Source organism: Ranitomeya variabilis, chromosome 4 (assembly GCF_051348905.1).
Source record: "Ranitomeya variabilis isolate aRanVar5 chromosome 4, aRanVar5.hap1, whole genome shotgun sequence".
Lineage (NCBI taxonomy): Eukaryota > Metazoa > Chordata > Amphibia > Anura > Dendrobatidae > Ranitomeya > Ranitomeya variabilis.
The window spans coordinates 529,128,146-529,189,093 of NC_135235.1; the positions used below are offsets into that span (position 1 = coordinate 529,128,146).

General features: G+C 40.9%; 1 protein-coding gene across 4 annotated transcripts; it reads right to left on the minus strand.

Annotated features, from left to right (window-relative positions):
• Nucleotides 1-52,937: 52,937 nt before the first annotated feature.
• NEUROD2 (neuronal differentiation 2) lies at nt 52,938-57,464 on the minus strand. Of its 4 annotated transcripts, none has more exons than XM_077252340.1 (2): nt 57,067-57,464; nt 52,938-54,771 (listed from the first exon to the last, which is right to left on the minus strand). In XM_077252340.1, the coding sequence occupies exon 2, from the start codon at nt 54,764-54,766 to the stop codon at nt 53,699-53,701; it is 1,068 nt and encodes a 355-aa protein (XP_077108455.1). In that variant the 5' UTR covers nt 54,767-54,771; nt 57,067-57,464; the 3' UTR covers nt 52,938-53,698. The 4 variants fall into 4 exon arrangements, with proteins under 4 accessions (XP_077108455.1, XP_077108452.1, XP_077108456.1 ...); XM_077252337.1 differs by lacking the exon at nt 57,067-57,464 and adding an exon at nt 56,704-56,981; XM_077252341.1 differs by lacking the exon at nt 57,067-57,464 and adding an exon at nt 56,692-56,849.
• Nucleotides 57,465-60,948: the final 3,484 nt, after the last annotated feature.

Consider the following 60,948-nt stretch of genomic DNA (forward strand, 5'->3'; position numbering starts at 1 on the left):
AGTCTCGTGTCAACTGTCCCCCTCCTACATAAATAAAATATATGGCATCTCTGGTCCACATAGGAAGCTGAACTCCCCCTTTCATTGCCCACACTGGCATCATCATTCTTGTCTAAACCTTCCTGAGAGATCCTGCCAAGCGCTGAATGCTTATTCAAGATTTTAGTGGCTTTAACGAGAGCGCTATTTCCTATACACTGAACAGATGTCGTGGAATTTTACATGCACAAAGTGGACTCCTCCTTGCTTTCAGATCCCCCAGTACACCTCCTTTTCAGTCTGGCGCAGGATTCCATGTGGCAATGCAGTCCCTCTGGATGGGAGCCTCAGTAACTTGGCTGCAGGAGGTGGCAGTTTGGCTGAGAAAATTCACAGGCAGCCAGTGCAAAATTACAGCCGGAATATGTCTCTATATGCTTTGTGATAGGAAAGTGGGAAGGGAGGGGTGCAGGGACAGTCTGGTTACCACCATGCTCCGCGTGCTCAAAGTACGGGGTATATTAGGCCCAAACCAGTCTGGTGCAAATGCTATTGTGTTTTATTACCGTGCCGCATTTCTCCCTTTCATTGTGTTTATCGCAATTCTAGCTCTGCTGTGTAACTGAACGGGGCCTGATCTCCCATACCAAGTCTTGCCTGCATACCATCTATACAAAGTGCTGCACTCCTGTCTAATAATAATAATAAAATAATTATGATGTGACAACCATTTTTGGCTCCCTAACAAGCACCATTGTGTAATATTTTGGAAGAACATGTTCTTGAATATTAATGGCTGTCTATGCTAGTCACACAACTGTCAATGTCTGGAGCCATGTCTCGAAATATTCTGTTTAAAAGTCATTATTTTTAGTTACGGATTACAGCATGTGCACTGAAACTTAACTCCTTGGAATAATCGAGACCTGAAAATGTTGGTGTCACAAGAGTAAACCCCAGTGTTTAACTACCTCATGTGCAGGTGGGGAGTTGTTTGACCAGGGGCATAGCTATAACAAGCAGGTAGCAAGGGCAGACATACCATTGGTGCCACCTGTGCAGCCGCATGTTGGCTCAAGAGGTAAGGGGGCCCAAAGCAGATGGAATTGTGCAGAATGATGAGCTATTGAACTGCAAGGGGCCCATATATTGTCCTTGCACGGGGGCTTTCTTCTGTCTGTGTTTGCCCCTGGCACGTAGCGTATGAGTACCATCTGCAATCCTGTCTTGGCCGATTAATTTAAGATAATGGTTAGGGCAGTGAATGTATTCACTTCCCAAAGTGAAGGAATGTCAAGCCATAACTTTGGTTAATGTAAGGGTCCTCACACAAGGTGGTTCATAGATTACTTTGTTTCAATAACTCATGAAATAAAAATATTATTGTCCACTAGCTCTCATATGGAATATTGGACATATTTTCACACAACCCCCAAAATGGGCCAGGCAAAATTGTTGGCACCCTCAGCTTAATATTTGGCTGCATACCTTTTGGAATAAATAACTGCAATCAATCTCTTTCTATAACTATTAACAAGCTTCTTCCACCTTTGAACTGGAGTTTTGGGCCACTCTTGTTTTGCAAACTGCTCCAGGTCTTTCATATTTGAAGGGTGCCTTCTCTCAACAGCAATTTTAAGATCTCTCCACGGGTGTCCAATGAGATTTAGATCCAGACTCATTGCTTGGGGTCATTGTCCTGCTGGAAGACCCATGACCTTGGACGCAACCTACCTTTCTGACACTGGGCACTACATTGTGACCCGAAATCTTTTGGTAGTCTTCAGATCTCATGATGCCTTGCACACAATCAAGGCACTCAGTACCAGAGACCACAAAAAAAACTCAAAACATATTTGAACCCGCAACATATTTGACTGTAGGTACTGTGTTCTTTTCATGCCTCATTCTGTTTTCAGTAAACTGTAAAATGATATGCTTATACTATACAAAAATAGCTTTTTCTTGGTCTTTTCTCTCCACAAGACACTTTCCCAGAAGGATTTTGGCTTACTCATGTACATTTTGACAAACTGTAGTCTAGAATTTTTATATCTCTGTGTCAGCAGTGGGGTCCTCCTGGCTCTCCTGCCATAGTGTTTCATGTCATTCAAATGTCGATGGATAGTTTGCGCTAATACTGATGCACCCTGAGCCTGCAGGACAGCTTAAATTTTTTGGAACTTGATTGGGTCTGCTTATCCACCATCTGGACTATCCTGTGTTGCAACTTTTCATCAATTTTTCTGCGCCGTCCATGTCCAATGAAATTAGCTTCAGGGACATGGGTTGTAAACTTCTTATGTTGCGAACCATAGACAAAAGAACATCAAGATCTCTGGAGATGGACTTATAACCTTGAGATTGTTGATATTGTTCAACAATTTTGGTTCTCAAGTCCTAACATAATTCTGTTCCCCTCTTTCTGTTCTCAATGCTTACTGTGGGACACACAGACACCTTATGTAAAGATTGAATCAATTTCTCCACTTTTTATCTGGTTTCAGGTGTAATTTTTATATTGCCCACACCTGTTACTTGCCACAGGTGAGTTTCAACGAGCCTCACATGCTTGAAATAAAGTTGTTTACCCACAATTTTGAAAAGGTGCCAACAATTTTATCTGGCCTATTTTGGTGGCTTTGTGTGAAATTATGTCCAATTTGCCTTTCTTTCTGTTTTTTGGTGGTGTTCCAGTACACTCAAATGAAATAAACATGTGTAATGGCAATGGCAATAATTTTCTGGGATAAATGTGCTTTATATGTTTTATATACTTACCTTCCTACCTTTTATGTTGGTTCTAATAAATTGACATATGTCAATGCATAGAGCCATGTCTATAACACTAGGTGTATATATATATATATATATTTCTTTTTACTAGTTAGCCTCATTTTTTTTGTAAACTTTGCCTTATTGCCTTACCTTGCCTTAGGACAAAACCCTGTGTTTGGACAGTTATGCTGCTGGATGTCCCTGAATATTTCCAGACACCAACATGCATGATAGGGCTTAATTTAGTGAGTGCATGATTTGTACACATGTATATGATGGTCTCGCATGCAATATTTATTGCTATATGCCCACAAGGGGATTATTGATCATTTGGTATGAACTGCTATACTCATATTATTATTAATATAGGATTTTCTTTGTGAGCATTATATGAGCAGATAAGTCTTCAGAGTGACTAACAGTATCTAATGTTTGTATATACAGGTCCTTCTCAAAAAATTAGCATATAGTGTTAAATTTCATTATTTACCATAATGTAATGATTACAATTAAACTTTCATATATTATAGATTCATTATCCACCAACTGAAATTTGTCAGGTCTTTTATTGTTTTAATACTGATGATTTTGGCCTACAACTCCTGATAACCCCAAAAACCTGTCTCAATAAATTAGCATATCAAGAAAAGGTTCTCTAAACGACCTATTACCCTAATCTTCTGAATCAACTAATTAACTCTAAACACATGCAAAAGATACCTGAGGCTTTTAAAAACTCCCTGCCTGGTTCATTACTCAAAACCCCCATCATGGGTAAGACTAGCAACCAGACAGATGTCAAGAAGGCCATCATTGACACCCTCAAGCAAGAGGGTAAGACCCAGAAAGAAATTTCTCAACAAATAGGCTGTTCCCAGAGTGCTGTATCAAGGCACCTCAATGGTAAGTCTGTTGGAAGGAAACAATGTGGCAGAAAACGCTGTACAATGAGAAGAGGTGACCGGACCCTGAGGAAGATTGTGGAGAAGGACCGATTCCAGACCTTGGGGAACCTGAGGAAGCAGTGGACTGAGTCTGGTGTGGAAACATCCAGAGCCACCGTGCACAGGCGTGTGCAGGAAATGGGCTACAGGTGCCGCATTCCCCAGGTAAAGCCACTTTTGAACCATAAACAGCGGCAGAAGCGCCTGACCTGGGCTACAGAGAAGCAGCACTGGACTGTTGCTAAGTGGTCCCAAGTACTTTTTTCTGATGAAAGCAAATTTTGCATGTCATTCGGAAATCAAGGTGCCAGAGTCTGGAGGAAGACTGGGGAGAAGGAAATGCCAAAATGCCTGAAGTCCAGTGTCAAGTACCCAGTCAGTGATGGTGTGGGGTGCCATGTCAGCTGCTGGTGTTGGTCCACTGTGTTTCATCAAGGGCAGGGTCAATGCAGCTAGCTATCAGGAGATTTTGGAGCACTTCATGCTTTCTGGCACCTGCTCACAGTGCCAAAACCACTGGTAAATGGTATTTTTCTCAAAGTGGTTGAGGAGGAATTATTAAGGATCAAACCCCATACCATGGGATATGATTCACCAGCCAATCTCGCAGAGTCTGAACTTGCAGCTTTGGCGGGATTAGAGAATAATAGAGAGATCATTATCAAGCCCTCCGATAAGGGGGGCAACCTGGTAATAATGAATCATGAACAGTACATCGGTATGTGTCAACTGATACTAAATGACAAAGAGACATATGAAGTTCTCAAAAAAGACCCAACCTCACAGTATATGGATACCCTAAGGGATATCTTAGTCAGAGGCCTCGATTGTAGATTGATAACGAAGGATGAGTTTGATTTCCTCTCCCCCCCCCTTCCCCTGATGCCTGCCTTTTACTGTCTCCCAAAAATACACAAAGGACTTGTCCCCTTGAAGGGACGTCCTATAGTGTCAGGTATTGACTCTGTTGGTCAAAACGTGGGGATATACATTGATAGAGTTCTTCGTCCATTTGTGGTCTCATTACCTTCCTACCTAAGGGACACTATGGATTTACTTACTAAACTTGAAGACATGGAGATTGGGACTGATACGTATCTAGCGTCTATTGATGTAGAGGCATTATACAGCAATATTCCGCATGGGGCAGGCATCAGGGGGATGGAATTCTTTCTTAAGACCCGGGCTACTCAGTGCATTCCACACAATGAATTTGTGGCCGAACTCATGACGTTCATCCTCAACCATAACTGTTTTCTCTTTTACGGGAAGACCTACCACCAGCTCAGGGGGACAGCGATGGGGAGTCCCTGTGCCCCATCGTATGCCAACCTCTTCCTGGGCTGGTGGGAGGAGACCATGATATTTGTGGAAGAGGCCTGGTGGTTCCCAAAAATTTTATTTTGGTCGAGATTTATCGACGATGTGTTCATGTTATGGACTGGGACTGTTGATGAATTTAATCGTTTCATGCTGTGTATCAATGAGAACGAAATCAACATGAGATTTACATCTGAGATACATGAGAAGTCGATAAATTTTCTTGACCTTAATATTAGTAAAAACTCTAGGGGGAGTATTACCACTAGGACCTTTAGGAAACCTACATCCACTAATGGTCTCCTCAGATGGGATAGTTTCCATCCAGGTGCATTACGTAAGGGTATCCCCAAGGGCCAATTTCTGCGTATCAGAAGAAATTGCTCTGATGATCGTGAATTTATTACACAGGCTCATGACCTTAAGTGGAGGTTTGGCCAGAGGGGGTACCCTGGGGTGGTACTCGATGGAGCTTGGAAACATGCAGCAGAGTGTACCCGGCATGATCTGCTTCACCCAAAGCCTAAGGCTAGTGCACCCGAGATCCCGAGAATTATCGGCATTTTCGATAATAAATCAAGTGTGGTACAAAACATTTTGAGAAGGCATTGGGGGATATTGAGAGCTGACCCCGACCTCAAAGATTTTATTCCACCAACCCCAAGAGTAACATATAAAAAGGGGAGATCCATTAGGGACCGATTAGTTCATAGTTTTTATGATCGTCCAAAAACAACAGGCACGTGGTTGGATCGTAAACCCTGTGGTACCTTTAGATGTGGAGACTGTAAGTTCTGCTCATGGGTGAGGAAGGAGAAAACATTTAAGAGTACCACACTAGCTAGGATCTATTATATGAGGGATTTTGCAAATTGTAAAACAGAGGGAGTGGTGTATATGGCCTCCTGTTCATGTCCCCTTAACTATATCGGGAAAACCAAGAGGGAGCTACGGAGGCGCATTGGCGAACATTTGGGTGATATAAAGCATGGGCGGGATACACCACTGGCTAAACATGTTAGACTGTGCCATCTGAATGACAATCGATCCATCTCCTTTTGTGTTCTTGAAGTTGTGCGGCGTAACCCACGGGGTGGCAATCTAAACAAGTTACTTCTTCAAAAAGAGTGTCAATGGATTTTCAAACTGCGAACTCTTGTACCGGATGGTCTGAATGAACAGCAAAATTTTTGCTGTTTCATATGATTCAGTAATCCATTATTATAAGCCAGACCGAATAACCGGGATTTGTTATCTCGGCTCTTTGTTTATCATTTATCCTTTGGTTCTATCATATTAGAAGGTATCTATTTATTTAACCCTGACTGGGTCCCAAGTTTATGAATGCTGCTAATGTAATGGATCGGTGTGGGCATCTGAAATGAACATGATGGGGAATATGATATATTTGAAATTTATTTCCACCATGTGTGTCCACATATGCATGCTCGCGCCATGTTTATCAATGCGCCATGGGAGATTTGTGCTGTAACTGGGCGAATGCATCTACTATGTATGGGATAGTTCATTATTCTCAAATGTGCACAAGCAGCACTTTACATTGTAGCGCCTCCTGGAAGGGGGTTGCTGCGCGCTGGTGTCCTGGTCATGGTTTATGCGCGTGCGCGGCTGTGCGCACGTTGCGCGCTGTAATTCTTTACCTCCTGATGCCCATGAGAAGACTACGCGTGCGCAGTGGCGGCCGGCTGTTTTACCAGCCCGTCACTGCTTTGCGCAGGCGCCCCACCAATTGACGATGCGCCGCACTTCCGCCTCTATAGGGCGGTCGTGCGTGCGTGCGCGTCATAAACTCCTCACCTCCTGACATCTAAGAGATGACTGCGCGTGTGCAGTAGCGGCCGGCTGTTCTATCAGCCCGTCAAAGCCATGCGCAGGCGCTCGACCTATTGCTGGTGTGCCGCACTTCCGCTCCCTATGGCGGCTAGTGCATGGGAGGAGATTTGGTGTGTGTGGGCTCACATTTGGTCTCCACTATCATGGCGGTGCCACGTTGGGAGATTGCGCTTCCCTGATCCCTCTGTAGGAACAAGGTGGAGGTATATTATTGACCATGAAACAGGAAGCTATGACATTGACGCGCGGATATTTAAATGGGATCCGTAGATAATGAAGTGCAGCCTTATTTTTTGTGGACAACTCCATACTGCCGTATCTCTCTCCTGATGAACCCAGACATGTGGGGGAAACGCGTCGAGAGTGTTTTTTGCATGTTTTCTCATCGATTAGCCGGTGTCTGAACCACAGCAATCTGGACTGGTCATCTATTTCAGGATTATGAACATAGCAGATGAGTACATTATCAATTTAGTATGAAACCCTAATGATGACTGGAGGTTTTCCTGCTGTGTTTAATGACTATATTTCCTGTTGTCAGTCAGGTGTGGTGGCACTGAAATTTATGTATGGCAAATTTATCCTTTTTATATTAGATGGTTATCAGTCAGCCTTATAGTGGAACTAGGTGCATAATCAGTATTGTATTTGTTTATCTTTAATGATTTAGGTGGATATGCCTCATATATATATATAGATTCCCTATCCTCTACCTTACAGCACACCTGCTATTTAGGGGGGAGGGCCTGAGATGTGATGTAGTTTGCTTACATATCACTACAAGTTAATACCAGCCATCTGGCCTTCTTTTTCTGCCCTGTTATCTTATAAGGAAAGAGTAAGAGAGTAGGGGCAGCCGTCGCACGAGCGGGGGCGCCATTCTCGTTACTTCTTAGGGTGTCAACCCCCGCATCTAGGCAGAGTCATTGAGGGTATTTTGTAGTCTTAAGGGACAGTTCACATATATCTATACACCCTGTTAGTCAATAATAGGTGTCACATTTTCTGATCAACGGTAATGTGTGATATGCTTTTTGATATGCACTATCCTAGTAGTATATATTATCTGTGGGGGTTAATTATTCCCCTGTTTTGAGCTGACTCTCTTTTATAGGGTTTGTTCTTTTGTGTGGGTTTTTACTTAATAAATTGGATTAATAAAGCATCAAAATTTTATATATGGGGGGTTCTTTTTGGTAAACGAGTCATGTACCCTTAAATATATTTTTTCTGTTAGCCGTCAATTTTCTTGTTCTTTATGGCTGGCTTTTTGTCTGGACCTATAAATACTGACCAATGGATAGAAGATGCCAATCTAGCCTTCTCCACAGACAATGGTCCGTCAAGAACCAACAGTTCGATGTCGATTAAGAATTTGTTTAATGAATTATTTGTGGGATATAAAAATAATATCAAGTCATTTTGGGAAATTAAGGCCCTTGAAAACTATCTTAAAAATAATATTGTTCCTAGCGGTTTAAGAATCAACCTTTCTCCATCACCTAGATTGATTAGTCCACAATTTTTACAAGTCTGGCAGAGAGAGTCTATAGCGTCCTCGTGTAGATTCATGAAGGTTTTGATTGAAGAGGAAAAAATAAACTTTGAACGTACCAGAAAAACACTAGGGGAACTGATAGAAAAAGCCTTGGTATTTAAATCAGATCCCGAATTTACAAGGAGGGAGTCTTTGTTACAGACCTCTGTGGAAAAATTCCAAACTAATATTAAAGAGAGGAAGCATTTCCAATTCACAAGGGATTATCTTGAATTTAAAGAGAATAGGGCGTATAATTTTCTGAATTCTCAACGAGATAACCGCAGCGAGATTTCATCGTCTGAAACAGATAACTCTGATCGGGACAGATCCAACTCAAGAGGTAGATGGAGACAAAGGGGGAGAACACGGGGCAGAGGACACAGACGCAGATGGCAAAACTACAACACATCAACAAATGCCCCTATGGGACCTGTAACGGGTATACAAACACAGGGAGGTTCCAATATAAGCAATTCTGCTACCATCACAGGAGAACCATCCCTATCAATGCCAATGCTGGCGTCTATACATTCATCTCCCTTACCCTCCTCGGCATCTTTTTTGGAACAAAGGGCCCCACTTGGATATCCACTGAGAAACAGAATGGCCTGAATCCGGTGGGGTCTAACCAGATTATCAATCTCAGTAGTTATAAGTTATCACATGATGAATATAACGTGTTATCAAAGGGCCTTAATTTTGTTCCCACAACCAGATTTGATGCATTCGGTTGGGTTAAAGATGTTAATTTGTTTGCACGTAAACTCAAATGGCACAAGTTTCATGTACAGAAGGATAAGGAGAGGTGTGAGAATTTGGGGATTCCGATGGAGGATCTCGAGGCTGTTGATATACTGACAGAATTGTTGGGGGAGGATGAACGTGATGACGGGGTGGGTCCCTTCACGTCTCTGAAATGTAAGAGCACCAGAATGCCCCCAGGGGGGGGTTTAGACTCTGTAGATATTTTTCTCAAAGTGGTTGAGGAGGAATTATTAAGGATCAAACCCCATACCATGGGATATGATTCACCAGCCAATCTCGCAGAGTCTGAACTTGCAGCTTTGGCGGGATTAGAGAATAATAGAGAGATCATTATCAAGCCCTCCGATAAGGGGGGCAACCTGGTAATAATGAATCATGAACAGTACATCGGTATGTGTCAACTGATACTAAATGACAAAGAGACATATGAAGTTCTCAAAAAAGACCCAACCTCACAGTATATGGATACCCTAAGGGATATCTTAGTCAGAGGCCTCGATTGTAGATTGATAACGAAGGATGAGTTTGATTTCCTCTCCCCCCCCCTTCCCCTGATGCCTGCCTTTTACTGTCTCCCAAAAATACACAAAGGACTTGTCCCCTTGAAGGGACGTCCTATAGTGTCAGGTATTGACTCTGTTGGTCAAAACGTGGGGATATACATTGATAGAGTTCTTCGTCCATTTGTGGTCTCATTACCTTCCTACCTAAGGGACACTATGGATTTACTTACTAAACTTGAAGACATGGAGATTGGGACTGATACGTATCTAGCGTCTATTGATGTAGAGGCATTATACAGCAATATTCCGCATGGGGCAGGCATCAGGGGGATGGAATTCTTTCTTAAGACCCGGGCTACTCAGTGCATTCCACACAATGAATTTGTGGCCGAACTCATGACGTTCATCCTCAACCATAACTGTTTTCTCTTTTACGGGAAGACCTACCACCAGCTCAGGGGGACAGCGATGGGGAGTCCCTGTGCCCCATCGTATGCCAACCTCTTCCTGGGCTGGTGGGAGGAGACCATGATATTTGTGGAAGAGGCCTGGTGGTTCCCAAAAATTTTATTTTGGTCGAGATTTATCGACGATGTGTTCATGTTATGGACTGGGACTGTTGATGAATTTAATCGTTTCATGCTGTGTATCAATGAGAACGAAATCAACATGAGATTTACATCTGAGATACATGAGAAGTCGATAAATTTTCTTGACCTTAATATTAGTAAAAACTCTAGGGGGAGTATTACCACTAGGACCTTTAGGAAACCTACATCCACTAATGGTCTCCTCAGATGGGATAGTTTCCATCCAGGTGCATTACGTAAGGGTATCCCCAAGGGCCAATTTCTGCGTATCAGAAGAAATTGCTCTGATGATCGTGAATTTATTACACAGGCTCATGACCTTAAGTGGAGGTTTGGCCAGAGGGGGTACCCTGGGGTGGTACTCGATGGAGCTTGGAAACATGCAGCAGAGTGTACCCGGCATGATCTGCTTCACCCAAAGCCTAAGGCTAGTGCACCCGAGATCCCGAGAATTATCGGCATTTTCGATAATAAATCAAGTGTGGTACAAAACATTTTGAGAAGGCATTGGGGGATATTGAGAGCTGACCCCGACCTCAAAGATTTTATTCCACCAACCCCAAGAGTAACATATAAAAAGGGGAGATCCATTAGGGACCGATTAGTTCATAGTTTTTATGATCGTCCAAAAACAACAGGCACGTGGTTGGATCGTAAACCCTGTGGTACCTTTAGATGTGGAGACTGTAAGTTCTGCTCATGGGTGAGGAAGGAGAAAACATTTAAGAGTACCACACTAGCTAGGATCTATTATATGAGGGATTTTGCAAATTGTAAAACAGAGGGAGTGGTGTATATGGCCTCCTGTTCATGTCCCCTTAACTATATCGGGAAAACCAAGAGGGAGCTACGGAGGCGCATTGGCGAACATTTGGGTGATATAAAGCATGGGCGGGATACACCACTGGCTAAACATGTTAGACTGTGCCATCTGAATGACAATCGATCCATCTCCTTTTGTGTTCTTGAAGTTGTGCGGCGTAACCCACGGGGTGGCAATCTAAACAAGTTACTTCTTCAAAAAGAGTGTCAATGGATTTTCAAACTGCGAACTCTTGTACCGGATGGTCTGAATGAACAGCAAAATTTTTGCTGTTTCATATGATTCAGTAATCCATTATTATAAGCCAGACCGAATAACCGGGATTTGTTATCTCGGCTCTTTGTTTATCATTTATCCTTTGGTTCTATCATATTAGAAGGTATCTATTTATTTAACCCTGACTGGGTCCCAAGTTTATGAATGCTGCTAATGTAATGGATCGGTGTGGGCATCTGAAATGAACATGATGGGGAATATGATATATTTGAAATTTATTTCCACCATGTGTGTCCACATATGCATGCTCGCGCCATGTTTATCAATGCGCCATGGGAGATTTGTGCTGTAACTGGGCGAATGCATCTACTATGTATGGGATAGTTCATTATTCTCAAATGTGCACAAGCAGCACTTTACATTGTAGCGCCTCCTGGAAGGGGGTTGCTGCGCGCTGGTGTCCTGGTCATGGTTTATGCGCGTGCGCGGCTGTGCGCACGTTGCGCGCTGTAATTCTTTACCTCCTGATGCCCATGAGAAGACTACGCGTGCGCAGTGGCGGCCGGCTGTTTTACCAGCCCGTCACTGCTTTGCGCAGGCGCCCCACCAATTGACGATGCGCCGCACTTCCGCCTCTATAGGGCGGTCGTGCGTGCGTGCGCGTCATAAACTCCTCACCTCCTGACATCTAAGAGATGACTGCGCGTGTGCAGTAGCGGCCGGCTGTTCTATCAGCCCGTCAAAGCCATGCGCAGGCGCTCGACCTATTGCTGGTGTGCCGCACTTCCGCTCCCTATGGCGGCTAGTGCATGGGAGGAGATTTGGTGTGTGTGGGCTCACATTTGGTCTCCACTATCATGGCGGTGCCACGTTGGGAGATTGCGCTTCCCTGATCCCTCTGTAGGAACAAGGTGGAGGTATATTATTGACCATGAAACAGGAAGCTATGACATTGACGCGCGGATATTTAAATGGGATCCGTAGATAATGAAGTGCAGCCTTATTTTTTGTGGACAACTCCATACTGCCGTATCTCTCTCCTGATGAACCCAGACATGTGGGGGAAACGCGTCGAGAGTGTTTTTTGCATGTTTTCTCATCGATTAGCCGGTGTCTGAACCACAGCAATCTGGACTGGTCATCTATTTCAGGATTATGAACATAGCAGATGAGTACATTATCAATTTAGTATGAAACCCTAATGATGACTGGAGGTTTTCCTGCTGTGTTTAATGACTATATTTCCTGTTGTCAGTCAGGTGTGGTGGCACTGAAATTTATGTATGGCAAATTTATCCTTTTTATATTAGATGGTTATCAGTCAGCCTTATAGTGGAACTAGGTGCATAATCAGTATTGTATTTGTTTATCTTTAATGATTTAGGTGGATATGCCTCATATATATATATAGATTCCCTATCCTCTACCTTACAGCACACCTGCTATTTAGGGGGGAGGGCCTGAGATGTGATGTAGTTTGCTTACATATCACTACAAGTTAATACCAGCCATCTGGCCTTCTTTTTCTGCCCTGTTATCTTATAAGGAAAGAGTAAGAGAGTAGGGGCAGCCGTCGCACGAGCGGGGGCGCCATTCTCGTTACTTCTTAGGGTGTCAACCCCCGCATCTAGGCAGAGTCATTGAGGGTATTTTGTAGTCTTAAGGGACAGTTCACATATATCTATACACCCTGTTAGTCAATAATAGGTGTCACATTTTCTGATCAACGGTAATGTGTGATATGCTTTTTGATATGCACTATCCTAGTAGTATATATTATCTGTGGGGGTTAATTATTCCCCTGTTTTGAGCTGACTCTCTTTTATAGGGTTTGTTCTTTTGTGTGGGTTTTTACTTAATAAATTGGATTAATAAAGCATCAAAATTTTATATATGGGGGGTTCTTTTTGGTAAACGGGAGAAGGAAATGCCAAAATGCCTGAAGTCCAGTGTCAAGTACCCAGTCAGTGATGGTGTGGGGTGCCATGTCAGCTGCTGGTGTTGGTCCACTGTGTTTCATCAAGGGCAGGGTCAATGCAGCTAGCTATCAGGAGATTTTGGAGCACTTCATGCTTTCTGGCACCTGCTCACAGTGCCAAAACCACTGGTAAATGGTTTACTGACCATGGTATTACTGTGCTCAATTGGCCTGCCAACTCTCCTGACCTGAACCCCATAGAGAATCTGTGGGATATTGTGAAGAGAAAGTTGAGAGACGCAAGACCCAACACTCTGGATGAGCTTAAGGCCGCTATTGAAGCATCCTGGGCCTCCATAACATCTCAGCAGTGTCACAGGCTGATTGCCTCCATGCCACGCCGCATTGAAGCAGTCATTTCTGCCAAAGGATTCCCGACCAAGTATTGAGTGCATAACTGAACATTATAATTTGATGGTTTTTTTGTTTGTTATTAAAAAACACTTTTATTTGATTGGACGGTTGAAATATGCTAATTTATTGAGACAGGTTTTTTGGGTTATCAGGAGTTGTAGGCCAAAATCATCAGTATTAAAACAATAAAAGACCTGACAAATTTCAGTTGGTGGATAATGAATCTATAATATATGAAAGTTTAATTGTAATCATTACATTATGGTAAATAATGAAATTTAACACTATATGCTAATTTTTTGAGAAGGACCTGTACTGTAGCACATACCCATTTTGTACTATATCCGGGTATGGGTACCCACCTAGTGTCTTTACCAGTGGTTTTCTCGCACTCTTTTATATATGTCTTACTATTGGTTTTATATATTCATTAAATACAAATTTTATGTTTTAACCCCTTAGTGACAGAGGCAATTTTGACCCTAATGACCAAGCCAATTTTTACAATTCTGACCACTGTCACTGATTCTGAGAATGTTTTTTCATGACATATTGTACTTCATGATAATGGTAAAATGTATTTGATATGATTTGCGTTTACTTATGAAACAAAATGGAAATTTGAAAAAAAAAAAACAATTTTGCAAATTCAAAGTTTTAATTTTTGAAGCCTTAAATCAGAGAATTATGTCAAATAAAATAGTTCATAAATAACATTTCCCACATGTCTACCTTACAACAGCACAATTTTGGAATCAATTTTTTTTTTGTTAGGACGTTAGAAGGGATAAAACATGTCTAGGAACTTGCTTGAAGCCACCCCCCAAGCAAAGGTTATAAAAGAAGGTGTGGGCAGTGGAAGTCCATTACTCTCAAAACTCTGGAAGCGAGAAAAGCATTGCAGCCTAAACTGTGGAAGACTTCTACAAAATGTAAGTATACAAGCTATATGTGTGCCTGTCTGTTTTTCTCCCTACAGTAATCATTTCTGTCTCTTTTGCAGCATTCCTCATCATGTCCTCCAGTGCAGAGCAGCCTCACAGAGTGATAGGAGACTGAAGTGAGGACATTTGCTGCTGATTGGTAAGTATTCACTGTCACTATTATGCACAAGTGGCAAAATATTTATTTTTATTTTAACAGAACCCTTCCAGTGCAGATGAGCAGGAGCGGCAGACTCTGGCCCAAGCTCCAGTGGCAAGATGGCGTTTAAGTATTCGTGACTGTTTTTGTTTTTTGACTGTTGTTGGTACTCTTGCCTTTTTAATTTATTCTTGACAGTTTTTGGGACATTTGACTTTTTTTTTTTTGTTTTAAGGGCAGAGACTCACTGGCGTATTTTTCGTGCGATAATCGCATCGCACTGCACGCACTGGCCTGGCACCTCTCCTGTCCCTAGCATGACAGCATGATGGATTACTATGCAGCTGTCAAGCTCAGGTCAGAAGAGCCGACAGCCAGTATGATTTTTACAATGCGATTCTCGCACGAGAAATATGGCAGTGTGTCTCTGCTCTTGTTTTTTATCTTTCCAACATTTTTTTTTTCATTTCTAGGTCCCACAACGGGAGGAGGACTTCATTGATAATGACTTCCTCATCACCCTGGTGCAGGAGCGAGTTCTGTTGTGGGACACCCGGGAGCAGCAGCAGTCGGACACTGTGGTGATTCGGCGGCTGTGGAATGAGGTGGCCCAAGCGCTGATGGATGACTGGGACAATGCGACATCACAGGCTTTTCGTAAGTAATGCAATGTGGTCTGATGCGGCAGTGAACCTGACGGCTGTGATCAAACTCCTGCAAGTTTCTCGCATCACACACGTTTGTGGGATCTCTGCCTAAAGTGCATTGTTTAACAATTTTTTTCCCTTTTCACAGTGATCAAAGTCAAAACCCATTGCCGTTCGATGAAAGATCGCTTCACTAAGAACCTGAAACAGGAGATCCAAGTTCGCAGTGGTGCTGCTGCAAGGATAGGGAAATACAAGCATCACCAGTTGCTGTCTTTCCTGAGGCCTGTCTGTGCTCAGAGAACGTAAGTATTTTTTTGTGTTGTATTCCATTGTGTTGTATTCACTAATCTGAATTTTTCTATTCCACAGGAGTTGGTGCTTTTACAATTGTTATTTTTTGGTAGTAATGTTTTTCATTTCACAGAACCTGTAGCAGCACCCTCGAACCTGCATCGTCCTCTGGACCGATTCCTCATCGAACTGCCACGGACCAGTCCCAGCCATCCACCAGCGAAACAGCAAGTGGGTTGTCGTCACAGGCTGGAGAACAGGCAGCTGGTCCTTCAGGTGTTCCCCTGTCCCAGTCCTCTGCCTCTTTTTTGGGGGGGCTCTTCCCACCAGCGAATGAAGGCCTCGGACAGGTCACTCATACCCGAGTTTACTCACTTGAGTTCGGTCTTCCAGAATGGCTTAAAGGCGCTGTGAGATAGACTGGAAAGTGGTCTGACACATATTAACACACTTTTCCAGGATGTCAACCAACGCCTTAACCATCTGGAAGCAGACCTCCAGAGACCAGCACACCATTTTTTTAACAAGATAGAGCAGGGCATGTCAGAACACCTTACGCTTGGGAAGAGGTTGTGGCAGGGGGAAAAGAAAATTATTCCCATACAACCGTTGGCCCATGTCCGAGTTTTTAAATGTCTGGGAGTCAGTACCACGGCCAAAAGATCCAATGTCCACGGCGACAAACTTACAGTCCGCAGCTGCAATTGCCATGAGCACTATGGAAAAATATTTTTTATAATTAAAGTACTCTGATCCAGTTCCAGTCGGTTTGGTAATTCCATCCACTGCTCCCAAACAGTTGAGGAAATCACAAACTTCCAAAAATGTGTCTATAGTTTGCTGACAGATTTCCGTGGTGGGTAGGAGGATAAATTTCGCACAGAGAGCATCCCACAAAGTCCAGCAGGTGTCTGCGATAATCCCAGAGAGTGTGGAAATTCCTATCCGGAACTGGAAATGGAGTGATAATAGGCTATCTCCGGTAGCCAGGAATCTGCTAAAAAGAGAAAGAAAAATATAAATCAGAACAATAATTTTTATGACTTGGAGTTTTGAAAAAAAGAGAAAGAAAGAAAGAAAAAAAGAGAAAGAACAAGGCTTTTAGAGCAATAATATTTAGGACAGTATTTAAGCTAAACCAAAAACGGGGAAAATATTAAGTACATTGCAGAACAATAATAATTATGACAGGCGTTAATGTTTAAATATTACTTACCTTCGTGTCACCAGCAGACATTCCTCAGCAGGAATTGCTCTACAGAGCCGGGTGTCCTGCCTCCTGATGGCTCCTTGTACACGGTCCTGCAATTCCATAAAGCTGTCTTGACACATCCTCGTGTACTCGAAATATTTCTGTGGGTTTTCACGGAGCTCAATGAATAAGGAGTGGTAGGCTCCACGGCTCTGTCGTAGTTCAAGAATCAGGTGCTGCCAAAAGCACCGACGTCGTCTTCTCTGCTGTTCTCTTTTGCATTCTTGCTCACAAGCAAATGCAAAGGAAAGAAACAAGTTGACATCCAAATCCAGATTCCGATAGAAACTCTCCATGCAAAGATCCATCTTGACACAGGATGCAGGAGCAAAATGTGAGGATTTCATCTGTACAAGGGTTTATATAGAGAAATCCCATGAGCCACGCCCATTTGGTATGGCTTGTTTCAAGGAAATTTTTCTTGAAACAATGTTTCCTTTCAAACGCATGCGCATAAAAATGCGAACGCATGCAAAAACTCATGCAAATGTTGCGTTTTTTTATTCGTTATGCGTAAGCTGTTGCGGGAAAAAAATGCAGCGATATCCTGCATTTGCATGCGTTTTGCATTGCGATTGTGAACGAGACGCTGCGGACTCAACCGCAAATGTGAACCTAGCCTTACACAACCTTGACCCCAACCATAACCTTAACACAACCCTAACCCTAACGCAACCCCAACCCTAACCCTAACACACCCCTAACTGTAACACAATTCTAACCCTATCCATAACCCCAACCTTAGCACAACTCTAACCACAACCTTATACCTAACACAACCCTAACCCCAACCTTAGGGTCTATCACAGTGGTCAAAGTGAACCAATAGGAAATATTTCCTATTGTTGCCGGGTACTGGCTGGCATATCTCGGCGGGCGCACAGCACATGCACCCGCCATTTTCTTCCAGGTAGATGACGCGGAGGGCTGGGTGACGTAGCAGGATGGCCTGGGGATGGCGGGGGTACCGTGGGGCTTGGGGGAACCCATTTCTCTCTTCTCTGATATGCTAGATCATATCAGAGGAGAGAGAAATGAATTGTAAATCAGACTTTTTTGTTCTGTGATCACCGTTCTTCGGTGAACAACGGCGATCACCTGATAGGGGACCGTAAAAACCAGCCCTGATCATGTTTTCCAGGGTCTCAGCTACGCCTGGTACCCGAGATGAGAACCCGTAGATTTCGAACCCTGGGGGGTGCTATACCCTTATTTCTCAGCTCTGTTAAAAAGCAGCGCTGAGGAATAAGTACCCTTAACTGACGCCATTAAAAGATGTATGGGTGGTCATTAAGGGGTTAAACTTTAGCCTTGTGTAAAGCTTCGGTTTTTTTGGACATTGTTTTATGTGTATATACTGTGTATATATATATATATATATATATATATATATATATATATACATATATACACTGCTCAAAAAAATAAAAGGAACACTTAAGCAACAGAATCTAACTCCAAGTAAATCAAACTTCTGTGAAATCAAACTGTCCACTTAGGAAGCAACACTGATTGACAATCAATTTCACATGCTGTTGTGCAAATGGAATAGACAACAGATGGAAATTATTGGCAATTATCAAGACACACTCAATAAAGAAATGGTTCTGCAGGTGGGGACCACAGACCACATCTCAGTACCAATGCTTTCTGGCTGATGTTTTGGTCACTTTTAAATGTTGGTTGTGCTTTCACACTCATTGTAGCATGAGACGGACTCAACAACCCACACAAGTGGCTCAGGTAGTGCAGCTCATCCAGGATGACACATCAATGCGAGCTGTGCCAAGAATGTTTGCTGTGTCTGTCAGCGTAGTGTCCAGAGGCTGGAGGCGCTACCAGGAGACAGGCCAGTACACCATGAGATGCGGAGGGGGCCGTAGGAGGGCAACAACCCAGCAGCAGGACCGCTACCTCAGCCTTTGTGCAAGGAGGAACAGAAGGAGCACTGCCAGAGCCCTGCAAAATGACCTCCAGCTGGCCACAAATGTGCATGTGTCTGCACAAACGGTTAGAAACCAACTCCATGAGGATGGTCTGAGTGCCCGACGTCCACAGATGGGGGTTGTGCTCACAGACCAACACCGTACAGGACGCTTGGCATTTGCCACAGAACACCAGGATTGGCAAATTCGCCACTGGCACACTGTGCTCTTCACAGATGAAAGCAGGTTCACACGGAGCACATGTGACAGACGTGACAGAGTCTGGAGACGCCGTGGAGAGCGATCTGCTGCCTGCAACATCCTTCAGCATGACCAGTTTGGCAGTGGGTCAGTAATGGTGTGGGGTGGCATTTCTTTGGGGGGCTGCACAGCCCTCCATGTGCTCACCAGAGGTAGCCTGACTGCCGTTAGGTACTGAGATGAAATCCTCAGGCCCCTTGTGAGACCATATGCTGGTGCGGTTGGCCCTGGGTTCCTCCTAATGCAGAACAATGCCAGACCTCATGTGACTGGAGTGTGTCAGCAGTTCCTGCAAGATGAAGGCATTGAAGCTATGGACTGGCCTGCCCGTTCCCCATACCTGAATCCGATTGAACACATCTGGGACATCATGTCTCGCACCATTCACTAACGTCACGTTGCACCACAGACTGTCCAGGAGTTGGCGGATGCTTTAGTCCAGGTCTGGGAGGAGATCCCTCAGGAGACCATCCGCCACCTCTTCAGGAGCATGCCCAGGTGTTTTAGGGAGATCATACAGGCACGTATAGGCCACACACACTACTGAGCATCATTTCCTTGTCTTGAGGCATTTCCACTGAAGTTGGATCAGCCTGTAACTTCATTTTCCACTTTAATTTTGAGCATCATTCCAACTCCAGATCTCCGTGGGATATTAGTTGTGATTTATGTTGATAATTTTTTGAGTTTTACTTAAATTCTCAACACATTCCACTATGTAATGAATAAAGATTTACAACTGGAATATTTCATTCGGTGATATCTAGGATGTGGGATTTAATGTTTCCTTTATTTTTTTGAGCAGTGTATATATATATATATATATATATATATATATATACATATATATATATATACATATATATATGTGTGTATATATATATATACATACACACATATCCTTTGAACACTCTTCTGTACCTAGAGATAAAGTAATATTACCATATCTATATATAGATACAATGTGACAACATCTGCTTATATCAAGTCCATAAGATGCCCTGCTGATGGTGCTTCTGACACTGAAACATTGACAGTAAAAGTCATTTTGTGAAGATGGAAAGCAATGTGCAGATTTGATCTTTGTGTAACATCTGCTCAGAGTCTGCAGGAAGATTCATTGTCTATGTACAGTTTATTACAGTTACAGTGATTACAGTAACCCGTGAATATATTCAACGTATATAAACAGCCAATTCCTTATTAGGAATATACATTTACTTGTGTGTTGTATATGTCATTTATGTAACACTGTGCTAGATTTTACTGTACGTGACAGAGGCCTATGCCTATAGGCAGCCCTGTTGTTAGGCGTCTAGATTCAGCATCATTTTGGCAACATCTTCTAAAAAAAACTTTCTATGAGGCTTCCTACTGTCACTGGAGAATGTGACCAGCCCAGAAACAGGTAAGCACATTAAATTACATGGAGGTGTAACTACTTAGTGCAACATTTACAATCCATCAAAAAAGTGTCCAGATACTAGTAGATAATGGCACTTCACTTCAATACATAGTTCATTGACCCCAGTTAGAATGAAAAAGGTTGGATGAAGGGATCCATAGGATTAAAAATTAACTTTTATTTGTAAATAAAATCAAATTACAAAAATATTATAAAAAAAAAAAGCAGTGTGTATCACATAGAAGACGGTCCAGACTACCAGAAAATAACACTCAGTAATAATATGCTATGTATATAAATAGTAGAAATAAAATCTATTACTTGCATATCAGGTGTAATAACCTAACATATGCATTATGACTCAACAGCGATACTAGGCTTTATCAGACAATAGGTAAAGTGTCCAGTGCTTAATAAATATCAATATCGAAAATCAATATATTCCAATCTCTGGGTTGATGACCCAATGATCTGTATGTGAGGAGAAGAACAAATAACCTTAAGCCATAATACATAAAGGTAACATGCCGGCCTAGTACTAATAAGAGTGTCTAGTGTATACAGAAACCTGCTTAGCCTATCCATAGTAACAACAGGTCCCAGTTTTGTTACCCAACAAGCTGTAAGGTAACCACTGGTAGTGAGGCATAGGGAGACAAGTAACCATGGACTGTATTGAATACCATGCCCACAAAGTATAGGAGACCGATTCACCTTGAAGTCTGGAGTCTGGAGTAACGTCCTCTCACCCCGAAGTGCGTTTTGCCACTGGCTTTCTTTCTGCTATTTATATACATAAATACCTACAAAAGAAGGCACCACATACAAAGTATTATTTAAAAAGTCCTTTATTAATGACAAATGAACCAACAAAGTGGTCATAAAATTGCCTAATCCGGCAAAGGTGAGACACAACAAACACAAAACAATGGCGGACACATAGACCTGGAGATAACAACAAAACATATATAAGCACTAAGTGTGACACAATGCTGAACACATGGGAGCTAGGTATATTAGATAAATAGCATGGCAAGGCACATAGTTTAATATATAAATATAACAAAACAAGAATAAATATAATAATTATAATATTTGCACACAGGGCCGGTGTATGACAAGTGAAAGTCACAAGGTTTAAGTAAACCACATATATCGGTCCGTGAGCAGCATAGAAAACGTCATTGCTAAACAATATAACCACCAAAACTACCCAAAAAACAAGTGTTTACCCACATGAAGAGAAAGGTCCAGGAGTCCACCACACCCAAGTGGTGGACTCCTGGACCTTTCTCTTCATGTGGGTAAACACTTGTTTTTTAGGTAGTTTTGGTGGTTATATTGTTTAGCAATGGCGTTTTCTTTGCTGCTCACGGACCGATATATGTGGTTTACTTAAACCTTGTGACTTTATTCTTGTTTTGTTATATTTATATATCAAACTATGTGCCTTGCCATGCTATTTATCTAATATACCTAGCTCCCATGTGTTCAGCATTGTGTCACACTTAGTGCTTATATATGTTTTGTTGTTATCTCCAGGTCTATGTGTCCGCCATTGTTTTGTGTTTGTTGTGTCTCACCTTTGCCGGATTAGGCAATTTTATGACCACTTTGTTGGTTCATTTGTCATTAATAAAGGACTTTTTAAATAATACTTTGTATGTGGTGCCTTATTTTGTAGGTATTTATTTATGCTTGGCTAACCACGATAGGATCCATTATTGGTGTTGTGTTGTATTTATATACATACCATATTGACACGCCCAGCAGGGCCATGGGGTACTCGGAACCAGGTCGGACAGTTCTTTGGGGAAGTCAGGGGGCCATGACCCGACTCCGTGGCCCTGGCTGTGCAGTAAAATGTGGAATATGTATATGGGATTTAACGTGACGCCACCTGTGGTGTTTGGCAACAGATGGCCGACGCTGCTAAAGGAGACCGCTGGGGCTGATGGTGATGCAGCTGGGATGGTTCTACTGCCCACAGATGGAGCAGGGTTCCAGAGCTACCGGTCCCATTTACCGTATATACTCGAGTATAAGCCGACCCGAGTATAAGCCGACCCCCCTAATTTTGCCACAAAAAACTGGGAAAACTTATTGACTCGAGTATAAGCCTAGGGTGGAAAATGCAGCAGCTACCGGTGAATTTCAAAATTAAAAATATATGCTCCATACCGTTCATTATGGCCCCATAGATGCTCGACATAAAGCTGTGCCACATATAATGCTCTGCACTGTTCATCATGGCCCCATAGATGCTCCACATAAAGCTGTGCCACATATAATGCTCTGCACACACAGTTCATTATGGCCCCATAGATGCTCCATAGAAAGCTGTGCCATATACAATGCTCTGCACCTTTGATTATGGCCCCATAGATAGCTGTGCCATATATAATGCTCTGCACCTTTGATTATGGCCCCATAGATAGCTGTGCCATATATAATGCTCTGCACCTTTGCCCCATAGATGCTCCACATAAAGCTGTGCCTTATATATAGTGCTCTGCACCGTTGCCCCATAGATGCTCCACATAAAGCTGTGCCTTATATATAGTGCTCTGCACCGTTGCCCCATAGATGCTCCTTATATAGCTGTGCCTTATATATAGTGCTCTGCACCGTTGCCCCATAGATACTCCACATAAATCTGTGCCATTGCTGCTGCTGCAATAAAAAAAACCAAACACATACCTCTCTTGCTTGCAGCTCCTCAGCGTCCCGTCCCGGCGTCTCTCCGCACTGACTGATCAGGCAGAGGGCGACGCGCACACTATATGCGTCATCGCGCCCTCTGACCTGCACAGTCAGAACAAGAGGACGCGAAGACTGAGCGGCGCCCGGCGGGTGGAACGAGGGAAGGTAAATATGCGATACTTACCTGCTCCCGGCGTCCCGCTCCTTCCCCCGGACAGCTGGTCTTCGGTGCCGCAGCCTCTTCCTCTGTCAGCGGTCACCGGCACCGCTGATTAGAGAAATGAATTAATTGGTTTGATTTATGGTGGTCCCCGATTCTTTATACATCAATTTTTATTTATCAATTGCATATTGTATATTAGTGTTTATTTCATTTATTCATTCTCTTTTTATTGTATTTCCTTTTTTTAGGGCATTCTTGCACACTGTATCACCCTTGCCATTCAACCTAATATAGGCATTTTATATTATTTTGGTGTGCCTTCCACTATTTTGGTGTTATATTCCATGTCCAGTGTTTTCTTTTTGGTCCTCAATTCCGAATGGTCTGCCATTCAGTCCTCTGTATGTAAATGCCCATATTATCCAAGGTAGATGTTGGGATATGGATTTCCGTTTCATATAGGCTGTTAGGTCCAATTTTTCTGTTTGATCTGATTGACATTCTGCAAGAAGTACAGGAATAAGACTGCAGAGGACTGCAAAGTACTGGAGTAAAGTCATTTTCTCTGATGAAGGAGATGAAAAATGATTTTTCCAACATGATTAATAAATCTAAATGTGGGGAACAGAGCGCACAATAGGGTGATACCCTATGGAGGGAGAGTGGGTACGTGTTAGTTATGCTCACCTTTTGGACATTTGGCAGGCATAACTCCTATGTTTTCATGACAAAAAAACAGCTGCTGATGCCCTGTGGCTGGTGGACATTGGATTCAGTTGGATGAAACAGATAAGGTGGGCTGTATTCCTGGAGTAAATCTATTCTTCAACAATGATGATGATATTAAGTTTTTTTTCTTAACGCATGCATTTCAATGCTGTACTGGCACCTTGATCAAGTGAAAAAAAACTTTGAATAAAAACTTTATTATCATCATTATTGTTGAAGAATCACTTTACTCCAGCAGTGCAGCCAACGTTATGTGTTTCATTCAGCTGGATCCAATTTTTCCAACATGATGCAGACCATATCATAAGGCAAAAGTGATAACTAAGAACAAAACATTTTGTATCCATGGCCAGGAAAATCCCGAAACCTCAATCCTATTCAGAACATGTGGACAATCCTCAAAAGATGGGTGCACAAACAAAAACACAGAAACTTTTATAATATCCCAGCACTGATTAGACAAGGATGGGTGTCCATAAGTCAGCATTTAACCCAGAAGCCAATATCCAACTACCAGAGTGAACTACAGAAGTCTTAAATAATAAGGGTCAACACTGTAAATATTGTGTCTTTGCATAAACGTGATGTATTTTTAAATCAAAGTTCAAAAATTTATGAAATGCTAATTGTTCATAATGGTACTTCAGTAACTATAGACACATTTGACTAAATGACCTAAAAAAAACCACTGAAGCAGCAAAATTTGTGAAAATCAAAATTTTTGTCAGTTGGACATGATGCCCACATTCTTCCTTGAAGAATATGTAAATGATTGTAATCTTGTGACTTGGGTTACCAATGTTGATAATGTGTGTAGTTTGACAGTAGGGCTAGTGGAAGTTCGTGTTTGGGACTACGTTGAAGGAAAAGTGACAGTTTACTGCTAGTGAGGCTGATAGGGTCTGGAGTGCTTAGAGAATGGACCTAATGTCCTATGTAAGCAGCGCTGCATTCTTTGGTGTCCCTAAGTGCGGAGACTGAAAGGAAGGAAGAGATAGCAAGATCCGGAGCAGAAGTGACTGAGAGACTGAATGATTTTCCAGAGACTGGTCCTGGGAGAGGACTCCTAGCAGTACAGCCTAGAGTTTATAACTCCCAAGAGGTAACATCCTAGACATGACTGAGTACATGAGACGAACAAAGTGTCAACATTAGAAAAGATTAGTACAGGCCATACTGACACTGTAGATTCCCTAATGGGAAAGAAGACGCGGCACTGCAGGTTCAGTAAAGGACTCTTGCTGAACAGAACTGTAGTGTCGAGCTGGGTTGTGGTGAACTAGTGAGGAACAGGGAATGCAGATGACAAGTGAAGAGAGAAAAAAGGAAGGAATTGAAACTGTGGAAATTCTCCAAGTTGTGAAGGGAACGTTCATAAGATTGTGTACTCGCTATCTATTGTATATACTCCCTACCACGTTCCCGTTCAGTAAAAATATATTTTTAAATGGTGGTCTCCCTCATTGAACTGTAAAACATCTGGTCCTGGCAAACCAGCAACATCGGTTACATGCAGCATGCATGGGTATAGTGCCCTCACAGCACAAGTCCAAACACCCAGCTAGGACTACCACTTTCATGTAATGTGCCAGGGCCTACGAGATGAGTACCATGCCCATGGCTACCGTCCCGTGCCACATTACACTGTCTCAAAAGTTTTCGCCATGACTGTATTGAAGAAATTTTGCCAAGCACATACATAACACAGATGCAGAGTATGTGGCTATGTGGTTTGTAGTCTTCTAGAGAAAATAGGCCCAGGTAAAGTCGACAATATCCCTAAATGAGTGGTTAGAGTGCTCTTCCCCGTGTACAACCATGCTTTTCTCCAGCGCTGACTACGTATGAATATTCCCTCATGATCTTATGCTGCTTGTCTTAAGCTATTTACATTAGTTTCTATTCTCTGTTCTGAGGAAGGCCTTTGGGCCAAAATGTCAATATTATTTTGCAACAGAGTGGATATATGAAATAAATCTTTTGCATCATTACCTGGAGTGCCAAATTATTTTATTGTGTTCACCTTGTAATAGTAATAAAGGGGATTTACCAGTACCAGAATTACATACCCCAAGATTCCCAATCTGCCACTTCCATTGTGACATAGATCGTTATCCCAGCATTTCTTTAAATGCCTCTGATGTACCAGACAGATTGTGGTTTTGTTTGCAGTTTCAAATTATTTGGGGGTTGCTCAGTTTATGGTTGTGAGGACTCAGCATTGTATTTTATTTAGCCAGACGTCTATTTTCAGCAACCCAGCAAGAATAGACTCTTATCTATATGTTGACTTTTGAATTTATGTGTTTCTTTCTGGTTGGTCAAGAAAACAGACTTTTGCTTGTGTAAGGGTACCGTCACACAGTGCCATTTTCATCGCTTCGACGGCACGATTCGTGACGTTGCAGCGTCGTATAAGTATCGCTCCAGCGTCGTATACTGCGGTCACACGTTGCAATACACGGCGCTGGAGCGATAATTTCATGACGTTTTTGCGATGTAAAAGCCGTTGGTTACTGTGCGCACATCGTATACAACCTGTGTCACACAATGCAATCATGCCGCCACAGCTGGACACTAGACGACGAAAGAAAGTTTCAAACGATCTGCTACGACGTACGATTCTCAGCGGGGATCCGGATCGCAGTAGCGTGTCAGACACAGCGATATCGTAAATGCATCGCTGGAACGTCACGAATCGTGCCGTCGTAGCGATCAAAATTGCACTGTGTGACAGTACAGTTAGCCTGTAATATTGACTTGTAAGTTAACAATTTGTTGTAACAGATTGTGCTCTTATTCTGAATGGCTAGTGATAAAGGGTCATTGAATAATGGTGTTTGCTGATATGTTGAGTATACATTGTCCAGGCCAGCCAGTTTTGCATTCAAAACAGAGGAGGAAAAACTATGCAAATAGATTACATAATCGAACAATGGAAGTTAACCTCATTCACATCTTTCTCTTGACCTCTGGATGCTGGTTAAAGAATACAAGTGAACTATATAAAGAGACTTTTTCCTCTTTCCAAGAGACTCTACAGGATGTCAGCTTAGGGGACCACGGCCCCAGCTTTTTCCAGTCCAGCAGACAGCACTTTAATATGGAACAGTCTGGCTGCAGAAGGTGTAGTCATGCCTCTGTACATGATTGGAATCCTCCTCACTGCCTTTCATCATCCTGACAGCGCTTGAAATTTCATGGTCCAGGTAAGCACGTCGTGCCCTTGTGTGAAATTTATATATAGGATAGTAAAGAAAATATCACATATAGAGGACATGATTGCAGCACCTGTGGTGGGTCTGTTATGGGTTGAAGTGCCACCCACAAATCTGGAGTAAGGTAATTACAATATAAAGTGACCACTATATAACTTGATTTTTCCCACAGACTACAACCTGTCTGGGACATTAGGGGCGTGCTAGGAATTCTAGAATAGACAACTATATTGTTGGTGGTTTGTGAGATTTGGAGTGTTTGAAAGGTTCCCTTTTAACATGTCACTCCCTCAGGTGGCACACTTAGTTCATGGACCCACTGTGTCACATATCCGTGCCTGCCTAGGGATTGGCGTAGCTAAGTGGCTACCTGGTGTTCACTAGAGCTCCTGATAGTAGATACAGACTGGGCTGCAGGTACAGTAACTGCCAGGTACCAATCCTAGGCACATCCCGTTAGGGTGCCTTTTATACAAGTTGCCTCCCAGCTACTGGCTGCGAGACATCTTGCAGTTAACACTTTAACTTAATGCCTCCCAGTAGTTACCTGGAGGCATTTACCATATGTGTGCTGCCTCTTTAAGAGCAAGGGAGCTCGTGCCGCCGGGAGACAGTGCAATGTGCATTGAGAAAGGAAGAGGATCACTAGGGAGCTGTTATTTCTTATTCCTTATTATTCCAAATTAAAATACTTTCTTTCTTAGGTAATGACTTAGCAATTCCCCTTTCTTCTGGGGGTGTAATAAAATACTTGTGGCTTGGGATCTGGGGGCAGACAAAAATTGTACACTGACAGAAACTGGCTGTGTGTATTTTCTTATCTCCAATGCATTGTATTTATTTTATTGTATTTTATTTTAATTTGGACCAATAATGGCATATTTGGAGATCGTTTGCATCTCAACCCAAATTAGCTCTCCTTGGAAAGGGCTATCGCGACAACCCCAAGAACACCATATATTCTACCCCAAAATGGTACCATGAAAAAAATTTCAGCTCAGAGTGCGAAAAATAAGCCATCACCCAGCCCAAAATCCTTGAAAATGGAGACGCTACAGAAAATTGCAACATAAGAGAAAAAAATGTTCTTACAAATTTCGAAATTTTTTTCACCACTTAAATAAAAAAAGATCCTATGCATGTTTGGTATTTGCATACTAGTTCTGATATGGGGAGTCATACTGCCAGGTCAGTGTTAGCATTTAGTGAACATGGTAAATAAAAAAAAAACTATTGTGGAATTCCACTTTTTTTTTCAATTTTACCACTCTTGGAATTTTTTTCCTGTTTTTCAGTACAATATATGATTAAATCAATGATGTCATTCAAAAGTACAACTCGTCCCTCAAAAAACAAGCCCTCATACAGCTATATTGACAGAAAAAATAAAAAAAGTCACAGCTCTGGGAAGAAGGGGAGGAAAAAATGAAAGCACAAAAATGGACAATTGCAAGGTCCTGAAGGAGTTAAAGGGAATCTAATCAAACTTAATCCATAGTTATCGGATATGTGTTGGCAATGTGGATCCTCTCAGGGTAATTTTCTACACATTTCTTGGTTCCAGTCTGATGTGGTTTTGGGATTCTGTTAAAAATATGATCCAAAAGGAATTATATAATGAAATTCCATTAGACCCCTTGATATACATTTTAAATATTACCCCTAAAGGAATGGGAAAGAACTTGGCTAAGCTGCTATTACACCTACTAAACGCGGCCAGGTGTCTTATTGCCCTATATTGGAAACGCACTGCTTCCCCTTCCTTTTTATTATCAGGATTTGCTTCAAAAAAGAGTATCTGACGCCCGAAGAGCGGAATATATGACAGCCTCAGTGAATGCTAGAATAGAACTTTTCAAGACTATATGGGCTCCCTGGGATTATTTTTGGGCTCAATATAATAATTAATTTAGCCATAATACTCATCACTCTTCTATCGGATGTCCCTTTGTGTTTCTGTCCTATGTCTCTAGTCTGTATTTGTCTTCGGTCTGGATGTTGTGACAATAGTCTTCTAATTATTAGACCTTATGGGTGAAAAATGAAGGATCTTGTATCTATAAGGTCAAACATTTTATAACACTGTAAAGAAGTAATTTGTCATACCATTTGTATGTGTATGTTTTGTTAGATTACTTTTTGTGAATTATCTTTAAAAACTTTTCAATAAAAATGATAGTTGAAAAAAAGGGAATCTAATGTATCAGCAGAATTTTGTCACCCAAACTATTTATATGTGCATGTATCTCTTTCAAAAACAAGTCCAGTAATACCAGTGTGTTCCTGCATTACTGAGAAATCAGCATTCTAATTGATGTGCAAATGAAGCTGTAGATCTGAAGCCTTTGTCACTCCAGCTCTATTCCCCACCCAGTGTTGCCTCCTGCTTGAGCTTGAGTGAACTCTCACAGCAAATAGGCTGTCAGTCAAGCAAGAGGAGGCATCGCTGGGCAGGAAGCACTGTACGACTGGAATCACGGAGGCTTCAGATAGCTGTTCGGCCTCATTGGCATATCGAATCAACCACTGATTTCTCAGTAGCGGAGGAACAGACTGGCTATGTTAAGGTGTTGCTGAACTTTAATTTGAATTAGTTACATGTGAATATGAGCAGATTGAACGGACTGAGTGTCCGAGGTGGGGGGGGGGGGTGTGAAATCTTGCTGACAAATTCAGTTTAATTGCATCAAGTATGCATTAGATAAAACAGATCAAATACTTGGACTGGCTAAAGGTACCTTCACACGAAGCGACGCTGCAGCGATAGCGACAACGATGCCAATCGCTGCAGCGTCGCTGTTTGATCGCTGGAGAGCTGTCACACAGACCGCTCTCCAGCGACCAACGATGCCGAGGTCCCCGGGTAACCAGGGTAAACATCGGGTTGCTAAGCGCAGGGCCGCGCTTAGTAACCCGATGTTTACCCTGGTTACCAGCGTAAAGGTAAAAAAAACAAACAGTACATACTCACCTGCGCGTCCCCCAGCGTCTGCTTCCTGACACAGACTGAGCTCCGGCCCTAACAGCACAGCGGTGACGTCACCGCTGTGCTTTCACTTTCACTTTAGGGCCGGCGCTCAGTAAGTGTCAGGAAGCAGACGCTGGGGGACGCGCAGGTGAGCATGTACTGTTTGTTTTTTTTACTTTTACGCTGGTAACCAGGGTAAACATCGGGTTACTAAGCGTGGCCCTGCGCTTGGTAACCCGATGTTTACCCTGGTTACCAGTGTAAAACATCGCTGGTATCGTTGCTTTTGCTTTCAAACACAACGATACACGGCGATCGGACGACCAAATAAAGTTCTGGACTTTATTCAGCTACCAGCGACATCACAGCAGGATCCTGATCGCTGCTGCGTGTCAAACTAAACGATATCGCTAGCGAGGACGCTGCAACGTCACGGATCGCTAGCGATATCGTTACAAAGTCGTTTCGTGTGAAGGTACCTTAAGGTTTTGTTAATTTGTTTACATGTTAGAAATCAGCCAAGAGTGTAGTCCTAAAAGTTAAGACAATAGATAATTGCTTTGCATAAACAAGGAAAAGATACAAAGGCATTGAATGTCACTAGGGATACAGTTAGAAGCAGGGTTCGCACGTTCGAAGTTAAAGACACAGTGGTTATACTACCTGGATGTGGCAGAAGCAATGACTGACTCTCACCAGACTCCTTAGAAGGCAGAAGGTAAAAAAAACTCTGCAAAACACCAGAATCAAGATTAGGGGGCAGCAGGTACTGCGGATTTATTTTGCACTTCTAGTCATATAATGTATGCTGATGGTCTCTATGCCCAAATTCTAAGACATACACTAGTGATGAGCGAATATACTCGTTACTCGAGATTTCCCGAGCATGCTCGGGTTACCTCCGAGTATTTTTTAGTGCTCACAGATTTAGTTTTCATCTCCTCAGCTGAATGATTTACAGCTATTAGCCAGGCTAAGTACATGTGGGGGTTGCCTGGTTGCTAGGGAACCCCCACATGTAATCAAGCAGGCTAGTAGCTGTAAATCATTCAGCTGCGGTGAAGAAAACTAAATCTCCGAGCACTAAAAAATACTCGGAGGACACCTGAGCGTGCTCGGGAAATCTCGAGTAACGAGTATATTCGTTCATCACTAACATACACCTCTACTGACCACAAGAAACGCCAGCTCCTTTATTTTCAAAATTATTTAAGTCACAGAAGGTTTGGGATTCTATTTTATGAAGTGATTATATAAAAATAGAAGTTTTCAGGTAGATGGAACAGTAGGAAGCATTTACTGAAATGAACACACTGCCTACAATGAAACATGGTGATGCCTACAATGAAACATGGCGGTGATGCTCTGGGGCAGTTTTTCTTGCACTGGCACTGGAAGCCTACAGCCGTGTGGTGGGCAAGATGGATTCAAATAAGTGTCAGGAAATCCTAGGAGAAATAGACATGCCTTCTCTGAGGAAACTGAAACTTGGGCATCATTGGACCTTACAACAGAAGAATGGTCCCAAGCATTCTTAAAAGTCCACAAAGGCTTGGTTTCAGAAGAAGCTCTAGAAGATTCTGAAGTGGATGCCACAATCACCTGACATGAATCCCATAAAAAAATCTTTGGAGGGATTTGAAGAAGGCGGTTATAGCACGCAAACCCAAGAATATACATTGACTATGCATCATGTTTGCAACAAGTCATCATAACAGATAAAGGGGCTCTACTAAGTACTAAAGATGTTTTTTGTGAAAGGGTGAATAGTTCTGAGACTGCAGTAGTCATTAGACGTGGCATTTTGTGTTGAATTTGAAGAAACCACTTGTTATACTAACTATTCAGATGTTTAACTTGTTCTTGTTTGGTTTATTGCAAACAGTAGAAATTTTGCAACTTTTACTAATAAAACGAATTCGCAATGGGGGATGAATAATTTTGTATGCAACTGTATGTTGATATAGAGAAAAAAATTAAAGTAATTGAATGTATGAAGCCCTTCTGTAAAATTTACTAAGAAAGCAATGGATGTAAGTACCTAAATCAAGTATACAGTAAGAAGTATGAAGATATCAAAATCTAGAGTATTCCCTCCAATAAGGAAATGTCAGCAAGTTAATTAAAAATCCACATTAAGCCCACACAGTATGGCGGAACATAAAGCTCCTCCAAATGTCAATATTTAGTTTTGATAAACAGGGGTTACCGTAACTGGAGTAAGCAAATGTCAGTAGGATGCTCCGCTCCACTCCACACAATCCGCAACAACTGTATTCATATCACAATTCACATAAGGACAGAACATAAGTGATGGATTGTGGTTCAATAAACATTCATTCACACTTTGTGATTCCCGGTTTCCAAATACATATGTAAAGGAGCTATCCTTCCAATATTCAAAAATCGCTGTAAGTTGTTAAAACAGGAGTTAAAGTGGTAACCAAAGTTTAGTAAATATATTAGATACACCTAAAGAGATATTAGCATTTTTTGTGCTATAGTGGGGCGGACATTATTGCAAAAGTGACAACAGGAAATGCAGACATATTAGTTGCCAGCTTTCAATTAAGTAATCATAAACTGGTAGTAAGTTGTCATTAATTTTATTTTTAACCTTTCCTTTGAGCTATTGTATATAAGGTTTAGTTATGTTGATGTGTCTATGGCAGCTTAGCTTAGAGGGCAAAACAGAAATTGCAGACATTTTTATTATTATTTTTTAATAAATATGTTGTGTCCATGTAGATCATACTGGATTTATCGTGTTTGCCTAGTATCTACTGTATGTTCCTTCTTTATATTCTAGAAATAGTGACAGAAATTTTCATGAGCTATGTGTGGTACTGCAGTTGAGTTTCAGAAATTTGCTTGAGCTGGAATACCAGAGTGAGCTATGGACAAGAGTGGCGCTGTTCTGGAATAAGCAAAGCCATTTTTCTGACCTGGATTATCCTTGCTGCTTATACACAATAGATTCTAGTCACTTGCTGATGGTCTTTTTGTGTGCCAGGGGCTTCTAGACACTGACTGGCATCCAGTTGAGAATTAATTGTTCATGGTGGATTTTACCAACTTTAACTTTGCCATATATATTAAATGGCTATTGGCCGAACTGGTACATATCTTGGCCAACTCTCCCATACACAGGAGAGCTGGTTTGGCTTAGAGCTCCTGTGTTCTCCATGAGAGATCCTCCATCAGACATGTCTCTTGATGGCTTATCTCCAAGGAAACAATACACACAAGACCCTATCACAGACATTTGTGCTGATGACCTGGCCTCCCACTTTATAGAGAAAATAGACAATATCCGTCAGGAAATCCGCTCCCAGACACCAAGTGCAATGACTCCCATTCCCCCCTGCATCTCCCCTGGCTCACTCTCCACATTAGATTTAGATCCCATCACAAAAGAAGAAGTCTCCAAGCTCCTCTCCTCTTCTCGTCCAACTACATGCACCACCGACCCCATTCCCTCACACCTCCTCCAGTCTCTCTCTCCAGTCGTCACAACTCACCTAACTACAATCTTTAATCTCTCCCTCTCCTCTGGCATTTTCCCCTCCTCCTTCAAACACTCTATCATTACTCCATTACTAAAAAAACCCACCCTTGACCCATCATGCGCAAACAACTACAGACCGGTCTCCAATCTCCCCTTCATCTCAAAACTCCTGGAGCACCTAGTCTACTCCCGCCTTACCCGTTACCTCTCCACTCATTCCCTCCTAGACCCTTCACAGTCCGGGTTCCGCCCCTACATTCAACAGAAACTGCACTCATCAAGGTGACCAATGACCTTCTGACAGCAAAATGTAACGGTGACCACTCTCTGCTCATTCTCCTCGATCTTTCTGCAGCTTTCGACACTGTTGACCACCCTCTCCTACTCTCTAGGCTCCAGTCACTAGGCATTAAGGACACTGCTCTCTCCTGGTTCTCTTCCTATCTTTCTGAACGCTCCTTCAGTGTTCTGTTCTCCGGCTCCACTTCATCTCCTCTTCCTCTCACTGTCGGGGTACCTCAGGGCTCAGTCCTTGGCCCCCTTCTCTTCTCCCTCTACAAGGCCCCAATTGGACAGACCATCAGCAGATTTGGCTTTCAGTACCATCTTTATGCTGATGACACACAACTATACATGTCAGCCCCTGACCTTACCCCCGCTGTACTACAGAACGCCACTGACTGTCTGTCTGCAGTCTCTAACATCATGTCCGCTCTCTATCTGAAACTCAACCTCTCCAAAACTGAACTTCTTCTGCTCCCGCCTTCTACTAGCCTCCCTAAATCTGACATTTCCCTCTCCGTGGGTGGCACCATAATAACGCCTAGGCAGCAGGCACGCTGTCTGGGTGTTATGTTTGACTCCGATCTCTCCTTCACCTCCCACATACAATCTCTTGCCCGCTCTTGCCGCTTACACCTAAAGAACATCTCTAGAATCCGCCCTTTTCTCACCATGGAGACAACAAAAACTCTCACTGTCGCGCTAATCCATTCCCGCCTGGACTACTGCAACTCTCTATTACTTGGCCTCCCCCTCACGAGACTTTCCCCTCTCCAGTCTATCCTTAATGCAGCAGCCAGGGTCGTCCATCTGGCTAATCGTTACTCGGACGTGTCCGCTCTTCGCCAGTCGTTACACTGGCTGCCCATTCATTACAGGATACAATTCAAAGTACTTGTTCTCACCCACAAAGCTCTCCACAGTGCGGCACCCCCTTACATCTCCTCCCTCATTTCTGTCTATCGGCCTAGCCGACCGCTGCACTCTGCAAACGACTTTCGACTAACCTCTGCACTAATCCGTACCTCCCACTCCCGACTCCAAGACTTCTCCCGTGCTGCGCCAATCCTCTGGAATGCTCTACCCCAAGATATTAGGACCATCCACAACTTGCATAGTTTTAGGCGCTCGCTCAAAACTCATTTGTTCAGAGCGGCCTATCACGTTCCCTAATCAGTCATTTTATGTTTGTGTGTGTGTGTGTAGCCCATTCACTATCTCCATCTACCCCCCACCCCCTGAAGATGGCTGGACCATCATTGTAAATACATCATTGTAAATACACACCTGTACTTTGTATCTCCCCACCTCATTGTAGATTGTAAGCTCTCACGAGCAGGGTCGTCTTATTTTGTCTTATTTTGCTTTATTACTGTATTGTTAACATTGTTACCTATGACTGTTGTGTTTGAAACTGTTAAACTGTAAAGCGCTGCGGAATATGTTGGCGCTATATAAATAAAGATTATTATTATTAATACGATCAACAGTCCGAAATTGGCTATATCTACCCCAACAAGAAATTGGCCAGGGACCACATACACACTAGACTCATGTCTGAATCCCTTGATGTTGGCGGATTTGTCTGACGTTAGACCAATGTGTATTAGGGGCTCAAGTGGCCTTAGAATTGGCTGGTAGTCACCACAGGGTATAACATGCACTTTGGCCAAGCTGCACGTGCATGTTACTTATTATTATTATTTAACGGCCTTTGGCTTGATTTCAAGCCATGGAAACTTGATGGATGTACGATATCTAGAAAGATTTATCTTGTGCAAACCTAAATAGGTTCACCAGAGTCTTCTCCACCTTTAGTTTGATTGTATCAAGCCATTAGGTTGCTGGTCTTCCTTTTCGCCTTCTTTCTTCTATTCTTTTGACCATGATGTCCTTCTGCAGTGATTGCTCTCTTCATATGATGTGTCCAAAGGAGGCAAGTCGTAGATTGGTGATCTTTGCTTTGAGTGACATGTCTGGTTTGATTTCTTCTAAGGGTATGTGTCCACGTTCAGGAAAAGCTGTGCATTTAAAAACGCATGCGTTTTTCCCGCAAAAACGCACATGCGTTGCGTTTTTTCAGAACGCAGCATGTTGCTACAATGAGCAAAACACGCAGGAACACCGCAGGTGTCCTGCCAGTGACCTCAGGTGCATTTTTGGTCAGGATTTTACCTGCATAAAATCCTGACCAAAGCCTGAAGCAAACCTGACCGTGGACACATACCCTAAGATTGATTTGTTTGTTCTTCTTGCTATCCATCGTAGTGATAATGTTAATAAGGACAGTTATAAAATGTCTGAAGCGTTCCTCATCCAGCCATCTCATTACCAGTAGCAATCAATAATAGGTCAACTTTTACATTTGCCATGGAGATTTTAAAATTAAAAGCTGAACTCTGATAGGTTACTATCGGCAAAGACCAGGTGTCATCTTACTTCCTAATACTGATGTGACTTGCCCTATGTGCAGCGCAGAATATCTAATGGTGACCACGGTCTTTTTGATTTTTGGGTCTCATGCATAAAAATTAGTGTTGCTCTTAGCAACCACTCAGAATCTAGTACACCTATTCCATGGCAGGTTTAAAAATTTAAGTAGTGACCTGATTGGCTGCTTTCTGATAGCCGCAATGTACAGTTGAAACTAGAAGTTTCCATACACTATATAAAAAGACACATATGCATGTTTTTCTCAATATCTGACATGAAATCAGAATAAACCTTTCCCGTTTTAGGTCAACTAGGATTACCATAATTATTTATATTTGCCAGAATAATGAGAGAGAGAATGTTTTAAGGCATTTTTATTACTGCAAAGTTAAAAGTTTACATACATTTCATTAATATTTGGTACCATTGCCCTTAAACTGAATGACTTGGGTCAAACGTTTGGGATATCCTTCCACAAGCTTCTCACAGTAGTCGGAATTTGGGCCCATTCCTTACAAAACTGTTGTAGGTCGCCTTGCTCGCACCTGCCTTTTCAGCTTTGCCCATAAATTTTTAATATGATTGCGATCAGGGCTTTGTGATGGCCACCCCAAAACATTGACTTTGGTATCCTTAAGCCACTTTGCTACAATTTTGCCAGTGTGCTTCGGGTCATTGTCCATTTGGAAGACCCATTTCCGCCCAAGCTGTAACCTCCTGGCTGATGTCTTGAGATGTTGCTTCAGTATTGCCGCATAATCTTTTTTCTCATGATGCCATCTATTTTGTGAAGTGCCCCAGTCTCTCCTGCAGCAAAACAACCCCACATCATGATGCTGCCACCTCTGTGTTTCACAATTCGGATAGTGCTCTTAGGCTTCTTTCCTCCAAACGTAACGATGGTCATTATGCCCAAAAAGGTCAATTTTAGTTTCATCAGACCACAGGACATGTCTCCAAAATTAAGGTCTTTGTTCCTGTGTGCATTTGCAAACATTAACCTGGCTTTTTTATGTTTCTTTTGAAGTAATGGCTTCTTCCTGGCAGAGAGGCCTTTCAGCCCATGTTGATACAGTACTCGTTTCACTGTTGATAGTGACACAATTTTACCAGTTTCCGCCCTCATCTTCACAAGGTCTTTTGCTTTTGTCCTTGGGTTGATATGCACATATCGGACCAAAGCACATTCATCTCTGGGACACAGAACCAATCTCCTTCCTGAGCGCTATGATGGCTGGACAGTCCCATCTTGTTAGTACTTGCGCATAATTGTTTGTACAGATGAACGAGGCACCTTCAGGTATCTTGAAATTTTACCCAAGGATGAGCCAGACTTGTGCAAGTCCACAATTCTCTTCCTGATATCTTAGGTAATTTCTTTAGACTATCCCGTGATCCTCCACATGTGTGTCTCTAATCAACTCAGATGTGGCCAAAAAAAACAGACGCTTCCAAACACATGACATCATCATATGGGCAGTCCAGAATTGTTTAACCCCTTCCCGACATGCGCCATACTAGTACTGCGCTGCCGGCACTGCATTAGTGCCAGCCGCAGTACTAGTACGGCGCCCCGATCACCGCGGTCTCACGCTGAGCGCCGCGGTGATCGGGTGCGGGTGTCAGCTGTATATGACAGCTGACACCCCGCAGCAATGCCCACGATCGACCCTATCGCCGATCGCGGGCATTTAACCCCTCTGATGCCGCTGTCAATAGTGACAGCGGCATAGAGGGGGATCGCGCAGGGACGGGGGCTCCCTGCGCTCTCCCACCGGAGCAACGTGATGAGATCGCACTGCTCCGGTGACCTGGAAGGAGTCCCCGGATCCAAGATGGCCGCGGGACTCCTTCCGGGTCATGAGATGACCCTGCTTGCCGGCGCCTGCAGAGAGTTCCTAATAGCAGGCGCCGGCAAGCCTCTGGAACGTGCCCCTCAGATCGGTGATCTGACAGAGTGCTGTGCACACTGTCAGATCACCGATCTGTGATGTCTCCCCCTGGGACAAAGTAAAAAAGTAAAAAAAAAAATTTCCACATGTGTAAAAAAAAAAAGAAAAAAAAAAATCCTAAATAAAGAAAAAAAAAAAAATAAATAAATAAAAATATTCCCATAAATACATTTCTTTATCTAAATAAAAAAAATCACACAATAAAAGTACACATATTTGGTATCGCCGCGTCCGTAACGACCCCACCTATAAAACTATATCACTAGTTAACCCCTTCAGTGAACACCATAAAAAAAAAAAAAACGAGGCAAAAAACAACGCTTTATTCTCATACCGCCAAACAAAAAGTGGAATAACACTCGATCAAAAAGACGGATATAAATAACCATGGTACCGCTGAAAACGTCATCTTGTCCCGCAAAAAAAAAGCCGCCATACAGCATCATTAGCAGAAAAATAAAAGTTATAGCTCTCAGAATAAAGCGATGCAAAAACAATTATTTTTTTATATAAAATAGTTTTTATTGTGTAAAAGCGCCAAAACATAAAAAAATTACATAATCTAACGGCGCTCCTTCCCTTCCGAGCTCTGCCGTGCGCCTAAACAGTGGTTCCCCCCAATGTATGGGGTATCAGCGTACTCAGGACAAATTGGACAACAACTTTTGTGGTCCAATTTCTCCTGTTACCCTTGGGAAAAAAAAATTGCGGCCTAAAACATCATTTTGTGGAAAGAAAAAATGATTTTTTAATTTTCATAGCGCTACATTCTAAACTTTAGTGAAACAATTGGGGGTTAAAAGTGCTCACCACACATCTAGATAAGTTCCTTAGGGGGTCTTCTTTCCAAAATGGTGTCACTTGTGGGGGTTTCCACTGTTTAGGCACGTCAGGGGCTCTCCAAACACGACATGGGTTCCGATCTCAATTCCAGCCAATTTTGCATTGAAAAGTCAAATGGCGCTCCTTCCCTTCTGAGCTCTGCCATGCGCCCAAACAGTGGTTTATCCCCATATATGAAGTATCAGCGTACTCAGAACAAACTGCACAACAACTTTTGGGGTCCAATTTATCCTGTTACCTTGGGGAAAATAAAAAATTGGGGGCAAAAAGATCATTTTTTGCGAAAATTAATATGAATTTTTTTTTACGGCTCTACATTATAAACTTCTGTGAAGCACTTGGAGGTTCAAAGTGCTCACCACACATCTATATTAGTTCCTTAGAGGGTCTAATTTCCAAAATGGTGTCACTTGTGGGGGTTTCCACTGTTTAGGCACATCAGGGGCTCTCCAATCGCGACATGGGTTCCGATCTCAATTCCAGCAAATCTTGCATTGAAAAGTCAAATGGCGCTCCTTCCCTTCTGAGCTCTGCCATGTGCCCAATCAATGGTTTACCCCAACATGTGGGGTATCAGCGTACTCAGGACAAATTGTACAACGACTTTTTTGGTCCAATTTCTCCTGTTACCCTTGGTAAAATAAAACAAATTGGATCCGAAGTAAAAATTTTGTGAAAAAAAAGTTGAATGTTCAATTTTTTTTAAACATTCCAAAAATTCCTGTGAAGCACCTGAAGGGTTAATAAACTTTTTGAATATGGTTTTGAGTACCTTGAGGGGTGCAGTTTTTAGAATGGTGTCACTTTTGGGCATTTTCTGTCATATAGACCCCTCAAAGTCACTTCAAGTGTGAGGTGGTCCGTAAAAAAAATGGTTTTGCAAATTTTGTTGCAAAAATGAGAAATCGCTGGTCAACTTTTAACCCTTATAACTCCCTAACAAAAAAAAATTATGTTTCCAAAATTGTGCTGATGTAAAGCAGACATGTGGGAAATGTTGTTTATTAACTATATTATGAGATATAACTCTCTAATTTAAGGGCATAAAAACTAAAAGTTTGAAAATTGCTAAATTTTCATAATTTTCGACAAATTTTTGTTTTTTTCACAAATAAATGCAAGTCATATCGAAGAAGTTTTACCACTATCATGAAGTACAATATGTCACGAGAAAACAATGTCAGAATCACCAGGATCCGTTGAAGCGTTTTGGAGTTATGACCTCATATAGTGACAGTGGTCAGAATTCTAAAAATTGGCCGTGTCACTTAGGTGAAAACAGGCTTTGGGGTGAAGGGGTTAAAGGCATTGTAGTCTTAAGGTACCGTCACACTAGGCGATATCGCCAGCGATCCGTGACGTTGCAGCGACCTGGATAGCGATATCGCGATCTGGATCCCGCTGTGAAATTGCTGGTCGCAGCTAGAAGGTCTGCACTTTATTTGGTCGCTAGGTCGCCGTGTATCGCCGTGTTTGACAGCAAAAGCAAGGATACCAGCGATATTTTACACTGGTAACCAGGGTAAACATCGGGTTACTAAGCGCAGGGCCGCGCTTAGTAACCCGATGTTTACCCTGGTTACCAGCGTAAAAGTTAAAAAAACAAACAGTACATACTCACCAGCGCGTCCCCCAGCCTCTGCTTCCTGACACTGACTGAGCGCCGGCCCTAAACTGAAAGTGAAAGCACAGCGGTGACGTCACCGCTGTGCTGTTAGGGCCGGAGCTCAGTCAGTGTCAGGAAGCAGAGGCTGGGGGACGCGCTGGTGAGTATGTACTGTTTGTTTTTTTAACTTTTACGCTGGTAACCAGGGTAAACATCGGGTTACTAAGCGCGGCCCTGCGCTTAGCAACCCGATGCTTACCCTGGTTACCCGGGGACCTCGGCATCGTTGGTCGCTGGAGAGCGGTCTGTGTGACAGCTCTCCAGCGACCAAACAGCGACGCTGCAGCGATCGGCATCGCTGTCGCTATCGCTGCAGCGTCGCTTAATGTGACGGTACCTTTAGTGTATGTAAACTTGACTTTGCAGTAAGTAATAAAAATGCCTTAAACATTCTCTCTCTCGTTATTCTGGCATTTGGCAAATAATAATTATGGTAATCATAATTGACCTAAAACAGGAAAGGTTTATTCTGATTTCATTACAGATATTGAGAAAAACATGCATATGTCTCTTTTTATATAGTGTATGTAAACTTCTGGTTTCAACTGCATGTAAGAACAAAGTATTAACCGACACAACAAGTTTTTGAACCCTGGAGATGAAAAGTGAGCACAACATGCCACGGAGGGTATTATGGAATTGCAAGTTATTTAACTGTAAGGTCACTGCAAAGAGCACCAACTTGACTCATAAATGGACTGGATCTTGAAATCATTATTTTTCCATTGTTTCCATGGATGGACCCAGCTGTAGATACAGATCAGAGCATGTACATGCTGATGTCACATTTAAGGCTTTTTTCCTTTTCTCATGACAAGGGCCAAACAACAGTAAACTGATCATGGGAAGCTGTATCTGTGGAGGAACCCAGTAGCAAGCATGAAACCCACTGCATCAGTGCCACAGGGAAAATGAGGCAAAGCACAGTTCCCATTGAAAGCATTGGGCTGATTTTGAAATGTTTGGGCATTTTGGGTCCTCCATAGTGAAAGATGCTCTATGATGACTCTTTTCTAAAAATTCTATTATGGTATTTAAGAATAGTTTTTCTAAACCTGAAAGCCCTTTTAAGTAACATAAGTTGTATGATATTTTCCTGTTATTGGTCACTGACAATACTTCAACTGGAAACTACAATAGAATAACTATATTGGCCTGGTATTGTTTATGGGGGCATTTTGATTGTGAGGGCAGAGTCTAGATTAAAAAAAAAAATCACTGGCATACTGCATCAAAAATCTCTCTGAAAGCAATTCTTAAAACATAAACGTCACAAACAAATAAAATCAACAATTTTATAAGCGATATCATGGGGGATGCTTAGGTAAAGTAACTGAATCTGAAGATGTCATTACATTAGGAGATTACAAACTCTTCATAAATATATCCTTTCATTTATCTCCAAGTAAGGAACTTAAAATCTGTAGACATAGCCCATGTACACTCACCGGCCACTTTATTAGGTACACCATGCTAGTAACGGGTTGGACCCCTTTTGCCTTCAGAACTGCCTCAATTCTTCGTGGCATAGATTCAACAAGGTGCTGGAAGCATTCCTCAGAGATTTTGGTCCATATTGACATGATGGCATCACACAGTTGCCGCAGATTTGTCGGCTGCACATCCCAAAGATGCTCCATACAAGGCAGGATGGATCCATGCTTTCATGTTGTTTACGCCAAATTCTGACCCTACCATCCGAATGTCGCAGCAGAAATCGAGACTCATCAGACCAAGCAACGTTTTTCCAATCTTCTACTGTCCAATTTCGATGAGCTTGTACAAATTGTAGCCTCAGTTTCCTGTTCTTAGCTGAAAGGAGTGGTACCCGGTGTGGTCTTCTGCTGCTGTAGCCCATCTGCCTCAAAGTTCGATGCACTGTGCGTTCAGAGATGCTCTTAGGCCTAAATTGGTTGTAACGGGTGGCGATTTGAGTCTCTGTTGCCTTTCTATCAGCTCGAACCAGTCTGCCCATTCTCCTCTGACCTCTGGCATCAACAAGGCATTTCCGCCCACAGAACTGCCGCTCACTGGATTTTTTTTCTTTTTCGGACCATTCTCTGTAAACCCTAGAGATGGTTGTGCATGAAAATCCCAGTAGATCAGCAGTTTCTGAAATACTCAGACCAGCCCTTCTGGCACCAACAACCATGCCACGTTCAAAGGCACTCAAATCACCTTTCTTCCCCATACTGATGCTCGGTTTGAACTGCAGGAGATTGTCTTGACCATGTCTACATGCCTAAATGCACTGAGTTGCCGCCATGTGATTGGCTGATTAGAAATTAAGTGTTAACAAGAAGTTGGACAGGTGTACCTAATAAAGTGGCCAGTGAGTGTAGTTCTATGTAAGCTGCTCAGTGATAATGACCACCGAGGACTGGTGTGCTCAGTAAGGATCAGAAATGGGAATAGTGACTCATAACTGCCCTGCAGTACTGTATTAGTACTGGTCAATGACGTGCAATGTACCACTAATATCTAATAAAGGGAAATATTGGACCAGCACTGGCCAGTAGTGTATAGGCGTTTACTGTACACTGACAAATCATGTTTTATGTGAGACTAGTGTTCACTATTCATGGCATTTTTTATATTGTCATCATGTAATATGTTTATTATTATTATTAATATTATTATTTGAATAATTTACTTTATTATTAGAAGAATTTACTTTATTATACAAAGCATGATAAAATCCTTCAATATGTCACAATCTCCCTATACAATATATATGTACTGAATGGTCCTGGGTATGTAAATTTACTTGTACTTTTCTATAGTCCATAAAATATATATATTTGCCTATCTATCTATCTATCTATCTATCTATCTATCTATCTATTTATCTATCTATCCCATAACTATCTATCTATCTATCTCATATCTATCTATCTATCTATCTATCTATCTATCTATCTATCAAAATAGAAAAGATAGATAGCAGCACAACCTTGAGCGGATTTTGGGTGCAATACTTCCTGAATAATGCGGTTGTCCAATGCAAAATATAAATAGAAAAAAATCAGGCAGCACTCCAGTTCAAGAAAAATTGTGGACTCTTAGGGTATGTGCACACGTTACGGATTTGACGCTGTGAATTCTCAGCAGTTTTCCATGCATTGTACAGTACCATGTAAACCTATGGAAATCCAAGTGCACATGCTGCGGAAAATTCCGCTCGGAAACGCTGCGGTTTATTTTCCGCAGCATGTTTATTCTTCAGATTCCGCAGCGTTTTACACCTGTTCTATAATTGGAATCTGCAGGTGTAAAAACGCAGGCGAAATCCGCATAAAATCTGCTGTGAAACCGCAGGTAAAACACAGGGCGGTTTACCTGCGGATTCTGCAGAATCCACGTGGAAAAATCCGCAATGGAATCCGCAACATGTGCACATACCCTAATCCAGCACCAAGTGGTGCAAAGTTTCGACCATATCTATCTATCTATCTATCCCATATCTATCTATCTATCTATCTACTGCATCTATCATCTATCTATCTATCATATTTATCTATCTATCAATCCCATATCTATCTATCCATCTGTCTATCTATCTCATATCTATCTATCTCATATCTATCTGTCTATCTCATATCTATCTATCCCATATCTATCTATCTTTCTATCCAGATTTATCATCTATTTTTTTCCTTTCCGTCTAATTAACTCTTTATTTGATTTCTTATATGGTGTCCACTTGCAGCTGTTAAGTAGCCTTTTATATTTTTCACACATTGCTTTGAGTTTCTCTTATAACCTTACACAATATATTAATAAAAAGTAATCATTAATTGCACCCAACTCCTCCATCTCCCCCTCACCCCTAGACCCCTTCCAATTCCCTCTTTTTCGATGTCTTTTCCTTTCCATTCATTTCCTACATCTCTCTATTACACCATTGCTCCTCTCTGTCTCCGTGCCCCCCTCTCCTTGGCATGGGAATCTGGTGACAGGAAGTGAGATGTTCTGGGAGAGCTGTGCCAGGCTGGATGTACAGGGCACAGTGTGTGCCAGGGTACCAGGCTTCGCATGTGAGGGAACCAGGAATGTGATGTGGCTGGTGCCAGCAGTCCTGGCAGCTTAGTTTAGTGAGTGGCATTCTGTACCTTGAAGTTAACTCCTTACATATGAGTCTTGTCATTGAGCTGTCCCTGTCCACATTAGTGCCTGCATCTCGCCCCATAAATGTCTACAGGACTGTGTATGATATGTGTAATAGTCACATCCCACGAACAGTAATTGTGTGACCCTCCTGTGTCCCAGTCTATGTCATGTACTGACCTGTAGGAGCTCCCTGTGTGCCCAGTCCCTGCTCTCCAGCCTTGGAGCAGGGGGATGGGCTGCACATAGGTAGGTGATGGTCCCGGCTCCATGTTACGGCCTCGTTTTCATCCCTTTTATGAGATCTACAATTCTGGCAAAAATCTGTCTTTAATTTAGCTTCCCATATAAAAAAACTCAGTGTGTGATAATGAGCAGATGTCATGGAATTTAAACTGTAATCCCCTCTCCTCCCTGATCTTCCCCTCTGCACTCAGACTGGGCACTGGCAGAGAGGTGGCATAAAAGGGTATTATTTACACCAGCACAATTACTCTGATAGCTTATATCCATAGAAAGCTACATTCTCCATATATACCCGACATATAGGGAGATCTAAAGTGCAGCAATATGCACACTGCAAAAATGCCATATATTCATGAAGACACTGTGGATATAGTCACATCCTGCACATGTAAACTCACACACTCTGCTAATGCTACATTATGCATTCTATTCATTGCTACACTGGACATTTATAGTCATATACTGTACAAATATTGTCACTTATACATACATAGACATATTAGCCATATAGTACACATACTCGAAAATTGTATAAAACAATACAGTATATTTTCCTATTTAATTATATTTACTCACATAGATATGATAACATACAAGCAGATCCAACATATATATATATATATATATATATATATATATATATATATATATATATATATATATACAGTGCCACAGAGAAATTATATAGTCACTAGTCACACACTATACACATATATAGGCAACACCTTGTAAAGAAATGCAAAGATGCTAAATATCCCTAGGTAGTGGACATATCCTTTGATATAATTTCTTACTTCGGTAAATCCATGCTCTGACTTATATCCATAAAATATTTGCCAAATGTTATTCTCCGGCAAATCAATTATTTATCTACAATGTTTCATTTCATATAATATTAGTTATCCCTTCGCCAAATAATGTTTGAAGATGAAGTGATATGATGATATGATATAGAAACAATGCAGGAAAAAAAAGAGTAAAGAAATCGGTGACAACAAATACCAGTAAATAAAATTGTAGTTTTATTAAATATACACGTCTTACTAATGTCAAATGAAAGTTACAGTAATAGTGAAAATATATGTATTATTTTTAATAATCAAATTAATAATATAATAAGACTGAATTATTATTAATGTGTTTTTTTTTCATTCTTTCATTTACAAAGTACAGTGACAGCTTATAAAAGGGTCAAGCATAGAACAAATACAATTAATAGTAAGCTCCTGTTTCCCATAAACTAAATAATAAACTAAAGCTATCTATATATTTTAGTTTCCCCACTCACCGCTAAAATGTTTTTTGTTTTTTTTTGTTTGGTTTCTTTACTCTTCTCTCCATTCAGTTTGTAATAAAATATAAAACATGTATAATTATTTAAAGGCTTTTAAATCAAATGCAAACTATTAAATAATACTGAATTACAATTATTGTAAATTACAATATTAAAATTTTTGTAAACTATAATGTAGTAATAATAATACTTTTTATAGAGAATATTTTGTACGATCGTTTCCATTAATTCGCATTAATAACTGAATGTTTCTCTCTGGTTTCTATAGACAAATATATGAGAGGTAGGTGCACAGATGTCTGAAGTGCTCAGTGGGATCCAAGCCCCTCCTAGCAGTGCCCCTTGGCATGCTCTTGGCACCGGACACAGCCTGGCATATCCCCCTGATGGGAGGCCCCTGTGCATAGAATAGCGGTGTGCATGATGTGCAGTCAATTGCACCGATCCCGGAGAATCTGCATCCGTCTGTGGACTGTGTGCGGGTTTATTCCACGCCACATCCATGAATGGCATATTGTCATCTGTTGCATTCAAGAAACAGCCAAGTGATCGCACAACCACCTGTGCGTTATGCTCCTCATATGGGGAATATATGGCGTTTACAGAAGGTTTTAGTCTTGTTTTTAGCTTCTCAGGTTGTTGAAATACGCGCGTGAAACCAAAGCATTGGGTCTGACCATGGAGCCGGAGCATGAGCCTGTGGAAGAGGTCTATGAGAGGCAAGAGATCTGTAGGGTTCATGCTTCATGTAGAGAATGGTTGTAGATCGCAGGAGTTAGAATATATGGACGATAGATAGATAGATAGATAGATAGATAGATAGATAGATAGATAGATAGATAGATAGATAGATAGATAGATGATAATTAGATGATAGAAGATATGTATATATGGGATAGATTGATTGATAAATATGGGATATATAGATAATAGATAGATATTAGATGGCTAGATAGATGTGATATAGATAGATAGATACTGTAGATATGAGATAGATCGATAGATAGATATAGTATAGACAGATAGATAGATATTAGATGGATAGATAGAGGTGATATAGATAGATATGGGATTGATTGATTGATTAATATGGGATATATAGATAATAGATAGATAGATATGACATAGATAGATAGTTATGAGATAGATATTAGATAGATAGATATATATGGGATAGATAGATTGATAGATAGATATGGGATAGATAGATTGATAAATGTGGGATAGATAGATAGATATATACATACATATGGGATAGTTAGATATGGGATAGATAGATAGATACATATGGCATATATAGATATTAGATAGATAGATAGATATGGGATAGATAGATAGATAGATAGATAGATAGATAGATAGATAGATAGATAGATACATACATGCATACAAAAATACATATGGGATAGATAGATAGATATGGGATAGATAGATAGGTAGATAGATACATATGGGATAGATAGATAGATAGATAGATAGATAGATAGATAGATAGATAGATAGATAGATATGGGATAGATAGATTATAGATATGGGATAGATAGATAGATAGATAGATAGATAGATAGATAGATTTTAATATAAATGAGAGATACATAGCTAAACCATAAATAGAGCGTTAGATAAATGTGACATACACAAACAGATGTATGGACTAATTAATGGAAGGATAGATAGATAGATAGATAGATAGATAGATAGATAGATAGATAGATAGATAGATAGATAGATATGAGATAGATATTAAATATTTATAAAACATGATTTAAATATAAAATAGGGCAAATTTATAGATAGGTTAGTAAGTAGATAATATAAAATATGTATTAGATTATTTGGAAGATAGATAGATAGATAGATAGATAGATAGATAGATAGATAGATAGATGTGAGATGCTCTATGTGTTACCTAGCTGGCAGTAGATGACATGCAATCAACGGACACAGAGCTATGTTAGGTTGATGTATCAGTATAAGTTATGTTACATCGCATCTGGTTAAGTCAGTGACATATAGAGACGCATGATAGGCAAGACCTGAAGGGGTTAATATACTAAAGAAACAAATGTTGGCTTATTTGAGAAGACCCCCACTCCCCTAAGGGATCCAACAATGTCTAACTTCAGTCTCCTGTACCCACAGGGGCTACATATGTCCTCTCTCCTTCTGCCAAGTTCTGTGATCATTTCCAAGTTCCTCTTCTCTCCTCCTGTCTTACCCCCTCTCCTTCCTTTGCTGCTCGTCTTTGTCTGGCTATGAGATAGCTCCCATTTTATCTATGATGCCTCTGTAGCAATTGACACCCACTCCCTTTACCTGATAACCTATTGTCTATCTATCTAATATCTATCTATCTATCTATCTATCTATCTATCTATCTATCTATCTATCTATCTATCTAATATCTATCAATCCCATATCTATCTATCTATCTATCTATCTATCTATCTATCTATCTATCTATCTATCTATCTATCTATGTTTCTATCTGTGTGTCTGTCTATGTATCACATTTATCTATCAGCAATACAACTTTATATCTAACAATTACCCATATAGAAAGAAATCTCAAACTTTTCAATTAAAATCATCACACGACTTAATCCCAGAATCGTTCTACACTGTGTCTCAATCATTTATTATATACTGGTGTCTTACCCCCTTTCATTCTCTGCATGCTCTTTATAAATAGAATATTCAATGGATCTATAGATATTTTTAAACGATTATTTAATCATCTTCTATTTTCTCATTGTTGCTCCATCCATAAAGAACTAATTAAGCAATGTGTATAGTGTGGTATGCTAATTTAGAATAAATTCCCCCTTGCACATTATACTGGTTGGCGGAAGTCACCGATATCGGCGGGATCTGCAGACAGACTAGTGTGTATGGGGTGTCTCCCGACTCTCCTCACATACACAACATACACTCATTTCCATTCCATTGCTATTGCAAATATTCCGAGTTCTTTCAGGGCTGCTTGTTAGCTCATTGGAGCTATGCGAAAAAATAGTAAACTACTGCTAAACCAAGTTCACACTATTAGTATTTGGTCAGTATTTCACATCAGTATTTGTATGCATAAGACAGGAGTGGGTGAAACGTTTTGAAGGGGTGCACATGTTTCAACTATAATTTTCCTCTGATTGTTCCACTCCTGATTTATGCTTAAAAATACTGATGTAAAATACTGACCAAATACTGAACGTGGCCTTAGGGAGATCTGTGATATCTCCATGCGTTTTGGTATACTCAAGGGTCTCAGTAACCCATTGCACTTTACTTAAAATACTATCTATCTATCTATCTATCTATCTATCTATCTATCTATCTATCTATCCCATTTCTATCTATCTATCTAGTGAAAAAAGAAAACTTTTAAAAGGTTCACACATTGAGCCGAAACGTTGTGTTCCTTTGGTATGGAATACATTTTTTATGTTTCTTTTTCTCCTATCTCATATCTATCTATCTATCTATCTATCCATCCAATATTTATCTATCTATCTATCTATCTATCTATCTATCTATCTATCTATCTATCTATCTATCTATCTATCCATAGATCTATCTATCCCATATCTATCTATCTATCTATCCCATATCTATCTATCTATCTATCTATCTATCTATCTATCTATCTATCTATCTATCCCCTATCTATTTATCCCATATCTATCTATCCCAAATCTATCTATCTATCCATAGATCTATCTATCCCATATCTATATATCTATCCAATATCTATCTATCTATCCCCTATCTATCTTTCTATCTATCTATCTATCTATCTATCTATCTATCTATCTATCTATCTATCTATCCCCTATCTATCTATCTATCCCATATCTATCTATCTATCTATCTATCTATCTATCTATCTATCTATCTATCTATCTATCTATCTATCCCATATCTGTCTATCTGTCTGTCTATCTATCTATCATCTATCTATGTCCATTCCTCTAATTGCTTTTATGTACCCCATAAATATATATTTTTGGACAGATGTGTCTTTCTTCCCAGAGTTCATGATCTATTTGATGCCTGTGTTTACTCCCCACACACATATATCAATGCTGCACATGATCTGCTGTGTCTGTATGATCCATAGGAGGTCAGGCAGACAAGTACCAGCAAAACTTGGAATTCCGCATATAGCCATTAATATATAAAAAGGCAGTGTATGTTTTTATGTGTTAATATTTCTATCAATGTTAATGATTTCCAATTCCAACAAAGAAGCCTATATCCAGCGTCTCCTCCGCCAGGCATGGCTGCTCCTGGGGAGACCTAGCACTTTCTGTGCACATCCTGATTTCCCCAGGAGTTTCAGCACTAGCACTGTGGACAGCACCAGGGAGGATTCCCACCACTAGCTGAGAACAGATGTTCAGGTTGTTCCAGGACCCCTCTTATCACAAAGGCTGGCAGTGACCCCTCCAGATCCCATTTTGACCCCATATCAGGAAATCAAAGCCCTCGCATGTAAAGGTAAGGATCCCCTCATGCCTCCCCCTTTCTCCAGCCTTAGGGGACTGTCATCCTGAATGTCTGAATTTTCCTAGAAAACAGAGTTTCCATTTTCTTCCTCTTCATTGTTCCCCACAAAGCCTGGCATCATAAACCAAATGTGACATTTATTTTGTATTTAGCTGTGTGTTTACTGGGGCTTCATTATGCCCACCCAAGACAACCCAGTGCCCATCTGCACCTTGTGAGCTCTATTTGTCGTTTATTGCTTGCAGCCCAGAGGAACAGCCATTTTGTTTATCCCATGACACCCAGCAAATATGACAAATGTTCAATATTTATTAATTGCCCTCTATAAAGCCTTTTAATTACAAGTCAAACTGTGCACAGGAGAATTCCAGATGTCTCTCCAGGACATAGTGTGGGGATGAAGATTCCTCCACCCGAATCTGTGGCACCACAGAGCAGGAAAGTTTGGGGTAGGGGTATATACTGTGTGTATCTGCAGCAAATGAAGATTTCCATCAGATTGTGTTTTCTTGTTTTAATATTTATTAATCTGAATTAAAATGGACACATACACAACACTTCTTGTGCCCCACGCACTAATTTACCTTTTTTTTTGTTCTCTACAATTGTCAACATTTACCAGACATAAAAAAAAGTTAAAAAAAAGTCTAAAATAAATATAATATTCAAAAGGAAAAGAAAAAATGATGTCCAAAATACATAAATGTATAAATAAATAAAATATGTGAATTCCGTTAAATAATAAAACATAACAAGAAAATATTGATTAAAATTTCAACATAAATAATTATAAAGCAATAAATTACATAATATATAAATACATAAATTAGTAAAAATGTAGTTAAATCATAGAATCAATAGATCAGATACATAGAGAAATCAATTGGAAATGCAATGCCATACACTCCCATAAATGTAATACGCAGAGCATGGCAGGACACCCATGGGTGACATAAGAAAGGAAACACATACAGTTACAGAATAGGAAATAAATTAGAAACGCAGGGTTAGTGAAAACCTTATATTTGCATATTTTTTATAACTTATTTTTTTTTTGTCTCGTTCTCTTTCCCATGCAAAACATCACAGAGCATTTCTGTATGTAAACCTTCTCTTCCGATCAGATCGAACAGGTATTATATGACACACACAGGATCAGAAAAATAACATTTAGTGATGAACACAATAACAACAACAACAAGCTTTTGTTGATGCAGGAGACTGAAATGCAGCTCACGTGTCCCTTTAACCTTTTCATTGCCAGAGGAGATTAAAGGGCTCGTTTTCCTCCTCGGTCCTTTATCAAAACTGAAAAGAAATTGCACATTAACGTGTTTGTTTGGTCCCCTTTAAAATAAACTTTATATAAATTTCATTTTTTTTAATATTTTGCATAGATTCTCCATTTTTTTTTCATTTTTTTTTTGTTTTCAACTTCCTCATAGGCTTGCTTTTTTATTGCTTTATAAAAAATCGTCAGCAATTGAATTTCTTGTTTTATTAGTTTAATTTACCAGTAGGCAAGAAGAGTGTATGTATGTATATATATATATATATATATATATATATATATATATATATATATATATATATATATATACACACACACACATACATACAGTGTATAAGCCACATGTATATATGTATATATATATGTGAATATATATATAGTATGTGTTTATATATATATGCACACACAGTACATATATATATATCTGTGTGTATATATATATAATATATATATATATATATATATATATATATATATATATATATATATATATATATATATATATATATATATATATATATATATACAGCATGTATCAGATAGATGGGTAGTAGAAGATATATAAATGCGAAGATAGGTGAAAAGTTGGGTCCATCTGTCTGTGCCCACGTTAAGTCTCTTAAACCTCACTAGTTTGCAATACCTTGTGGCTTGAGGAAGCTCTGGTCCTCTATTGTATATTGCACCTAGAGGGGATTACCCCATGATCAGGACACTTGGCCATGCCGATCGTATGTACAGATAGCAATATATAGGAATACTGTCAGCTGGGGGGACGAGTCTACAGTCATTATTATACAGAAACAAGTGCCTAAACCAGAATAAGTTACATGTGCAAACATGATGTGGCTGCAGAGTATGTACATGTGAATGCACTGGGAGGGGATGAGGGTGCAGTGATGTCTCACATAGTGCAGGGTGACCCTATGCAGACAATAATGGAACATCAAACAGGTGATGTTTGTAATGGAGTCATGGTAGTCCAGACAATAGATAAACCCAACATAACTCTCGATTGTGCAGTAGTAGTTACAACCAACATAATTGTATGGAGTGCATCAGGACCACCCTTCAAAACACAATTGTAGGGTGGCTAAGGTTACCCAACTGCAAGCAGGGTCTCCAATACAAATTCAATGGAGGACAGAAGGTTCACCACCATACTAAGACGTGCCTGCACCGAGATTTGGCCACCAGGCCTCGTTCTTCTCCACTCTTCCATTCAATATTCCCATATTTCGTGGCACAAATTGCACAGGTGGAGAAAAGTTGGGTGGCTCAGTTATGGAAAAACGCATTGAGTTCCTCATACATGGGGGCCCTATCATGGTGGACGTGCATATCATAAGGCAACAGGTTCTCAGAGTGGACTCCACTTCGCATCCCAGAAGATCCGAAGAGCAAGCTGTGCCCAGCAGCTCTGGATGATGGGAGGGCAGAATAGTGCATAGAGTAGTGGTAATTTTTATCGTTGTCGGGGGATGAGTCCTGTTTAAGGGCGAAGTTGCCATTAACGCACAGTGGTGGACTTAATGGGGCGTCATACTCAGAGCTATTGTAGTCCGGAGACGTGTTACCACCATACAGTGACTCATAGGTGGCACAGTAGCCATGGCTCCTCAGAGCATGAGTATTGGCCATGGAACTAGACTGGCATTGGGAGCCTGAGAGCCTGGAGCACTGGTAGGTATAGGGGTGCATGGCAAAGGAAGAATTTGGGCCGTGGTACCTCCCAGCTTCTTGACCTTGCTCAGTCAGGAAATTCCTGGAGTTGAGCTGCAAGCAGCCAGCCACCAGGTTGGTTGTGGGTTGGGAGAGGCCCTTGCACAGGGTTTGCACATATGCCACTAAATCAGGTCTCTTCCCAGACCTAAGAATCTCCGAGAGAGCCCATATGTAGTTCTTAGCTAGCCTGAGAGTCTCGATCTTGGACAGCTTCTGGGTCTTGGAGTAGCAGGGCACCACCTTCCTGAGATTGTCCAGGGCTGAATTGAGGTCATGCATGCGGTTTCTCTCCCTGGCATTGGCTTTTTGTCTTCTCACCTTGGACCTTTCCATCCTGGCCTTAGTCATTTTTCTCTTTTTAGGGCCACGCTTCTTAGGCCTTTCTCCCTCAGCTTCCTCTGTCCCTTCCTCCTCCTCTTCCTCCTCATCATCTTCCCCACCAATATCCCCATCGTCCTTGCTCTCACTCAGAGAACCCTCGGTGTGAACCTCCTGAAGGCTCTTCTCGCTCGTCTCGTCCTTGTCGCTTAGGTCTTCTTCATCACAGTCATCATCAGGCCAGGAGGCGAACTTCTGAACCTCGGGAATAAGACTGGTCTCGCTGAATAGCCTGGTCAACATGATGGCTAGGGATAGAAGATAAGACAAGTTAACACTGGAGATCTCTGGGGAGTACAGAGAGTGATGGCCAGAGTGATGTCATTCAAGACCACCTACCTGGCAATATAACACACAATGCACGATAGTAGACTATCCTTATACAAGATCACACATGCACACATCATTACATAGAACCCTCATATACCCGGTATAACAGAAGCACAGTACTAAGCAGAATCAGTGTCTGGGGATATCTATCTGTCTGTCTATCTTTCTTTCTATCTATCTATCTATCTATCTATCTATCTATCTATCTATCTATCTATCTATCTATTTCATATCTATCTATCTCATATCTATCTATCTATCTCATATCTATCTATCTATCTATCTATCTATCTATCTATCTATCTATCTATCTATTCCATATCTATCTATCTATCTCATATCTATCTATCTATCTATCTATCTATCTATCTCATATCTATCTATCTATCTATCTATCTATCTATTCCATATCTATCTATCTATCTATCTATCTATCTATCTATCTATCTCATATCTATCTATCTATCTATCTATCTATCTATCTATCTATCTATTCCATATCTATCTATCTCATATCTATCTATCTCATATCTATCTATCTCATATCTATCTATCTATCTATCTATCTGTTTCATATCTATCTATCTATCTATCTATCTATCTATCTATCTATCTATCTATCCATCCAGCTATTTCCATTATATATATATATAATTATGTTATAATTTTAATTAAAATTATGTTATACAATAGTAATTAAGATTTAGAGAAAAAGATTACAAGTAACAGATAAATAATATCTAGAATGATTCAATTATATTACTACTGTGTGATATGAGCATTATACAAATATAATAATGTTAGGGGCTGGGAAATATAAAAATGGTACAGGCGTACAGATAACTTAACTGTCCACCTTTGCCAAACCCAATAACCTAATACACAGTCACCTGACTCCAGGAACCTCAGTGTAGCAATGGACTCAACCCCGAACCCCATTCTGGACATATTTTCTAGAATATCCGGTGTCAGACACAATTGTATTTTAATATAATTTAGATGTATTTCCCTATGTCTGTTGCAGCCCCCTTAGTCACCCCCTACTCCAACAAAACCAGGCGATCTTTCCTGGGCATGATTAGAATTAATTGGCTTTCAATTTAGCCATCACCGCTGCAAATTAAAGCCTGTCAAATAATGTTGATAGATCCAATTATTATTTCATTATAAGATCCCAATTTCCCTGCCCTCTCCGTTTACATGGGGTATATTTATTCTATTAGATAGGTGGATCCCCAATCACAATACAGGCGGAATATCCAGGATAAAGTTCACCACAGCCCCCTATTAGGCGGTGGTCCTATGTGAGTTTATCCCTCAACAAGATTATCTAAATTCCACCTCCCCCCCCCCAAGAAAAAAAAAAAGCTAACAAAAAAACAAACATTAAGAAATAAATATATATACATACATGCTGATATAAATATATATACATGTAAAATATATATATATATATATATATATATATATATATATATATGTATATATACATATATATATATATATATATATATATATATATTATTTTTTTATTTTATATAACAATATATAAAATATAAAAAATATGTAATAATTACATTTAATAAAATGTATAAAATATTTGCACAAATTTAGAAAATTTAGAAATGCAGATGCTATACAGTAAGATTCTGAAGTATGCCTGCAGGTATAGTAATAAAAATATAGATAATAAAAAATAGATAAAAATAAATAAAATAGAAAAATAATCACCTATTTCTATGTACAACATAATAAAAACAAGAACAATCACCATCCGATCTATGTAAAACAAAAAAAAAGATAGTAGCACAGAAAGAAATGCTAAATATTCCAGTTACTTGCTTATAGACCTAGATATATAGGTCGTGTTGGGAAATCAGACAGGGGGTGAAGGCATCTAGCAGTCAGGATTGGGGTGACACCCGGCATTGTGTTTTCTTTGCCAATTTTCGTCTCTCCCGATTTTCTGTATAAATCCACCAGGCTTCCGACTATGCATGAGACAGATCCCCCCAGCCATAGCCCCCTGAGCCCCTACAGAGCCAGGAGATGCCTTCATGGCTTTAAGGGTTAATCCCAGATAGATGATGATGGTCTCCATCAGTCCCGATGTCTGCTCCACAATAAGGTAGATCGCAAATAAAAGAATACGGATGGGGGATTGTCTCATTCCTCTCTCCAAGTTGGAGAAGCCTCCTCTGAACCCAACTTACCTCCAGAGCTAGGCGCTGAAGAAATTTATGACATGGTTCAGATCATCTTCTGGGAGTAGAACAGTCTCCTTGAGGTTCTCAAGCTCCTTCAGAGTGCAATCCAAAAGGAGGAGAGGGTGGCATGTCTACCGAGTCATGGTACCAGCTCTGATGCCAGGCCATATGGTTGGCACGTCATCCGCGGGAGCGATCACACGGGAGCCTCTGATTGACGTGCGGTTGGATTGAGGGAGATTTGGGTCCCTGGGGGGGGAGGACTTACCATCTGTCACTCTCCTAAAAAAAAAAAAAGAAAGGAAGAAAGAAAAAGGGAAGAGAGAGAGGAATAGATTCTCAAAATCTCTCCATCAATATGAGCTCTGCAAAATGGGGCAGAGGTATTCACACCAAGGAAGGGGGGCGACATGCCCACCTAACAGAGAGGGTGTGAGCCCAAATTATTAGACAAGGAAGAGCCGGAAAGTTATAAATAGCCAATATAAGGGTGGGGGTTGGCTTGTGTCTAAATTAGGGTGGGACAGAGGGTCATATTAGAGGGCTTTGCTTTACAGGAGTAAAATATGAAAAATATCGATACCTGCTACACAAATGATCCATGTTCTACACAGCACAATAATGTAAGTGCGTTACATGATAATGAGAGGGATTGCGGATAGATAAATATTACATAAATAGATAGATAGCTATGGGATAGCTAGAAGATAGATAGATAGATAGATAGACAGATAGATAGATATGGGATAGATAGATAGATAGATATGGGATAGATAGACAGATAGATAGATATGGGATAGATAGATAGATAGATAGATAGATAGATAGATAGATAGATAGATATGGGATAGATAGATAGAAGATAGATAGATAGATAGATATGGGATAGATAGATAGATAGATAGATAGATATGGGATAGATAGATAGATAGATAGATATGGGATAGATAGATAGATAGATATGGGATAGATAGATAGATAGATAGATAGATAGATAGATAGATAGATAGATAGATAGATAGATATGGGATAGATAGATAGATAGATAGATAGATAGATAGATAGATAGATATGGGATAGATAGATAGATAGATATGGGATAGATAGATAGAAGATAGATAGATAGATAGATAGATAGATAGATATATAGACAGATAGATAGATATGGGATAGATAGATAGATAGATAGATAGATATGGGATAGATAGATAGAACATAGATAGATAGATAGATAGACAGATAGATAGATATGAGATAGATAGATAGATAGATAGATATGGGATAGATAGATAGAAGATAGATAGATAGATAGATAGATATGGGATAGATAGATAGATATGGGATAGATAGATAGATAGATAGATAGATAGATAGATAGATAGATATGGGATAGATAGATATGGGATAGATAGATATGGGATAGATAGATAGATATGGGATAGATAGATAGATAGATAGATAGATAGATATGGGATATATATTAGATAGATAGATATGGGATAGATAGATAGATAGATAGATAGATAGATAGATAGATAGATAGATATGTGATTGATAGATAGATAATTAAAGAAAATTTGGCAGCACTACAAAACAAAAAAAAGCTGGGTTCAATAAAACCTGTTAGGCTAGGTTCACATTGCGTTAGTGGGTGATCGCTAACGGACAGCGTTGCACGGCGAAAATGTCGCAATTAACGCCGTGCAATGGGTCCGTTAGCGCACCCATTGACAGCAATGTAAATTTCGCCTGCAGCGCATCACTAGCGCGTGCCTTTTTCGGCTCGCGCTAGTGATGTGCCGTTCTTTTGTGGTGCGCCTCGGACGCTGCTTGCAGCGGCCGCGGCGCGCCCGAGGTCCGTTACCCGCTCTCGCAGATCGGGGATCTGCGAGAGCGGGGACGTTAACGTGACCCCTGAACGCGGCCCCTAAATAAACATTGCGTTAGCGCAATCCGCTAGCGCTAAACGGATTGCCCTAACGCAATGTGAACCTAGCCTTAAGGTGATGTCCAAACCTCCAAAATAAAAAATCTGAAAAAACAGGCAGCACTCCAAAAATTAAAGTGAAAAACCGTGGCTTTACTTATCCATTAGCAGCAACGTTTCGGCAGATTTCTCTGCCTTTCTCAAGGCTTGAGAAACGCAGAGAAATCTGCTGAAATGTTGCTGCTAATGGATCAATAAAGCAAAAGCCACGGTTTTTCACTTTAATTTTTGGAGTGCTGCCTGGTTTTTTTTCTGATTTTTCTAGATAGATAGATAACAGATAACCTCATGGGCTATTAAAGGGAACCTGTCACCTCAAATTGGCAGGATATTTAAATGAGTTTTTACCTGTCCGATGGGCGGCGTTTCCTCTTCATTTCTCCACCCCGTCCGTCCCTGTTGTCCGCAATATGTTAGTGAATTAGAGTATGTGAGTGTCATAGTTGGCGCGTGCGCAATGCAATCTTCGGTGGCGCATGCGCAGTATGCTTTGCCAAACTGCGGTCAAAGCCGAAAAGCATTACTGCGTATGTGCCCGCGCACTATGTCCCGGAGGTATTTCGCTGTGTTCTGGGACATAGTGCACGGGCGCATGCGCAGTAATGCTTTTCGGCTTTGCCCGCAGTTGGGCAAAGCATACTGCGCATGCGGCACCGAAGATTGCATTGCGCACGCGCCAACTATGACACTCACATACTCTAATTCACTAACATATTGCGGACAACAGGGACGGACGGGGTGGAGAAATGAAGAGGAAACGCCGCCCATCGGACCGGTAAAAACTCATTTAAATATCCTGCCAATTTGAGGTGACAGGTTCCCTCTAAATAGCACATTTTTTCTACACAACAAGGAGTGCTGCTTCCATCTTTTTTGATATATAGATAGAGAGATATAAATTAGATTTTATATCTGATGGCAAAAAAATTAGATAAACAGAAAATGAGAGATAATTATAAATGATATATATATAAATTATAAAAGACTGAACCATATATAGATAAACATGAGATAAGTAAATTATAGAATTATAGGTATAGGACAGATATCGTAGATAGATAGCTAGACAGACAGATAGATGGATGATAGTGACAAAACATTAAATAAAAGACACCATTCTGATGTAGGTAGATCATTCCTATTATGGCCTTCATACGTGACTCACACAAATAACCTGATACATTTCACATTTGTGATGGGAGGTTGTATAATGTTATAGAAGCATTTCCAGAAATTTATCTTTTAAGAAGTACCATACAGCATCTGATAGAACTGACGCTCTGCAGAAAGTGACTTGGGTCTCAGGAGGGGACCATGTTTAGACGGTGGGGTATCATATGCAGTGAAAGAGTTAATGAATCAGGTGCTGTTTCTCCCAGCTGGCAGGGTGGGTTCGGTCCGCAGACTCCCAATGTGTGATCGCCACAAAGAGTGGGAATCTCTGCTGTTCCCCATCACAGAGATGTGTGATAGGTATGAAGAAAAGAGATTTGGAGACTTGCCAAAAATCTGCTACAATAAAATCACCCCCACCCCTCACCCACATCACACACCTCCCCCTCCCTCACACATTCACATATATCACACACATACTCATACACACATACACATGGTGCATCCTCAGCAAACTGACTACTGTGAGCCTGCAGAGCTTGCACTCTAATTATTATATAGCATCAGGATAACATCAGATGTGTTCATGAGACCTTCCATGTGGATGGAGTTCGCTATAACAATATGGAATGGGGTAAATGCCAGCACTATAGATACAAATTCTAAATTAACAGTGAAAACTTTATGGCCTTTGTTTGGGAGACTCTTATACGTATGAAAAAATATGGCATTTCTATATAGACTACAGGTGCTTCTCACAAAATTAGAATATCATCAAATAGTTAATT

Bases quoted from the DNA above. Each gene is read 5' to 3' on its own strand.
- NEUROD2 (XM_077252337.1), bottom strand. From the start codon at position 56,782: ATGCCGGGTGTCACCCCAATCCTGACTGCTAGATGCCTTCACCCCCTG. The intron at 54,772-56,703 runs GTCTATAAGCAA...TTCTATCCCTAG, and splicing joins AACACGACCTATATATCTAG to CCATCATGTTGACCAGGCTA.